Here is a 69,175-nt window from a genome sequence, read left to right on the forward strand (position 1 = left end):
ATCCACCCTCATGGAATCATAGAATCAAAGAATCAGTTGGGTTGGAAGAGACCTCTGAGACCATCAAGTCCAACCCTTGATCCAACCCCACTGAGATCACCAGCCCAGGGCACTCAGTGCCACCTCCAGTGCCACCTTAAACACCTCCAGGGATGGAGAATCCACCCCTGAGTGCCCTGGGCTGGTGATCACACTGAGGTTGGATCAAGTGGTGGTGGATTCTCCATCCCTGCAGGTGTTTCAGATGGGACTGGATGTGCCCTGGGCTGGTGACCACAGTTGGTTGGACCTGATGATGATCTCAGAGGTCTCTCCCAACCCAGTTCATTCCATGATTCCATGATCTTTAAAACTTCCAGGGGTGGAGGATCCACCAACCCTTGATCCAACCCCACTGAGATCATCAGCCCAGGGCACTCAGTGCCACCTCCAGTGTCACCTTAAACACCTCCAGGGATGGGGAATCCACCCCCTCTCTGGGCAGCCCATTCCAATCCCTGAGCACTCTCTCTGCAAAGGATTTTTCCAGATCTCCAACTTCAGTTTCCCCTGGCAGAGCTTGAGCCCATCGTGCCCCCTTGTCCTATTGCTGAGTGCCTGGGAGAAGAGACCAACCCCCAGCTGGCCAGAACTTCCCTTCAGGCAGTTCCAGACAGTGCTGAGGTCACCTCTGAGCCTCCTCTTCTCCAGGCTGAGCCCCCCCAGCTCCCTCAGCCTCTCCCCACAGGAATCATGGAATCAGTTGGGTTGGAAGAGACCTCTGAGATCATCAAGTCCAACCCTTGATCCAACCCCACTGTGCTCACCAGCCCAGGGCACTCAGTGCCACCTCCAGTGTCACCTTAAACACCTCCAGGGTGGAGAATCCCCCCCCTCTCTGGGCAGAACATTCCAAGACCTGACCACTCTCTCTGGAAGGAATTTCTTCCTGATCTCCAACCCAAACCTCCCCTGGCAGAACTTCAGCCCCTCTTGTTCTGCTGTTGGCTGAGAGAAGAGACCTTTATGGACCATTGACTTAAGAGTTGATGATCCTTGGGGGTCCTTCCCCCTCTGAACAACCTGTGATTCTGTGAATGTTCCTCCTCCTGACCCCAAACTGTGCCCTCCACCCCCAGAGGTGCCATTGGGCATTTTGCCAACAACACTCGGAGAATAACCTGCTGTTGTGTCTCCTTCCAGCGTTGCCTCTTGGTGCCCTCCAGAGCTCCTGCAGGATGTCCTACTACGAGCAGTGCAAGCAGCCCTGCCTGCCCCCTCCCATCTGCCTGCAGAAGTGTGCCAAGTGCGTGGAGCCCTGCAAGACGGTGTGTGTGGAGCCCTGCCCGGCCCCCTGTGCCAGCCAGTGCGTCACCACCTGTGCCAGCCAGTGCTGCGACCCCTGTGCCACCCAGTGTGTCACCACCTGCACCACTCAATGCGCTGAGCCCTGTGCCACCCAGTGTGTCACCACCTGTGCCCCTCAGTGCTGCGACCCCTGTGCCACCCAGTGTGTCACCACCTGTGCCCCTCAGTGCTGTGACCCCTGTGCCACCCAGTGTGTCACCACCTGCGCCCCTCAATGCGTGGATGTCTGTGCCCAGAGCTGTGCCCCGCAGTGCCCGGCTCAGTGTTGTGACCCCTGTGCCACCCAGTGTGTCACCACCTGCGCCCCTCAATGCGTGGATGTCTGTGCCCAGAGCTGTGCCCCGCAGTGCCCGCCCCAGTGTTGTGACCCCTGTGCCACCCAGTGCTGTGCCAAGTGCCCAGAGCCGTGCCAGGCCCCCTGTGTGGAGGTTTGCACCACCAAGTGTGTCGAGTCCTGCGACACGGTGTGCCTGGAGCCCGCCTGCTCCCGCCCCTGCTGAGCCCTCAGCGGGCACCACGGAACGGACCACCACGTGCCAGACCCACCAGCACCGTGCCAAGACCTCTCCTGCTCTGCCTGCCCCAAATGTCCTCGTCTTGGAAAATGTCTTCTCTGAGTGTTTCCAGCCTGTGTCTTCCCTTCCCGTGAAGCTTCTGCTCCTGCTGCCTCAGCACGTCCTTTCGGGGCCCTGCAGTTGGCCAAGGTCAACTGTTGGGCATCTTGGGATGGCCAACAACCATGGTGGAGTCACCAAAGCTGCTTAGCCATGGTGGAGTCACCAAAGTTGCTCAGCCATGGTGGAGTCATCAAAGCTCTTTAGCCATGGTGGAGTCATCAAAGCTGCTCAGCCATGGTGGAGTCATCAAAGCTGCTTAGCCACAGTGGAGTCACCAAAGCTGCTCAGCCATGGTGGAGTCACCAAAGCTGCTCAGCCATGGTGGAGTCATCAAAGCTGCTTAGCCATGGTTGAGTTATCAAAGTTGTTTAGTGGAGTTACCAAAGCTCTTTAGCCATGGTTGAGTTATCAAAGTTGTTCAGCCATGGTGGAGTTACCAAAGCTCTTTAGCCATGGTGGAGTTACCAAAGTTGTTCAGTCATGGTGGAGTCACCAAAGTTCTTTAGCCATGGTTGAGTTGTCACTTTTGCTCAGCCATGGTGCTGTCCTCAAAATTGCTTAGCCATGGTGGAGTTATCAAAGTTGTTTATCCATGGTGGAGTCATCAAAGTTGCTCAGCCATAGTGGAGTCATCAAAGTTGTTCAGCCATGGTGGAGTCACCAAAGCTCTTTAGCCATGGTGGAGTTACCCGAGTTGCTCAGCCATGGTGGAGTTGTCACTTTTGCTCAGCCATGATGGTGTCCTCAAAATTGCTCAGCCATGGTGGAGTTATCAAAGTTATTTGGCCATGGTGGAACTGTCAAACTTGCTCAGCCATGGTGGAATTAGCAAAGTCAGCCATGGTGGAGTTATCAAAGTTGTTCAGCCATGGTGGAGTTACCAAAGTTGCTCAGTCATGGTGGAGTTACCAAAGCTCTTTAGCCATGGTGGAGTTACCAAAGTTGCTCAGTCATGGTGGAGTTGTCAAAGTTCTTTAGCCATGGTGGAGTTACCAAGTTGTTCAGCCATGGTGGAGTTATCAAAGCTGCTCAGCCATGGTTGAGTTGTCACTTTTGTTCAGCCATGGTGGTGTCCTCAAAGCTGCTCAGCCATGGTTGAGTTATCAAAGCTGCTCAGCCATGATGGTGTCCTCAGACTTGCTCAGCCATGGTGGAGTTACCGAAGTTGCTCAGCCATGATGGTGTCCTCAAAGTTGCTCAGCCATGGTGGAACTGTCAAACTTGCTCAGCCATGGTGGAGTTATCAAAGTTGTTCAGCCATGGTGGTGTTGTCACCTTTGCTTAGCCATGGTGGTGTCCTCAGGCTTGCTCAGCCATGGTGGAATTATCAAAGTCAGCCATGGTGGAGTTACCAAAGTTGTTCAGCCATGGTGGAGTTACCAAAGTTGTTCAGCCATGGTGGAATTATCAAAGTCAGCCATGGTGGTGTCCTCAAACTTGCTCAGCCATGGTGGAATTACCAAACTTGCTCAGCCATGGTGGAGTTGTCAAAGTTGTTCAGCCATGGTGGTGTCCTCAAACTTGCTCAGCCATGGTGGAATTACCAAACTTGCTCAGCCATGGTGGTGTCCTCAAACTTGCTCAGCCATGGTGGAATTACCAAACTTGCTCAGCCATGGTGGTGTCCTCAAACTTGCTCAGCCATGGTGGAGTTGTCACATTTCTTTAGCCATGGTGGAGTTACCAAAGCTGCTTGACCCCGGTCGTGCTGTCAGCAGCTGGTGGTGGAAGATGTCCCCTCTTGTGTCCTCCCATCTCCTCCTTCCATGTCCACCCTCTTGTCCTGTAATGTCCTCATGCAACAATAAAACTTGACCGTCGACGGCATTGAGCGTCTCCTGCCTTTGTTTTCACCTCCAGGTCCTCAGAGCCCGAGAACATCCCTTGGTTTCCACTTTAAAGACCTTCTGTGGCTTGGGAGGGGTTGAGTTTGTTGGGAAAAAACCCCAGAATTTTGATGGGGAGCAACATCTTCTATGAGGAGAACATCATCTGGTCAGGACTTTCCTGGCAGATGCTTGAAAATAATGATGGAATTTTTATTTTCTCTGCTATTAATGGCAGAATTTTGGTCTTTGTATCTCAGAAGTTTTGGAGGCAAAGCTCAGAAAGTGGAAAAAAGGTGAATTGAAGGGGTAGAAAGTCCCAAATTCCAGCAGGAAGACACTGAAATGTCCTTGCTGGAGTTTGGATTGTTTCTTAAAATCATTCCAGCTCAGACAAAACTGTGGGTTGGTTGAATCCTCCCCACGATTCCCATTGAGGAAATATAAAAATGAGGGAATTTGGCTCTGGGAGATGAAGCTTTTTGTGGTTCAGGAGCAGATCTGAGCCCTGAGTTTTGTTCCCAGGTTTGCTGCAGGTCCTTTGTGTGGTCTTGGGCAGGTTCCCCTTGGGTCCTCCATCCATTCCCTCCATGCAGGGAGAGAGGGGTTGGAATTTTGGGTCCTCCATCCATCCATTCCCTCCATACAAGGAGGAGAAATCCCAGCCCTGACTGAGGGAGGGGTTGGAATTTTGGATTCTTCATCCATTCCCTCCATACAAGGAGAGAGGAGTCGGAATTTTGGGTCCTCCATCCATTCCCTCCACACAAGGAGGAGAAATCCCAGCCCTGACTGAGGGAGGGGTTGGAATTTTGGGTCCTCCATCCATTCCCTCCATGGAGGGAGGAGAAATCCCAGCCCTGACTGAGGGAGGGGTTGGAATTTTGGGTCATCCATCCATTCCCTCCATGTAGGGAGGGAGGAGTTGGAATTTTGGGTCCTCCATCCATTCCCTCCATGTAGGGAGGGAGGAGTTGGAATTTTGGGTTCTTCATCCATTCCCTCCATGTAGGGAGAGAGAAGTTGGAATTTTGGGTCCTCCATCCATTCCCTCCATGCAGAGAGAGAGGGGTTGGAATTTTGGGTCCTCCATCCATTCCCTCCATGGAGGGAGGGAGGAGTTGGAATTTTGGGTTCTTCATCCATTCCCTCCATGCAAGGAGGAGAAATCCCAGCCCTGACTGAGGGAGGGGTTGGAATTTTGGGTCCTCGATCCATTCCCTCCATGTAAGGAGGAGAAATCTCAAACCTGACTGAGGGAGGGTTTGGAATTTTGGGTCCTTCATCCATTCCCTCCACGCAAGGAGGAGAAATCCCAGCCCTGACTGAGAGAGAACTTGGAATTTTGGATTCTTCATCCATTCCCTCCACACAAAGAGGAGAAATCCCAGCCCTGACTGAGAGAAGTTGGAATTTTGGGTCCTCCATCCATTCCCTCCATGCATGGAGGAAAAATCCCAGCCCTGACTGAGGGAGGAGTTGGAATTTTGGGTCCTCCATCCATTCCCTCCATGCAGGGAGAGAGGGGTTGGAATTTTGGGTTCTTCATCCATTCCCTCCATGTAGGGAGAGAGAAGTTGGAATTTTGGGTCCTCCATCCATTCCCTCCACACAAGGAGGAGAAAAGTCAAACCTGACTGAGAGAGGGGCTGGAATTTTGGGTCCTCCATCCATTCCTTCCATGCAAGGAGGAGAAATCCCAGCCCTGACTGAGGCAGGGATTGGAATTTTGGGTCCTCCATCCATTCCCTCCATGTAAGGAGGAGAAATCTCAAACCTGACTGAGGGAGGGGTTGGAATTTTGGGTCCTCCATCCATCCGTTCCCTCCACAAAAGGAGGAGAAATCCCAGCCCTGACTGAGAGAGAACTTGGAATTTTGGATTCTTCATCCATTCTCTCCCATGTAAGGAGAAGAATTCCCAGCCCTGACCGAGAGAGGGGTTGGAATTTTGGGTCCTCCATCCATTCCCTCCATGTAGGGAGGGAGGAGTTGGAATTTTGGGTCCTCCATCCATTCCCTCCATGCAGGGAGGAGAAATCCCAGCCCTGACTGAGGGAGGAGTTGGAATTTTGGGTCCTCCATCCATTCCCTCCATGTAAGGAGGAGAAATCCCAGCCCTGACTGAGAGAGAACTTGGAATTTTGGATTCTTCATCCATTCCCTCCACACAAAGAGGAGAAATCCCAGCCCTAACTGAGGGAGGGATTGGAATTTTGGGTCCTCCATCCATTCCCTCCACACAAAGAGGAGAAATCCCAGCCCTGACTGAGGGAGGGGTTGGAATTTCAGCCTCAGTAACACCTGGAAGGTGCAATAACATTTTTCTTCACTTCAATCACATCTTTATTCGTTGGAGCTTTGAAGCTGAAGGAGCCCCATTGTCTGGAGGGACTCAAACCCTTTGAAATCCCAAACTTCAGAGCCAAAGCTCCCAAGGTGACCACGTGACACCCTCTGGCTCCGTGAGGGCCACACCATTTCCACCTCTGGGATGTGAAGAATCGCTCCCCACCCACCACAGGATTGTGACAAGGGTGGAGAGAATCTCTAACCTGGAGAAGAAAAGAGTCATGTTTAGGTGTGTCACCAAACCAGCTGTTAATGAACCCTTGGGTGGAACGGAACAGTCGGTCCCTCTTTGTGCTCCTTCTGTCGACACCCAAAGGTGACACCCTGAGGAGGGATAACGAGGAGCAAAACACGTCTCAGAGAGGCAAAGCTGAGACACACCTGAGCACACCTGAACCCACCTGGCAGCTCAGAGAGGCAGAGAAGGAGGAGGTGGAGCAGATGTGGTGGAATGTGCTCCTCTGGTTCATCCTGAGGAGCACCAAAGCCTTGGAGGATCCACTGAAAGTTCTGCCTCATCATCCACATCAGTGCCCACTTTCAGGCATGGAAAAGGTCTTAGTCAGGGGGTCACATGTAGATGTTGATCCATCCCACAGGTGAGTCACCTGGGACTGATTCTGGAGCTTCTCCATCCATCTCCATCACCTTCTAAAGCATTTCCTTCATTCCTTCCTTGGAAAAAAAATAAAATGTTGATCCATCCCACAGGTGAGTCACCTGGGACTGATTCTGGAGCTTCTCCATCCATCTCCATCACCTTCTAAAGCATTTCCTTCATTCCTTCCTTGGAAAAAAAATAAAATGTTGATCCATCCCACAGGTGAGTCACCTGGGACTGATTCTGGAGCTTCTCCATCCATCTCCATCACCTTCTAAAGCATTTCCTTCATTCCTTCCTTGGAAAAAAAATAAAATCTCCAGGGGGGTTCAACATTTTTCTGCAATGTGGATCCATCCCCAGAAAAAAAAAAAAAAAGGAAATTCAGCCACAACTTCAACAAGTCAAAGGGTTTGTAAAAAGGGAATTAAATTCATTACAAATGAAGTTGCTGCAGCAAAAAGTCACTGGGAAGAAAAAGGAAAAATTATGAAATAATTCAGAGTTTTTTTTCTCTTCTCCATCTCTGCTGCACCAGGAAAAGGAATCAGAGCAAAGGTTCTGGAAAGCCCAGAGGAAGGAGCAGGAGGGACCTGCTGGATTGTGGCCATCAGGTTTCCTGTGGGGGTAGGAAAAGGTGTCACAAGAGCCCTGACACAATTCCCTCCTCTGCACTCCTGGTCAGCTCTGGGAGTGGCTGAAATTCCTGGGATATTTGGAGTCAATTAGTGCCATTTCATCTGTGTCGAGATGTAGGAGCCCAGAAGGTCAGGGGGTGATGTGGATGTAGGGGTCAAACACCAGCAGCTGGGGGGGTGTGGAGCCAAGCAAGGGTTGTTGGGAGGAACAGCCAAGGATTTTGGTGGGAATGGCCCAGGATTGTTGGTGGGAACAGTCCAGGATTGTTCGTAGGAACAGCCAAGGATTGTTGGTGGGAACAGCCAAGGATTGTTGGTGGGAACAGCCAAGGATTGTTGGTGGGAACAGCCAAGGATTGTTGGTGGGAACAGCCAAGGATTGTTGGTGGGAACAGCCAAGGACTGTTGGTGGGAACAGCCAAGGATTGTTCATAGGAACAGCCAAGGATTGTTGCAGGGAACAGCCAAGGATTGTTGGTGGGAACAGCCCAGGATTGTTTGTAGGAACAGCCCAGGATTGTTGGTGGGAAGAGCCAAGGATTGTTGGTAGGAACAGCCCAGGATTGTTGGTAGGAACAGCCCAGGATTGTTGGTAGGAACAGCCCAGGATTGTTGGTGGGAAGAGCCAAGGATTGTTGGTGGGAAGAGCCAAGGATTGTTGGTGGGAAGAGCCAAGGATTGTTGGTGGGAAGAGCCAAGGATTGTTGGTGGGAAGAGCCAAGGATTGTTGGTAGGAACAGTCCAGGATTGTTGGTGGGAACAACCAAGGATTGTTGGAGGGAACAACCAAGGATTGTTGGAGGGAACAACCAAGGATTGTTGATGGGAACAGTCCGGGATTGTTGATGGGAACAGTCCGGGATTGTTGATGGGAACAGCCCAGGATTGTTGGTAGGAACAGCCAAGGACTGTTGGTGGGAACAGCCAAGGACTGTTGGTGGGAACAGCCAAGGACTGTTGGTGGGAACAGCCAAGGACTGTTGGTGGGAACAGTCCAGGAGTGTGGGTGGGAACTGCCAAGGACTGTTGTTGGGAACAACACACAGTTGGAAGGAACAGGATGAGGTTGGAGAACAGCATGAGGTTGGAGAAGGGGACACCGTGCTCTGATCTGGTTGATAAAACGTTGAACTTGATGATCCTGAAGATCTTCTCCAACCTCAACGATTCTTTAATCTCTCCACGTGTCACCCACCCCTGACCAAGTGGAGTTCCCAGGGCTGAAGGTGACCCCACAGGAGGGGGGAAATTGGGGAAACTGGGAGGGTTGACGAGAACTTTCTGGTCCCAGGAGGCAGAAAAGCCACATCTGGAACATCAGGAAGTCCCCAAATGCCATAATGTGGCTTTGAGGTGACGCTGAATTGAGGAGGAATCAGAGGACAAAGTCAAGCCATGGATGAAGCTTCTCCTTGGAGAACTTCCATGTTCCTTCCTTGGGAAAATCCCAAGACAACCAACATTGTCCTGGGACATGGAAGGAGAAATCCTGTCCCAACCTCAGCAAGTCAAACTCAGACTTTATAAAACTGGAATTAAATTAATTAAAAATGAATTAATTCAGTGGAAGAAACTACAGTAAAGGGAAAGGAAAGAAATCAGGGGGAAGATTTTTCATTTCTTGAATAAAACAAGAATTAAATTAATTAAAAATAAAGTTAATTCAGTGGGGAAAATTACAGTAAAGTGAAAGGAAAGAAATCAGGGGGAAGATTTCTAATTTTTTGTATAAAACCCCAATTAAATTAATTAAAAATTAATTAATTCAGTGGAGGAAACTACAGTAAAGTGCAAGGAAAAAATCGGGGGGAAAATTTCTAATTTCTTGTATAAAACCCCAATTAAATTAATTAAAAATGAATTAATTCAGGGAGGAAAATTATAGTAAAGTGAAAGTAAAAGAATCATAGGGAAGATTTTTCATTTCTTGAATAAAACTGGAATTAATTTAATTAAAAATGAATTAATTCAATGGGGGAAATTATAGTAAAGTGAAAGAAAAGAAATCAGTGGGAAAACTTCTAATTTTTTGTATAAAAACCCCAATTAAATTAATTAAAAATGAATTAATTCAGTGAGGAAAATTATAGTAAAGTGAAAGGAAAAAAATCAGAGGGAAGATTTTTCATTTCTTGAATAAAACAAGAATTAAATTAATTAAAAATGAAATAATTCAGTGGGGAAATTATAGTAAAGTGAAAGGTAAAAAATCAGAGGGAAGATTTTTCATTTCTTGAATAAAATTGGAATTAAATTAATTAAAATAAAGTTAATTCAGTGGGGGAAATTATAGTAAAGTGCAAGGAAAAAAGATCAGGGGGAAGATTTCTAATTTCTTGTATAAAACCCCAATTAAATTAATTAAAAATGAATTAATTCAGTGGGGGAAATTATAGTAAAGGGAAAGGAAAGAAATCAGGGGGAAGATTTTTCATTTCTTGAATAAAACAAGAATTAAATTAATTAAAAATAAAGTTAATTCAGTGGGGGAAATTATAGAAAAGGGAAAGGAAAGAAATCAGGGGGAAGATTTTTCATTTCTTGAATAAAACAAGAATTAAATTAATTAAAAATGAATTAATTCAGTGGGGAAATTATAGTAAAGGGAAAGGAAAGAAATCAGGGGGAAGATTTTTCATTTCTTGAATAAAATTGGAATTAAATTAATTAAAAAATAATTAATTCAGTGGGGGAAATTATAGTAAAGTGCAAGGAAAAAAGATCAGGGGGAAGATTTCTAATTTTTTGGCTTTGTGAACTGTTTTCTTCCCCTTTTGGAGGAGAAAAGCAGAAAAGGGCAACAGCCAAAGCCAGAAGGCAAAGCCAGACCTTGCCAGGAGCTGGGACAGGAATTTCCTCACCCCCCTCAGGGTTCTGGAGACCTTTCCCGGTGGCCAAAGACAAAAATCACCCCCTAAATTCCACCCAAACACGTTGTGGTCCCTCCAGAGCTGATGTGAGTCCTCCCCAAGGTGAGGGATGAGGGGACTCATTAATTAATTAGCCTGTGATTAGCAGCCTGGGTGTGCCTGGCATCAAAACCACCCCAATCCCCCACACCTGCAAGAGGAGGGACCTTTGCCAGGTCTTGTCTTCGGTCCCAGGTGTGAGTGGAGCAGGTTCTGGTTGTGAAAGATTCTGGTCATCAAGTTAATCTGTTAATCAGCTCCAGGGGCTGAGTCCTGAGAGGGTATAAAAACCTCCCTCTGGAGAAGCTCCTCATCTCCAGTGGCTTCTCCTTCCTTCCCTCCTGGAGCAGGAGACACCAGGTGAGTCTTTCTGTGCCTTTGGAGCTGCTCAGGTTGGGGGTTTTTGATGTCCTGGGCTTGATTATTTGTCTTTATTTTGTTCCTCCAGTCCCACCTCTGGTTTTGATCCCTCCAAATTTTGCCTCCATGAAGGTCAAAGATCCCTCATGGTGTTTGGAGACTTCCTGAGGGTTCCACAGGATGGTTTGGTGCCTCTTGGGAGCAGAAACCCCTGAGGAACCCTCAGGATTTTCCCCAAGAACCCTGTGGACAACCATGAGGTGTTGAGGATCATCTGCCAAAGGTTGGAATCCACCTTGAGCAGCCAATTCTGGATTTCCAGGGCTCTGAGTTTCACCTCTTTGGATCAAATCCCATCAGGAATTTGATGGTTGTAGGTGTTGCTCCTGCTCTGAGCCCCTCAGTGAGATAAACAGGGATGTGGTTGGTGCAAGAAGGGAATTCTCCAAAACTCTCCATGAAATCCCATCAGGAATTTGATGGTTGTAGGTGTTGCTCCTGCTCTGAGCCTCTCAGTGAGATAAACAGGGATGTGGTTGGTGCAAGAAGGGACTTCTGTCCTCCAAAACTCTCCATGAAATCCCATCAGTTCACCTGAATTTGATGGTTGAAGGTGTTGCTCCTGCTCTGAGCCCCTCAGTGAGATAAACAGGGATGTGGTTGATGCAAGAAGGGACTTCTCCAAAACTCTCCATGAAATCCCATCAGGAATTTGATGGTTGTAGGTGTTGCTCCTGCTCTGAGCCTCTCAGTGAGATAAACAGGGATGTGGTTGGTGCAAGAAGGGACTTCTCTCCTCCAAAACTCTCCATGAAATCCCATCAGGAGCTTGATGGTTAAAGTTGTTGCTCCTGCTCTGAGCCCCTCAGTGAGATAAACAGGGATGTGGTTGGTGCAAGAAGGGACTTCTGTCCTCCAAAACTCTCCATGGAATCCCATCAGTTCACCTGAATTTGGTGGTTGAAGGTGTTGCTCCTGCTCTGAGCCCCTCAGTGAGATAAACAGGGATGTGGTTGGCCCAAGAAGGGACTTCTCTCCTCCAAAACTCTCCATGAAATCCCATCAGGAATTTGATGGTTGTAGGTGTTGCTCCTGCTCTGAGCCCCTCAGTGAGATAAACAGGGATGTGGTTGGTGCAAGAAGGGACTTCTCTCCTCCAAAACTCTCCATGAAATTCCATCAGGAATTTGATGGTTGTAGGTGTTGCTCCTGCTCTGAGCCCCTCAGTGAGATAAACAGGGATGTGGTTGGTGCAAGAAGGGACTTCTGTCCTCCAAAACTCTCCATGAAATCCCATCAGTTCACCTGAATTTGATGGTTGAAGGTGTTGCTCCTGCTCTGAGCCCCTCAGTGAGATAAACAGGGATGTGGTTGGTGCAAGAAGGGACTTCTCCAAAACTCTCCATGAAATCCCATCAGGAATTTGATGGTTGTAGGTGTTGCTCCTGCTCTGAGGCTCTCAACGAACTCAGCAGAGATGTGGTTGGTCCAAAAAGGGACTTCTGTCCTCCAAACCTCCCAATCCTGAGCTCTCACTGGTTTTCTGCTCCTCTTCAACCATTACTTTGAGGTTCTCCTTGAACTAAACCCGTTTTCCTTCAAACTTGAGTTTCTTCTGTGCTTGGCAAAGTTGAAATGCCCCAAAAAACACTGAGCAGAGGGAAGGGAGGGAAACCTCTCTCTGTGTTTGTCTTCTCTTCAGCTCTGCAGCCCTTTCCCTGCTTGGACCAAGGTTTTGGTGGGCTGGAACCTGTCTCTGATCTTCATTTGAGGCACAACCAAGGCTTTGGTGGGCTGGGGATTGTCCCTGATCTTCATTTGAGGTCCAGCCAAGGCTTTGGTAGGCTGGACATTGTCCCTGATGTCTATTTTAGGCACAGCCAAGGCTTTGGTAGGCTGGACATTGTCCCTGATGTCTATTTTAGGCACAGCCAAGGCTTTGGTAGACTGGAGCTTGTCCCTGATCTTCATTTGAGGCACAATCAAGGCTTTGGTGGGCTGGGGATTGTCCCTGATGTCCATTTTAGGCACAACCAGGGCTTGGTTAGGCTGGAGCTTCTCTCTGATGTTCATTTGAGGCACAATCAAGGCTTTGGTGGGCTGGACATTGTCCCTGATGTCCATTTGAGGCACAACCAAGATTTTGGGAGGCTGGAATTTGTCTCTGATCTTTGTTTTAGGCACAACTGAGATTTTATTAGGCTGGAGCTTGTCCCTGATCTTCATTTTTGGCACAGTCAAGGCTTTGGTAGGGTAGACCTTGTCTCTAATCTTTATTTTAGGCACATCCAAGGCTCTGTCAGGCTGGAGCTTCTCTCTGATGTCCCTTTTAGGCACAACCAGGGCTTGGTTAGGCTGGAGCTTCTCTCTGATCTTCATTTGAGGCCCAAACAAGGCTTTGGTGGGCTGGACATTGTCCCTGATGTCCATTTGAGGCACAACCAGGGCTTGGTTAGGCTGGAGCTTGTCCCTGATGTCCATTTTAGACACAACCAAGGCTTTGGTAGGGTAGACCTTGTCTCTGATGTTCATTTTAGGCACAGTCAAGGCTTTGTTAGGCTGGAGTTTGTCCCTGATCTTCATTTGAGGCACACTCAAGGCTTTGGTGGGATAGACCTTGTCCCTGATCTTCATTTTAGGCACAACCAAGGCTTTGGTAGGGTAGACCTTGTCTTTGGTGTCCATTTGAGGCACAGCCAAGGCTTTGTCAGGCTGGACATTGTCCCTGATCTTCATTTTAGGCACAACCAAGGCTTTGGTAGGCTGGACATTGTCCCTGATCTTCATTTTAGGCACAACCAAGGCTTTGGTAGGCTGGACATTGTCCCTGATCTTCATTTTAGGCACAACCAGGGCTTGGTTAGGCTGGAGCTTGTCCCTGATGTGCATTTTAGACACAAACAAGGCTTTGTAAGGCTGGACTCTGTCTCTGATGGTCATTTTAGGCAAGTTATTCTCTGAAGCTTCAGCTGAGTGGCCAATGCCACAGAGGGCTTGTTGAGAACCCCCTAAAAAACCCAATTTGGGGCAGGTACAGCCAAGTGGACTCCCTGGTACAAACTGGGGCTGAAGAGCAGCATCCTCAGGGAGTTTATCCCCAAGAGCTGCTGCTTTTGAGATGTTTGGATGGGAGGATTAACCCTCAGAGTGATGTCAGAGCTGAAGAACTTCCTGAACCCCAAAAGGAGACACTTGGGGGGGTTGGGGGGGATGTTCTCAAAGTAACCCCCAGACTTTTCTTCCAGGCTCAGCAGAGATGTCGTCCCACCAGCAGAAACAGCAGCAGCAAATCCCTCCCCAGTGCCAGGAGAAGTGTGTGGCCACTCCAAAGTGTGTGGAGCAGTGCCAGGCCCCCAAGGGCCAAGCCAAGTGTGCTGTGAAGACCCTTCCCCAGCAGCAGCAGCAGCAACAACAGTGCCCCAAGCAGAAGTAACAGCCCAGGAGATGCCAATTCCCATTTCCCAACTTTCCTGGCTCCTGGAATGGCTCCAGATCTTCAGCCACCTCCTCAAGCTGGGAGGAGAAATTGCTTTGCCAAGAGGTGCAATTCCTGACCTGGGGTTGGTTCATCCTCTTCCTGTGAAACAATAAATTCATCTCGAGGCCTTTTGATTCTGAGCTTAATTTGGGACATGATGCAATAAAATGATCAATAACCTCATTATTTGCTCCCTGATATTTTTATTGTCAATTCACTCCTATAATTTTTCTTTTATTTGCCAAAAAATTCCCTTTATTCTGACCTTAATCTGGGACATGTTGCAATAAATTAATCAATAACCTCATTATTTGCTCCCTGATATTTTTATTGTCACTTCACTCATGTCATTCATTATATTTTTCTTATATTTACCAAAAAATTACCTTTTTTCTGAGCTTAATTTGGGACATGATGCAATAAAATGCTCAATAACCTCATTATTTGCTCCCTGATATTTTTATTCCCACTTCATTCATATAATTTTAATTTTTTTTTGCCAAAAAATTACCATTTTTCTGAGCTTAATCTGGGACATGTTGCAATAAAATGCTCAATAACCTCATTATTTGCTCCCTGATTTTTTTATTCCCACTTCACTCATGTCATTCATTATATTTTTCTTTTATTTGCCAAAAAATTCCCTTTATTCTGAGCTTAATTTGGGACACTTTGCAATAAAATTCTCCATAACCTCCTTATTTCCTCCCTGTCTTTTTTATTGCCACTTCACTCATATAATTTTTCTTTTATTTGCCAAAAATGCCCTTTATTCTGACCTTAATTTGGGACACTTTGCAGTAAAATGCTCAATAACCTCATTATTTGCTCCCTGATATTTTTATTCCCACTTCACTCATATAATTTTTCTTTTATTTGCCAAAAAATGACCTTTATTCTGACCTTAATCTGGGACATGATGCAATAAAACCATCAATACCCTCATTAATCTCTTCCTGATAATATTAATTGTCACTTCACTCATCTCCTTCATCATATTTTCCTTTTATTTACCAAAAAAATAACCTCTAAAATCCCCCCCAGCTCTCCAGGCCCAACCCAACCCCAGGGTTGGAGTCTCAGCTACGACTGGTGGGAGGAAACAAATCTTGGGTAGTTGGTGCCACTTTGCTGGCTCAGAATGAATAGTTTTGATTTTTCTAATTACCCCAGAGAGGGTTTGGGATGTTTTGCTCTCCCAGCAGGACCCTCTGATTGATTTGCAGTCACTTGGGGGGCCCTGGAGAGGAGGGAAGTTGTCAAGGCCAAGCCAAGTGTGCCGGGAAGAGCCTCCCCCAGCAGCAGAAGTAGCAGCCCAGGAGATGCCAATTCCCATTTCCCAAGGCTCATTTCCCAACTTTCCTGGCTCCTGGAGTGGCTCCAGATCTTCAGCCACCTCCTCAAGCTGGGAGGAGAAATTGCTTTGCCAAGAGGTGCAATTCCTGACCTGGGGTTGGTTCATCCTCTTCCTGTGAAATCCTAAATCCATCTCGAGGCCTTTTGATTCTGAGCTTAATTTGGGACATGATGCAATAAAATCATCAATAACCTCATTATTTGCTCCCTGATATTTTTATTGTCTCTTCACTCATATAATTTTTCTTTTATTTGCCAAAAAATTCCCTTTATTCTGACCTTAATCTGGGACATGTTGCAATAAATTAATCAATAACCTCATTATTTGTTCCCTGATATTTTTATTGTCACTTCACTCATGTAATTCATTATATTTTTCTTATATTTACCAAAAAATTACCTTTATTCTGAGCTTAATTTGGGACATGTTGCAGTAAAATGCTCAATAACCTCATTATTTGCTCCCTGATATTTTTATTCCCACTTCACTCATATCATTTTTCTTTTAATTGCCAAAAAAATTCCCTTTTTTCTGAGCTTAATCTGGGATATGTTACAATAAATTAATCAATAACCTCATTATTTGCTCCCTGATATTCTTGTTGTCACTTCACTCATATAAATTTTCTTTTATTTGCCAAAAATGACCTTTATTCTGACCTTAATCTGGGACACGTTGCAATAAAATGCTCAATAACCTCATTATTTGTTCCCTGATATTTTTATTCCCATTTCACTCATATCATTTTTCTTTTATTTGCCAAAAAATTCCCTTTATTCTGACCTTAATCTGGGACATGATGCAATAAAATGATCAATACCCTCATTAATCTCTTCCTGATATTATTAATTGTTACTTCACTCATGTCATTCATTATATTTGTCTTATATTTGCCAAAAAATTCCCTTTATTCTGAGCTTAATTTGGGACATGATTCAATAAAATCATCAATAACCTCATTATTTTCTCCCTGATATTTTTATTCCCACTTCACTCATATAAATTTTCATTATTTGCCAAAAAATTCCCTTTATTCTGAGCTTAATTTGGGACATGCTGCAATAAATTAATCAATAACCTCATTATTTGCTCCCTGATTTTTTTATTTCCACTTCACTCATATCATTTTTCTTTTATTTGCCAAAAAATGACCTTTATTCTGACCTTAATCTGGGCCATGTTGCAATAAATTAATCAATAACCTCATTATTTGCTCCCTGATATTCTTGTTGTCACTTCACTTATATAATTTTTCTTTTATTTGCCAAAAATGCCCTTTATTCTCACCTTAATCTGGGACACTTTGCAATAAAATGCTCAATAACCTCATTATTTGCTCCCTGATATTTTTATTCCCACTTCACTCATATCATTTTTCTTTTATTTGCCAAAATTTCCCTTTTTTCTGAGCTTAATCTGGGATATGTTGCAATAAATTAATCAATACCCTCATTAATCTCTTCCTGATAATATTAATTGTTACTTCACTCATGTAATTCATTATCATTTTCTTATATTTGCCAAAAAATTCCCTTTATTCTGAGCTTAATTTGGGACATGATTCAATAAAATCATCAATAACCTCATTATTTTCTCCCTGATATTTTTATTGCCACTTCACTCATATAAATTTTCATTATTTGCCAAAAAATTACCTTTATTCTGAGCTTAATTTGGGACATGCTGCAATAAATTAATGAATAACCTCATTATTTGCTCCCTGATATTTTTATTCCCACTTCACTCATATCATTTTTCTTTTATTTGCCAAAAAAATTCCCTTTATTCTGATCTTAATTTGGGACATGATGCAATAAAATGATCAATACCCTCATTAATCTCTTCCTGATATTATTAATTGTTACTTCACTCATGTAATTCATTATATTTTTCTTATATTTGCCAAAAAATTCCCTTTATTCTGAGCTTGATTTGGGACATGTTGCAATAAAATGCTCAATAACCTCATTATTTGCTCCCTGATATTTTTATTCCCACTTCACTCATATCATTTTTCTTTTAATTGCCAAAAAATGACCTTTTTTTCTGACCTTAATCTGGGACATGATGCAATAAAATCATCAATACCCTCATTAATCTCTTCCTGATATTATTAATTGTCACTTCACTCATCTCCTTCATCATATTTTTCTTTTATTTGCCAAAAAAATGACCTCTAAAATCCCCCCCATCTCTCCAGGCCCAACCCAACCCCAGGGTTGGAGTCTCAGCTACGACTGGTGGGAGGAAACAAATCTTGGGTAGTTGGTGCCACTTTGCTGGCTCAGAATGAATAGTTTTGATTTTTACAATTACCCCAGAGAGAGTTTGGGATGTTTTGCTCTCCCAGCAGGACCCTCTGATTGATTTGCAGTCACTTGGGGGGCCCTGGAGAGGAGGGAAGTTGTCAAGGCCAAGCCAAGTGTGCCGGGAAGAGCCTCCCCCAGCAGCAGAAGGAGCAGCCCAGGAGATGCCAATTCCCATTTCCCAAGGCTCATTTCCCAACTTTCCTGTCTCCTGGAATGGCTCCAGATCTTCAGCCACCTCCTCAAGCTGGGAGGAGAAATTGCTTTGCCAAGAGGTGCAATTCCTGACCTGGGGTTGGTTCATCCTCTTCCTGTGAAACAATAAATTCATCTCGAGGCCTTTTGATTCTGAGCTTAGTTTGGGACATGATGCAATAAAATCATCAATAACCTCATTATTTTCTCCCTGATATTTTTATTGTCAATTCACTCCTATAATTTTTCTTTTATTTGCCAAAAAATTCCCTTTATTCTGACCTTAATCTGGGACATGTTGCAATAAATTAATCAATAACCTCATTATTTGTTCCCTGATATTTTTATTGTCACTTCACTCATGTCATTCATTATATTTTTCTTATATTTACCAAAAAATTCCCTTTTTTCTGAGCTTAATTTGGGACACGATGCAATAAAATGCTCAATAACCTCATTATTTGCTCCCTGATTTTTTTATTCCCACTTCACTCATATAATTTTTCTTTTATTTGCCAAAAAATTCCCTTTATTCTGAGCTTAATTTGGGACATGATGCAATAAAATAATCAATAACCTCATTATTTGCTCCCTGATATTTTTATTGTCAATTCACTCATGTCATTCATCATAATTTTCTTTTATTTGCCAAAAAATGACCTTTATTCTGAGCTTAATCTGGGACATGATGCAATAAAATGATCAATACCCTCATTAATCTCTTCCTGATGTTATTAATTGTTACTTCACTCATGTCATTCATTTTATTTTTCTTATATTTGCCAAAAAATTCCCTTTATTCTGAGCTTAATCTGGGACACTTTGCAATAAAATGCTCAATAACCTCATTATTTGCTCCCTGATTTTTTTATTCCCACTTCACTCGTATCATTTTTCTTTTATTTGCCAAAAAATGACCTTTATTCTGACCTTAATCTGGGACATGATGCAATAAAATGCTCAATACCCTCATTAATCTCTTCCTGATATTATTAATTGTCACTTCACTCATGTCATTCATCATATTTTTCTTTTATTTGCCAAAAATTACCATTTTTCTGAGCTTAATCTGGGACACTTTGCAATAAAATCATCAATACCCTCATTATTTGCTCCCTGATATTCTTGTCACTTCACTCATATAATTTTTCTTTTATTTGCCAAAAAATTCCCTTTATTCTGACCTTAATCTGGGACATGTTGCAATAAATTAATCAATAACCTCATTAATCTCTTCCTGATATTTTTATTGTCACTTCACTCATGTCATTCATCATAATTTTCTTTTATTTGCCAAAAAATTCCCTTTATTCTGAGCTTAATTTGGGACACTTTGCAATAAAATTCTCCATAACCTCCTTATTTCCTCCCTGTCTTTTTTATTGCCACTTCACTCATATAATTTTTCTTTTATTTGCCAAAAAATTCCCTTTTTTCTGAGCTTAATCTGGGATATGTTGCAATAAAATCATCAATAACCTCATTAATCTCTTCCTGATATTATTAATTGTCACTTCACTCATCTCCTTCATCATATTTTCCTTTTATTTACCAAAAAAATGACCTTTAAAATCCCCCCCATCTCTCCAGGCCCAACCCAACCCCAGGGTTGGAGTCTCAGCTACGACTGGTGGGAGGAAACAAATCTTGGGTAGTTGGTGCCACTTTGCTGGCTCAGAATGAATAGTTTTGATTTTTCTAATTACCCCAGAGAGGGTTTGGGATGTTTTGCTCTCCCAGCACGTGGGAGGTGGGAACTCAAGGGATGTAGAAGCTCAAGGGAGGTGGGAATTCAACTCAAGGGAGGTGGGAACTCAAGAGGAGGTGGGAACTCAAGAGGGGGTGGGAACTCAAGAGGAGGTGGGAACTCAACTCAGGGAAGGTGGGAACTCAATTCAAGGGAGGTGGGAACTCAACTCAAGGGAGGTGGGAACTCAACTCAAGGGAGGTGGGAACTCAACTCAAGGGAGGTGGGAACTCAACTCAGGGGAGGTGGGAACTCAACTCAAGGGAGGTGGGAACTCAACAGGAAGTGGAAACTCAGGGGAGGTGGGACCTCAGCTCAAGAGGAGGTGGGACCTCAGCTCAAGAGGAGGTGGGAACTCAACTCAAGGGAGGTGGGAACTCAGCTCATGAGGAGGTGGGATCTCAATTCAAGGTCAGGTGGGAACTCAACTCAAGGGAGGTGGAAACTCAAAGGAAGTGGACACTCAACTCAAGGAAAGTGGAAACTCAATGGAGGTGGAAACTCAAATCAAAGGGAGGTGGGAACTCAACTCAAGGGAGGTGGGAACTCAAGAGGAAGTGGAAACTCAAGAGGAGGTGGGAACTCAACTCAAGAGGAGGTGGGAACTCAACTCAGGGGAGGTGGGTACTCAACTCAGGGGAGGTGGGAAATCAACTCAAGGGAGGTGGGAACTCAACTCAAGGGAGGTGGGAACTCAAGAGGAGGTGGGTACTCAACTCAGGGGAGGTGGGTACTCAACTCAGGGGAGGTGGGAAATCAACTCAAGAGGAGGTGGGAACTCAACTCAAGGGAGGTGGGAACTCAACTCAGGGGAGGTGGGAACTCAACTCAGGGGAGGTGGGAACTCCACTCAAGGGAAGTGGGAACTCAGCTCATGAGGAGGTGGGAACTCAACTCAGGGGAGGTGGGAAATCAACTCAAGGGAAGTGGGAACTCAGCTCAAGGGAGGTGGGAACTCAACTCAAGAGGAGGTGGGAACTCAACTCAAGAGGAGGTGGGAACTCAAGAAGAGGTGGGAACTCAACTCAGGGGAGGTGGTAACTCAACTCAGGGGAGGTGGGGACTCAAGGAAAGTGGACACTCAACTCAGGGAAGGTGGAAACTCAATGGAGGTGGTAACTCAACTCAAGGGGAGGTGGAAAATCAAAGGAAGTGGAAACTCAACTCAGGGGAGGTGGAAACTCAACTTAAGGGAGGTGGAAACCCAAAGGAAGTGGAAACTCAACTCAGGGGAGGTGGGAACTCAACTCATGGGAGGTGGAAACCCAAAGGAAGTGGAAACTCAACTCAGGGGACGTGGACACTCAAGGAAGGTGGGAAGTCAAGGGAGTTGGAAACTCAAAGGAGGTGAGAAGGAAAACCAGAGTTGAGCTTTGGCTTTGTGTGAAGTTTATTCTTGAGCTTAACCAGCCCTGCCTTGGGCTTGGCTTGGTGCTGTCTGGTCTCTCTCTGGGCCTTCCAGAGGCTCTGGGGTTGGGAGAGGACAGGAACTGCTGGGGGAGCTGAAGGCACAACCACGACCCTGCTCGAAGCCTCGTTAGCCGAGGAACGGCGGAAGCGTTAATTGGGTGTGTGGGGGGGTGGCAGCTGGGCAGCGATTTCTGCCCCACAGGAGCCCTGCAGGGACTCAGGAGGTGCTGGGAGGTCACCTCTGGGTGGGACACGCTGGGAGAGGAGCTGGTGGGGTGGCATCTTCGGGGCTTGGCGTGGTGGCCCCACTTTACTTCTGTGCAGGAGGCCACAGGTTGGGCTGTTTCACCTGCTGCTGCTCCAGGGGAGGGCATTTCTCAGGGCAGGGAGCTGGCACGGGCACTGGGGGTACCTGGCACTCCTGCTTCTCCTGAGGGCATGGGCTGGGCACGGGGATCTCCTTGACCTCCTGCTTCTCCTGAGGGCATGGGCTGGGCACTGGGATCTCTTTGATCTCCTGCTTCTCCTGGGGACACGGTGTGGGGTCAGGCAGTGGCACAGGGATTGGCACAGGGGTGTCTTTGACCTCCTGCTTCTCCTGAGGACATGGTGTGGGGTCAGGGAGTGGCACAGGGATTGGCACAGGGGTCTCCTTGATCTCCTGCTTCTGCTGGGAACATGGTGTGGGGTCAGGGCAGGGAACAGGGATTGGCACAGGGGTGTCTTTGACCTCCTGTGGGCACGGTGTGGGGTCAGGCAGTGGCACAGGGATTGGCACAGGGGTGTCTTTGACCTCCTGTGGGCACGGTGTGGGGTCAGGCAGTGGCACAGGGATTGGCACAGGGGTGTCTTTGACCTCCTGTGGGCACGGTGTGGGGTCAGGCAGTGGCACAGGGATTGGCACAGGGGTGTTTTTGACCTCCTGTGGGCACGGTGTGGGGTCAGGCAGTGGCACAGGGATTGGTACAGGGGTCTCCTGGCACTGCTGCATTTCTTGGGCGCATGGGGTGGGTTCAGGGCATGAAACTGGGGTTGGCACAGGGGTCTCCTTGCACTCCTGCTTCTCTGGAGGGCATGGAGTGGGCACAGGGATCTCCTTGACCTCCTGCTTCTCCTGGAGGCACGGTGTGGGGTCAGGGCATGGAACAGGGACAGGCACTGGCATCTCCTGGCACTGCTGCTTCTCCTGGGCACTCTCTGCAGCCTCGGGGCAGGTCACAGGAGCTGGCACGGGACTCTCCTGGCACTGCTGCTTCTCCAGCCCACAGGCAGCTGGTTCAGGGCAGGCGACAGGGACTGGCACCGGCAGCTCTTGGCACGACTCTGTTTTCTCTCCTGGGCACGGACCAGCTGTGAAGGTTGGTGGCAACTTGCACTGCTGCTGCTTCTGCTGCTCCTGGGGTGGGCACTGAGGCACCACCACCACGGGGGCTTCTCCTTTGCCTGGTTCCACCACGGGGGTTGGCACGACTTTCTCTGGGCACGTGCCCACGGCTGGGGTTGGATCTGGGCAGGGGGTTTGGAGCTCAGGGTGCTGTTGTGGGCACGGGAGGGGCTCCTGGCTCTGCTTGGAGATGGTTTTGCCCAGGCCAGGGGGGAGGGTGAGCTCCTGCTTGATCTGCATTTGGTTGAGAGACATCTTGGCACGAGACGATCTGCAAGAAAGGCAGAGAGGGTGGTTGGGAGGTTGTTCAGGTTGTCGTGGGGCTGTTGAAGGGCAGCAGGAGGAGGAAACAGCCCCAAAAAACATTCTGAGAAAGGGAGGTGGAAACTCAAATCAGAGGAGGTGGAAGCTCAAGAGAGGTGGAAGTTTGAGAGAGGTGGAAACTCAAGTCAAGGGAGGTGGAAATTCAAGGGAAGGGAAGTGGAAGCTCAAGGGAAGTGGAAGCTCAAGGGAAGTGGAAGCTCAAGGGAAGTGGAAGCTCAAGAGAGGTGGAAACTCAAGTCAAGGGAGGTGGAAATTCAAGGGAAGGGAAGTGGAAGCTCAAGGGAAGTGGAAGCTCCAGGGAAGTGGAAACTCAGCTCAGGGGAGGTGGAAGTTCAAGAGAGGTGGAAACTCAAGTCAAGGGAGGTGGAAACTCAAGTCAAGGGAGGTGGAAACTCAAGGGAAGGGAAGTGGAAGCTCAAGGGAAGTGGAAACTCAGCTCAGGGGAGGTGGAAGTTCAAGAGAGGTGGAAACTCAAGTCAAGGGAGGTGGAAACTCAAGGGAAGGGAAGTGGAAGCTCAAGGGAAGTGGAAGTTCAAGAGAGGTGGCAATTCCAGGGAAGTGGAAGCTCAAGGGAAGTGGAAGCTCAAGGGAAGTGGAAGCTCCAGGGAAGTGGAAACTCAGCTCAGGGGAGGTGGAAGTTCAAGAGAGGTGGAAACTCAAGTCAAGGGAAGTGGAAGCTCAAGAGAGGTGGAAACTCAAGTCAAGGGAGATGGAAATTCCAGGGAAGTGGAAACTCAGCTCAGGGGAGGTGGAAGCTCAAGAGAGGTGGAAGTTTGAGAGAGGTGGAAACTCAAGTCAAGGGAGGTGGAAATTCAAGGGAAGGGAAGTGGAAGCTCAAGGGAAGTGGAAGCTCAAGGGAAGTGGAAGCTCAAGAGAGGTGGAAACTCAAGTCAAGGGAGGTGGAAATTCAAGTCAAGGGAGGTGGAAACTCAAGGGAAGGGAGGTGGAAGCTCAAGGGAAGTGGAAGTTCAAGAGAGGTGGAAATTCCAGGGAAGTGGAAGCTTAAGGGAAGTGGAAGCTCAAGGGAAGTGGAAGCTCCAGGGAAGTGGAAACTCAGCTCAGGGGAGGTGGAAGTTCAAGAGAGGTGGAAACTCAAGTCAAGGGAGGTGGAAACTCAAGTCAAGGGAGGTGGAAACTCAAGGGAAGGGAAGTGGAAGCTCAAGGGAAGTGGAAACTCAGCTCAGGGGAGGTGGAAGTTCAAGAGAGGTGGAAACTCAAGTCAAGGGAGGTGGAAATTCAAGGGAAGGGAAGTGGAAGCTCAAGGGAAGTGGAAGCTCAAGGGAAGTGGAAGCTCAAGGGAAGTAGAAACTCAGCTCAGGGGAGGTGGAACTTCAAGAGAGGTGGAAACTCAAGTCAAGGGAAGTGGAAGCTCAAGAGAGGTGGAAACTCAAGTCAAGGGAGATGGAAATTCCAGGGAAGTGGAAGCTCAAGGGAAGTGGAAACTCAGCTCAAGGGAGGTGGAACTTCAAGAGAGGTGGAAACTCAAGTCAAGGGAGATGGAAACTCCAGGGAAGTGGAAGCTCCAGGAAGGTGGAAACTCAGCTCAAGGGAGGGATAATTCATTTGGTTTGGCCTCTTTTGTGATGGTTTTTGGATTTAACTTGGAATTAGAAGCCCTTCCTGATAAGATTAAGACTCTTTTCAGTCCCAAGAGACAACTCCCCCTTTTGCTCTGGTTTCATCCTGACTTTGTTGAGGATGGGAAGGGTTTGGGTGACCTGTGGCCACTCCTTCATTCATGGGAAGGGTCGAGGTGACCTGTGGCCACTCCTTCATTCATGGGAAGGGTTGGGGTGACCTGTGGCCACTCCTTCATTCATGGGAAGGGTTTGGGTGACCTGTGGCCACTCCTTCATTCATGGGAAGGGTTGAGGGGACCTGTGGCCAGTCCTTCATTCATGGGAAGGGTTGAGGTGACCTGTGGTCAGTCCTTCATTCATGGGAAGGGTTGAGGGGACCTGTGGTCAGTCCTTCATTCATGGGAAGGGTTTGGGTGACCTGTGGTCAGTCCTTCATTCATGGGAAGAGTTTGGGTGACCTGTGGCCAGTCCTTCATTCATGGGAAGGGTTTGGGTGACCTGTGGCCAGTCCTTCATTGATGGGAAGGGTTGGGGTGACCTGTGGCCAGTCCTTCATTGATGGGAAGGGTTGGGGTGACCTGTGGCCAGTCCTTCATTGATGGGAAGGGTTGAGGGGACCTGTGGCCAGTCCTTCATTCATGGGAAGGGTTGAGGGGACCTGTGGCCAGTCCTTCATTGATGGGAAGGGTTGAGGTGACCTGTGGTCAGTCCTTCATTCATGGGAAGGGTTTGGGTGACCTGTGGCCACTCCTTCATTCATGGGAAGGGTTGGGGTGACCTGTGGCCAGTCCTTCATGGGAAGGGTTTGGGTGACCTGTGGCCAATCCTTCATTGATGGGAAGAGTTGAGGTGACCTGTGGTCAATCCTTCATTCATGGGAAGGGTTGAGGGGACCTGTGGTCAGTCCTTCATTGATGGGAAGAGTTGAGGTGACCTGTGGTCAGTCCTTCATTCATGGGAAGGGTTGAGGTGACCTGTGTCCAATCCTTCATTCATGGGAAGAGTTTGGGTGACCTGTGGTCAGTCCTTCATTGATGGGAAGGGTTGAGGGGACCTGTGGTCAGTCCTTCATTGATGGGAAGGGTTGGTATGACCTGGGTTGGGGTCACCTGTGGCCAGTCCTTCATGGCAAGGGATGAGGTGACCTGTGACCCATCCTTCAAAGTGCCATGAAAGGGATGACCAATGATAAGGTGTCTCTGGATGGTCATGGCCACCAATGACACCTGTGACCTGCATGACTCACACCCATCAGGAGACATTTCTGCTCCCAAGGCTGGTCCTGACCATCTGGGGAACAGTTTTGTGGCTGCTGAAGGCAGGACCAGGCTCAGTTGGGCTGTGGGACCATCTTTGCTAAAGCCTGTGCTGCTTCTTTTCTAAAAACCAACCCAAAGGCACCAATGAAAGGGGAGAATTTCAAAAGTGGGGCTGGAAGGGGGCATTTTGGAGTCCTCTCCACTCAGGACACCCCACCAGGGAGCTGTGGGCAAGAGAAGGAGTGTGGAAACTCCTTCTGCCTCCACCCTGTGGTTGCTGCTCCTCTCAGCACATCTTCAAAGTCAACCCACCCCTCTCTTCTCCTTCCTCCAGATCAAGATCTCTTCTCCTTCCTCCAGACCAAGATCTCTTCTCCTTCCTCCAGACCAAGATCTCTCCTCTCTGGCCAATCTTTAATCAGGACCTGATAAGATCTTTCAATCTTTCAACCAATGAATGTACTTCTTCTACCATGGTTGGCATGAAGGAGGCAACACACCAGGAATTCTTCCATCCTCCTCCTCCCTCATGCCCCAAATCTCTTTTTCTAAATTAATTCTCTGTTGGAATGGAAGTTCTGACATTTTTTTTGTTCTAAACAGCAGAGCCACAGGAATCAGTTTGGCAGCAGCTTTAGGAGGCCACAACTCTCCCTCCCTGGAGGCACCAAAACCCAACATCATTTCATCTGCTCTGCCTTTCAGAAAGGGTCTAATTTAGCACTTCCCCACCCTCAGATTTCCACCCAGTCTGGATTCACCTTTCCAGAGCAATTTCTGGGCTGTTTCTCCTCCCCACGACTTCTCCCCTTTCCAAGAATCATTTTGCATCTCCAAAAGGACTGAAACTTCTTCTACCATGGTTGGCATGAAGGAGGCAACACACCAGGAATTCTTCCATCCTCCTCCTCCCTCATACCCCAAATCTGTGTTTTTCTAAATTAATTCTCTGCTGGAATGGAAGTTCTGACAACATTTTTTTTGTTCTAAACAGCAGAGCCACAGGAAAATCAGTTTGGCAGCAGCTTTAGGAGGCCACAACTCTCCCTCCTTGGAGGCACCAAAACCCAACATCATTTCATCTGCTCTGCCTTTCAGAAAGGGTCTAATTTAGCATTTCCCCACCCTCAGATTTCCACCCAGTCTGGGTTCACCTTTGCAGAGCAATTTCTGGGCTGTTTCTCCTCCCCACAACTTCTCCCCTTTCCAAGGAACATTTTGCATCTTTGAAGGACTGAAACTTCTCCTGCCATGGTTGGCATGAAGGAGGAAACACACCAGGAATTCTTTCATCCTCCTCCTCCTCCCTCATGCCCCAAATCTCTTTTTCCAAAAGAATTCTCTGCTGGAATGGAAGTTCTGACATTTCTTTTTGTTCTAAACAGCAGAGCCACAGGAAAATCAGTTTGGCAGCAGCTTTAGGAGGCCACAACTCTCCCTCCCTGGAGGCACCAAAACCCAACATCATTTCATCTGCTCTGCCTTTCAGAAAGGGTCTAATTTAGCATTTCCCAACCCTCAGATTTCCACCCAGTCTGAGTTCACCTTTGCAGAGCAATTTCTGGGCTGTTTCTCCTCCCCACGACTTCTCCCCTTTCCAAAACACCTCTTTGAAAACCTCCCCCACCCTGAAGAACCCCCCCAAGACGCAGCAGAATCCTCTGACTTACCCCGAGCAGCCCAGAGGGAGCAGCACCAAGGTTGGAGTGGATGGTGGAGCAGGTGGATTTGAGAACTTTTATAGGGTTTCAAAGCCCTGCCTTGTGGGAGTGAGTGTCCTCCTGGCTGATGAGCTCATTCTTTCACAACTGCATTTCCTCCACAACCTGGTTCTACACGTAGGCACCTTGCAGAGAGGACTCCTCTGATGGCCCCTGACTAATCCAATGTCACACAGAAGAGTTGGGTGGGACTAAAGGTCAGACCCTCAGGTTTGGGTATTTGTTGAAGCTCCCAGTGAGATAAAAGGGCTTGGGTGGGTTCTGGGGGTCACTTCATCCCATCCAGGAGTCTCTTCACATCATCTCAGTTCACCTGATGTCTTTGTGGTTTAGGAGAGGGGGTTAATTAGTCCTTCTCTCATCAATGAACTCTCTAAAAGGACTTTATTGTGAGTGTAAAACCTTGGGATGGAGGAGTTGGTTTCTTCCCCAGGAAGATCTTCGGAGATTCTACTTTCATTTCAGAACAGATAATTTTGAATCATCAGGTGGAGTTTCCTCCTGGAAAGGGTGGGGAGGCCTTGGAAGGGGCTGCCCAGGGAGGGGGTGGAGTCCCCACCCCTGGAGGTGTCCATGGAATGACAGGACATGGCACTGGGTGACAAGGTGGGGATGGGGCACAGGGTGGACTTGACAAGGTGGGGATGGGGCACAGTTGGGAATGGGACACAGGATGGACTTGACAAGGTGGGGATGGGGCACAGGGTGGACTTGACAAGGTGGGGATGGGGCACAGGATGGACTTGACAAGGTGGGGATGAGGAACAGGATGGACTTGACAAGGTGGGGATGGGGGACAGGATGGACTTGACAAGGTGGGGATGAGGAACAGGATGGACTTGACAAGGTGGGAATGGGACACAGGGTGGACTTGACAAGGTGGGAATGGGACACAGGGTGGAGTTGACAAGGTGGGGATGGGACACAGGGTGGACTTGACAAGGTGGGGATGGGGGACAGGATGGACTTGACAAGGTGGGGATGGGGCAGAGGATGGACTTGACAAGGTGGGAATGAGGAACAGGATGGACTTGACAAGGTGGGGATGGGGCAGAGGGTGGAATTGATGCTCCTGGAGGTCTTTTCCAACCTCAGGGATTCTGGGATTTGGGAATTCATGTCATTCCCCATGGCTGAGGAGAAGACAAAGCTCCCACCCCTCTCAGTGTGACAGGACACTGAGTTTATCTCCACGGATCATGTGACAACCAAAGGGATTTTTAATGGTCTCCAAGATCTGCCACATCCAAATGGAATTGGAAACAAGTCCCTGTGACAACCAAAGGGATTTTTAATGGTCTCCAAGATCTGCCACATCCAAATGGAACTGGAAACAAGTCCCTGTGACAACCAAAGGGATTTTTAATGGTCTCCAAGATCTGCCACATCCAAATGGAATTGGAAACAAGTCCCTGTGACAACCAAAGGGATTTTTAATGGTCTCCAAGATCTGCCACATCCAAATGGAATTGGAAACAAGTCCCTGTGACAACCAAAGGGATTTTTAATGGTCTCCAAGATCTGCCACATCCCAATGGAATTGGAAACCCATCCCAGAAGAGCATCTGAAAAGATGTTTCAATCCAAAGGGAACCAAAGGGGGTTTCTCACATAAGCAGTTTGTTCCCTGACTATTATCCCATGGGAAAAACACTCATGGAGTGAAAACAACCCCCTGCTTAGGACCCTCCAGAGCTCAGGGACCAATCAGGAGCAGCCCCTGCTGGGGAGGGGAGGGTTATTTTCAGCAGCAGAGCTGAATTTCGTCACATTTTCTTGTCTTTGGTGTCATCTTGGGATTCCACCAGAGCTTTGTAGCAGCTGCAATCCTTGCAACAGGCTGAGCCTGTCCCTGTCCCCACCTGGAATTCCTGGGCAGAAGATGGAAGAAGCTGCTCCCAGCTGGGCTGGGACTTCCTCTCTTAATGATCCTTTGGCAACAGGACACCAGAAGTTGGGACCAGAAGGTGACTTTGTGTGGGTGATTCCCCCTCTGACCTCCTGCCAGGTGAGGTCCTGCCTTGCTGGACCCTCAGCCCAAGCCCAAAGCCTGACTGAGGCCTCTCCAGCTGCTCCACTGGGACAAATTCCAGCTGGAGCTCTGCTGAAGGACACTTTGCAGTGGTGGAGAACCTGCCTGGCTGCTTTCTAGGCAGCTTTGTGGTTCTCACCACAGTCCTGGTGCTGAGATGGGCTCCTGGATATCACCCTTCAAAGCTGGGAGAGGGAGGGACTGAGATCAGACTCATGAAATCAATTATGGTTGTCATTACCCCATCCCTGGAAGTGTCCAAGGCCAACTTGGAGCAACCTGGGACAGTGGGAGGTGTCCCTGCCCATAGCAGGAGGTGGGACTGGAGGATCTTGAAGGTTCCTTCTAATCCAAACCATTCCAGGATTTCATGTGCTGGTTGAGAAGGGATATCAGGGATAAATCCTCCCCTGGGAGGGTGGGCAGGCCCTGGCACAGGTTATTCCATGGATTCCCCATCCCTGGGAGTGTCCAAGGCCACATTGGACCAACCTGGGCTGTGGGACTTATCCCTATCCATGTTCTAGAGGATCCTTAAGGTTCCTCCCAACCCAAACCATTCCATGTGCTGGTTTAGATGGGACATCAGGGATAAATCCTGCCCTGGGAGGGTGGGCAGAGCCTGGCACAGGTTATTCCATGGATTCCCCATCCCTGGAAGTGTCCATGGCCACGTTGGACCAACCTGGGCTGTGGGACTTGTCCCTATTCATGTTCTAGAGGATCCTTCAGGTACCTCCCAACCCAAACCATTCCATGTGCTGGTTTAGGTGGGACATCAGGGATAAATCCTTCCCTGGGAGGGTGGGCAGGCCCTGGCACAGGTTGGGCACAGAAGCTGTGGCTGTTCCAACCCTGGAAGTCTCCAAGGACAGGCTGAACAGAGCTTGGAACAACCTGGTCTTAGTGGGAGGTGTCCCTGCCCATGGAAGGCGATGGACCAGGACGATCTTTAAGGTCCCTCCCAACCCAAACCATTCCATGATTCCATGGGCTGGTTTAGATGGGACATCAGGGATAAATCCTGCCCTGGGAGGGTGGGCAGGCCCTGGCACAGGTTGGGCACAGAAGCTGTGGCTGTTCCATCCCTGGAAGTGTCCAAGGAGGGGTTGGAGCAACCTGGGACAGTGAAAGGTGTCCCTGCCCATCATCTCATGATCTTTAAGGTCCCTCCCAACCCAAACCATCCCAGGATTGTGGCAGAACACCTGGAGATGATGGAGCAGTTGGGTCTGAGAGGAGACAGGGGATTTTATCAGCCCCAATGTCACCTCTGAAGTTTTGTGCATGGTCAGCTCAGATCTTGGTTGTGTCCCTGCACCTGAGAGAGACTCTGGTGGAGGAACATCAAGGCAAGAGGTCTCCAGCCACAGCTCTGTGTTGGTGGGGCTTGGAGAAACGTGGTCCATGGGAGGTGTCCCTGCCCATGGAAGGAGATGGAACTGGATCATCTTTATGGTCCTTTCCAACCCAAACCATCACAGGATTGTGACTGAACATCTGGAGAGGATGGAGCAGTTGGGTCTGAGAGGAGGCAGGGAATTTTATCAGCCCAAATGTCACATCTGAAGTTTTGTGCAACATCCCCCAGTGACTGGGCATGGTCAGGTCAGAGCTTGGTTGTGTCCACCCATCAGAGCCCCTGAGAGAGACTCTGGTTGGTGGAACACCAAGGCAAGAGCTCTCCAGCCACAGCTCTGTGTTGGTGGGGCTTGGAGCAACCTGGTCCGTGGGAGGTGTCCCTGGTCCATGGGAGGTGACCCTGGTCCATGGGAGGTGTCCCTGGTCCATGGGAGGTGACCCTGGTCCATGGGAGGTGTCCCTGGTCTATGGGAGGTGTCCCTGCCCATGGCAGGGGTGGAATGAGATGGTCTTTGTGGTCCTTTCCAACCCAAACCATCCCAGGATTGTGACTGAACACCTGGAGAGGATGGAGCAGTTGGGTCTGAGAGGAGACAGGGAATTTTATCATCTGAAGTTTTGTGCATGGTCAGGTCAGATCTTGGTTGTGTCCACTCATCAGAGCCATGAGAGAGACTCTGGTAGAGGAACACCAAGGCAAGAGCTCTCCAGCCACAGCTCTGTGTTGAGACACTGTTGTTATTTCAGCAAGACTTGAGGTTTTTGGGGCTATTTCACCCTCCAATTGAAAGGCCCAACTTGCAACAGGGAGCAATTAAAGCCAATCACTTTCCATAGCTGGAAGGGAGACAACCTGAACCACGTCTGGAGATCAGAAGGTGCCCTGACCTTAAACACTGCTTTGGATCCAGCTCTGGAGACACTCCTGGAGGTCACTTCTGCAGCAACCTCAGCAGAAAAACGTTGGCTGTTGTCCCAAGAGGTTCTGAACTCAGCCCTTGGACAGGGAGGGGATGCTCTTCCCGGGCTGGAGGTGGAATTGCTTTTCCCATCCTTGGGAATTGCACAAAGGTTATTTTTAGACTCAAAGAGCCACATGTAGTGAAATCCTCTTGGTGAAACCTTCAGGAAGGACGGGAGGAACGTGCCTGGAGTGGGGTGGGAACTCCTTTGGAGCTCTCACCTGGTGGAACCCAACTCAGCTCCCAGTAGATCCCACAGTTGTGCCACTAATCCCAGGGAGTACAACACCCCAAACAGGAAAATTGCTGCTCTGAGACCATCCTTCCCAGACTGAAAATGCTCCTCCAGCTCCCACAGGTCTTGGGCAGGGGTTGTGCTGCTGTCAAAGGCACTTCAAATTCTGCTCAGGTCTTTATGTCCCCCCAGAAGTCCAAGATTCCCTTTGGGAGGTGGCAGCAGCTCTTCCAGCAGCTCCCAAGGGATCTGTCACTTTGGGGTATCATCGAGGTGACACCTCGACACCTCCAAGGGTCCTGAAGCTCCTACAAAAAGGCTTCACTGTACAAAAAAATAAGATTCAGCTTTTTATTTCCATCTGGAGACCCCTGCAGAGAACCTGAGCTGTGCTCCAACCCTCAGGACTACGTGGGATGGTCCTTGACTCTTTGCCACCCCATGGTTTGAACCTTTGTGCCCAGAAAAAAATGATCTGAGGACACTCCTGCCCTCCTGGATTTCAAGGCTTGCTGTGATTCACCACTGGCCCAACTGGCTCTGCCAGGAGGCTTAATTAGCCTGTCTCGTTACAACCCCATCTTGCTTTTTATTAGTGTGTCTGTCATCATTTCAGGGTGGACATCATGATTAACTCACCTCACGAGACAAAGGACTTAATTACCTGGTACTGGAGGCCCCAGTATCGGTCTGTCTGCCTGGGCCACCAATCACTGGAACATCTTCTCTCCCAGGGCTGGACACCAAGATTTGGGGTTGCCCCATCCCTGGAAGGGTCCAAGGCCAGGTTGGAGCAACCTGGGCTGGTGGAGGGGGTTGAAGAGAAGCTGGAGGGGCTCCAGAGGAGCTGGAGAGGGGCTGATCATCAGGAACTGGAGTGACAGGACAAGGAATGGGCTCAGACTGACAGAGGGGAAATTTGGGTTGGATTTTGGGCAGGAATTGGGCCCCATGAGGGTGGGCAGGACCTGGCCCAGGTTATTCCATGGATGTTCCATCCCTGGAAGTGTCCAAGGCAAGGATGGACCAACTTGGGACAGTGGGAGGTGTCCCTGCCCATGGATTGGAACTGGATGGGCTTTAAGGTCCCTTCCAACCCAAACTCTGCTGCAGGAGATCAGGAGCTGCTCACCCACCAAGGGCTGCAGGTTCCAAGCCCTGGATAGGAAAGATCCTTCAATTAATTTCTCTCTGTTATTTCAGAGGGATCAAAAGCCTGAAAAAGGCTGAGAAAATTGGGAATGCTCAGCCTGGAGAGGAGAAGGTTGTGTGGAGACCTCAGAGCACCTTCCAGGACCTGGAGGGGCTGCAGAGGAGCAGGAGAGGGGCTGATCATCAGGAACTGGAGTGACAGGACAAGGGATGGGCTCAGACTGACAGAGGGGAAATTTGGGTTGGATTTGGGGAAGGAATTGGGCCCTGGGAGGGTGGGCAGGACCTGGCAGAGATTATTCCATGAATTCCCCATCCCTGGACGTGTCCAAGTCTAGCCTGGAGCAACCTGGACTAGTGGAAAGTGTCCCTGCCCATGGACTGGAACAAGATGACCTTTAATGTCCCTTCCAACCCAACCCATTCTGTGGTTCTGTGACCTCTTCCTTTAATTCTTTTTCCTGCAATTCTTCCCCTGAGCTTCCCATGGACCAGACAGTTCCCACCAAACTCATCCCCCTGGATTATCTTCCCAGCTCTCAGGAGACACCCACTCAGCTCAGTCACTGCAGCTCTGCCACAAAACCTCTGCCACAAACTCACCAACCTTCTTCTTTAAAGCCTCTTCCACATTTTAATCCCAATTTTCTGATTTTTGCAGCCTGGTCCTGACTATCCCTGAGCAGCTCCTTGAAAATCCTCCCCTAAAGCCTCCCTAAACTGATTCCAAAATGCTCCTTCAGAGTCACCTCTCATGGAAAACCCACTGGGCACTCTCCAGTTGTCCATCACATCATCAAAGAGCTTCATTCCCACTTGCTTCATTCCCTCCCTGGGCTTCAGGAATGAACTTGTTGGAGCCTTGGGCCTGTCATGAACCTTCTCCAGGTTTTTCCAGGACATGGATTTGGAAAGCAGAGCAACCTTGGATGGTCATTCTGGCTTTGGGCTCCTCTTTGCAGCTGGAGAACAACATCAAACTGAGGTCCAGGACCACCTTTGAGGCTTTTTCCTCTTGGAAAAGGACAAGACACTTCCTTGGTGGAGCATCAGCTTCCTGGAGGTCCTGAGGAAACCTCTTGGGAAAGGACAAGACACTTCCTTGGTGGAGCATCAGTTTCCTGGAGGTCCTCAGGAAACCTCTTGGAAAAGGACAAGACACTTCCTTGGTGGAGCATCAGCTTCCTGCAGGTCCTGAGGAAACCTCTTGGAAAAGGACAAGACACTTCCTTGGTGGAGCATCAGCTTCCTGGAAGTCCTGAGGAAACCTCTTGGAAAAGGACAAGACACTTCCTTGGTGGAGCATCAGCTTCCTGGAAGTCCTGAGGAAACCTCTTGGAAAAGGACAAGACACTTCCTTGGTGGAGCATCAGCTTCCTGGAAGTCCTGAGGAAACCTCTTGGAAAAGGACAAGACACTTCCTTGGTGGAGCATCAGCTTCCTGGAAGTCCTGAGGAAACCTCTTGGGAAAGGACAAGACACTTCCTTGGTGGAGCATCAGCTTCCTGGAGGTCCTGAGGAAACCTCTTGGAAAAGGACAAGACACTTTCTTGGTGGAGCATCAGCTTCCTGGAGGTCCTGAGGAAACCTCTTGGAAAAGGACAAGACACTTCCTTGGTGGAGCATCAGCTTCCTGGAGGTCCTCAGGAAACCTCATGGATTTGGGATATTGGTTTAAAATGGATTTCCATCTTACAATTTAGTTGGAATAAATTTGCTTTCTGCTTTCCAAGTTGGGATCATCTGGCAAGTTCTGAGTGATGACAAGGACACCAAAGGGCCACGGATCAGGGGTGGGATCTTCTGGCAAGTTCTGAGTGATGACAAGGACCCAAAACTTCCACAGATCAGGGTTGGGATCTTCTGGAAAGTTCTGAGTGATGGAAAGGACCCCAAACTGCCACAGATCAGGGTTGGGATCATCTGGCAAGTTCTGAATGATGACAAGGATCCAAAACTGCCACAGATCAGGGTGGGATCATCTGGCAAGTTCTGAGTGATGACAAGGACCCAAAGGGCCACAGATCAGGGTTGGAATCATCTGGCAAGCTCTGAGTGATGAAAAGGACACCAAAGTGTCACAGATCAGGGGTGGGATCATCTGGCAAGTTCTGAGTGATGAAAAGGACCCCAAACTGCCACAGATCAGGGGTGGGATCATCTGGCAAGTTCTGAGTGATGAGAAGGACCCCAAACTGCCACAGATCAGGGGTGGGATCATCTGGCAAGTTCTGAGTGATGAGAAGGACCCCAAACTGCCACAGATCAGGGGTGGGATCTTCTGGCAAGTTCTGAGTGATGGAAAGGATCCAAAACTGCCACAGATCAGGGTTGGGATCTTCTGGCAAGTTCTGAGTGATGGAAAAGGACCCCAAACTGTCACAGATCAGGGGTGGGATCTTCTGGCAAGTTCTGAGTGATGAAAAGGACCCAAAACTGCCACAGATCAGGGTTGGGATCATCTGGCAAGTTCTGAGTGATGGAAAGGACCCCAAAGGGCCACAGATCAGGGGTGGGATCATCTGGCAAGTTCTGAGTGATGAGAAGGATCCAAAACTGCCACAGATCAGGGTTGGGATCATCTGGCAAGTTCTGAGTGAGGAAAAGGACCCCACAGTGCCACAGATCAGGGGTGGGATCATCTGGCAAGTTCTGAGTGATGACAAGGACCCCAAAACTGCCACAGATCAGGGGTGGGATCATCTGGCAAGTTCTGAGTGATGAAAAGGACCCCAAACTGTCACAGCTCAGGGTTGGGATCTTCTGGCAAGTTCTCAGTGATGAAAAGGACCCCAAAGTGCCACAGATCAGGGTTGGGATCATCTGGAAAATTCTGGGTGAGGAAAAGGACCCCAAACTGCCACAGATCAGGGGTGGGATCTTCTGGCAAGTTCTGAGTGATGAAAAGGACCCCAAACTGTCACAGATCAGGGGTGGGATCATCTGGCAAGTTCTGAGTGATGGAAAAGGACCCCAAACTGCCACAGATCAGGGTTGGGATCTTCTGGCAAGTTCTGAGTGATGGAAAAGGACATTGAGCAGATGAATATCCCTTTTTAGGAGGGGCAATTCTTGGTCTTGGAGCTCCAGAAGGACTTGCCTTGGATCTTTCCATGAGTTCCATGAGCTGCAGTGAGTTGGTTATCACATCAATCCCAATCCTGAACTCCCAGATTTGCTACGTGGATGAATCCAAGGCAAAGCTCAGCTCCCAAAGGTTTCTCCCCCCTCTTTGGAAGCTCAGCTGGAGTTCATGGCTGGGAGAAAGTTGTGGTGCAACTTCCCCAGCTCAACTCGGGGGCATTTTCCAAGCCAACAGGTCCATAATGAGCAGATTTTCTAGCAGAGATTGACCCCCCACTGAGCCTGGAAGCGACCAGAACAAAGAGCTCCGCGGGGCTGTTAATTGCAGAAAACAAGAGTTCATTAAGCAATAAAAGCCTTTGGGAATGAGGCAAGAAGGAGTCGGAGTGAGGAGTGAGGAGAGTCTCATTCTCAGGCAACTCAGAGGCGGCGTTTCGCCTTCAGCGCCGTGAAATCATCCAAGGAGGGAATTTACTGCTCTCTGGGAGAAGAACATGAGAGGTTTTATTATCCGGGGCTTTGGAATTGCGCTTCTGATAGGCTGGAAAAGCTTCTTCTGGGCTTCTCCTGCTGTTCCCTTTGTGGTCCTGCCCTGCTCAGACCTCTCTGCCCCCTCTGGGCACCGACTGAACAGACTCACCAGCCTGGGAAGGGCACAAAGTGCAGCCCAACTGCTCTTTAGATGTGCATTTGCCATGCCCAGAATTGGGGAATGGTGGAGTGGTTTGGGTTGGGAGGGACCTGAAAGAGCATCGAGACACCTCCCATGGACCAGGTTGCTCCAAGCCCCACCAACACAGAGCTGGGGCTGGAAAGCTCTTCTTGCCTTGATGTTCTTCCACCAGAGTCTCTCTCAGGTGCAGGGACACAACCAAGCTCTGAGCTGACCATGCACAAAACTTCAGAGGTGACATTGGGGCTGATGAAATTCCCTGTCTCCTCTCAGACCCAACTGCTCCATCCTCTCCAGGTGTTCAGCCACAATCCTGGGATGGTTTGGGTTGGAAAGGACCATAAAGATGATCCAGTTCCATCTCCTTCCATGGGCAGGGACACCTCCCATAGACCAGGGACACCTCCCACAGACCAGGTTGCTCCAAGCCCTGTCCAACCTGGCCTGGGACACTTCCAGGGATGGGGCAGCCACAGCTGTTCTGCCCAACCTGTGCCAGGACCTGCCCACCCTCCCAGGGCCCAATTCCTTCCCAAAATCCAACCCAAATTTCCCCTCTGTCAGTCTGAGCCCATCCCTTGTCCTGTCACTCCAGTTCCTGATGAACTGGAGCTTTTTTCCCTCTCCAGCTTCCCTGAAGCCCCTTCAGATCCTGGAAGGTGCTCTGAGGTCTCCACACAACCTTCTCCTCTCCAGGCTGGACATTCCCAATTTTCTCAGCCTTTTTCAGGCTTTTGATCCCTCTGAAATAACAGAGAGAAATTAATTGAAGGATCTTTGATATCCAGGGCTTGGAACCTGCAGCCCTTGGTGGGTGAGCAGCTCCTGATCTCCTGCAGCAGAGTTTGGGTTGGAAGGGACCTTAAAGCCCATCCAGTTCCAATCCATGGGCAGGGACACCTCCCGCTGTCCCAGGGTGCTCCAAGCTGGCCTTGGACACTTCCAGGGATGGAACATCCATGGAGTAACCTGGAGATCCTCTCCACCCTCATGGGGACCAATTCCTGCCCAAAATCCAACCCAGATTCCCCCTCTGTCAGTCTGAGCCCATCCCTTGTCCTGTCACTCCAGTTCCTGATGAACTGGAGCTTTTTTTCCTCTCCAGCTTCCCTGGAGCCCCTTCAGGTCCTGGAAGGTGCTCTGAGGTCTCCACACAACCTTCTCCTCTCCAGGCTGGACATTCCCAACTTTCCCACCCTGTCTCTTTAGGGTTACAGTTACTGGGTGGTTGTGGAGAGAAGAGGAGCAGAAGAAGAGACAACTATTTAATTTTATTAAGATTTAAACTGTCCCTGCACGAGAATATTCAAGTTCCAGGAGGGACCATATTTAGAGCTATTTTTTCCACACAATTTAGAACTTACACACACCCTGCAAACCATCCAACATCATCCAGTTATAGATAATTATTAAGTAATTAAAATTTCCTAAAAATTGCTGGATCTAAACAGTGATAATGCAACTTATTTTAACTTTATTAAAGAGTTGTATTAATGTCACTCCACGGAGTTTCTGCAGCTTCATTTTTTGCTTCTGCACCAGCTCAAGGTCTTTGGACAAACTCCATTCTTGTCTTAGAAGCTCCACCTGCAGGTTTGCCAGCCTGAAAATGTGTGAATCCCAATCCCTGCCAGGCACGGGGAGGTGCCCTCTCAGTGCCCCCTCTGGAGGTTGAACAGCCCCAACTCCTCACCCCTCATCAGGGAGATGCTCCAGGACTTTCAGCATCTTTGTCACCCTCTGCTGGTCCTACTCCAGGAGCTCCATGTCCCTCCTGTCCTGAGGAGTCCAGAAGTGGATCCTGCTGAGCCTCACACTGGGCAGAGGGGCAGGAGAACTCCCTGCCCTGCTGGCACTGCCCTTCCTGATTCCCCAGGGTGCCCCTTTGCCCTCAGGACAGGGACAGCTTGTCACCCACCAGGTCCCCTCTCCAGCAGGTCACCCTCACCCTGTGCTGGTGCCAGGGATGGTCCTTCCCTGGTGCAGAACGACGAGAAGCCTCCAGACATCAGAGTCCTGTGAGACAAAGACGTTGAGACGGGTCTGATGGGGGGTTTGAACAATTTTCCTGGAGGGAAAGGCGATCCCAGGGCGCTTTGCCACCTCCCAGCAGCTGGTTCTGCCAGGCTGCAGCTGGATCTGTGTGCCAATGCTGCGCCCTGGTGGGTGGAGAGACTCGAGTTCTCCTGGCAAGAGAGACATTGAGGGACCTGAGCGTGTCCAGAGAAGGGAAAGGGAGGGAGAAGCAGGAGGAGGGTCTGGAGAACTCCTGAGGAGCTGGGGGGGGCTCAGGCTGGAGAAAAGGAGGCTCAGGGGGGACCTTCTGGCTCTGCAATCCCTGAGGGATCCAGGGCAAGGGTGGGATCTTCTGCCAGGGAAGAGGGACAGGCCAAGGGCAAGGGTGGGATCTTCTACCAGGGAAGAGGGACAGGCCAAGGGCAAGGGTGGGATCTTGTGCCAGGGAACAGGGACAGGCCAAGGGCAAGGGTGGGATCTTCTGCCAGGGAACAGGGACAGGCCAAGGGAAGGGTGGGATCTTCTCCCGGGGGGACCTTCTGGCTCTCTGCAACTCCCTGATGGATCCAAATGGGTTTGGTGAGCAGGAGCTCCCCAGGGATGGACATAAAGGGGAGGAGAGACCCAGGAGGGTTCCCATGGTGTGGAAAGAGGGAAGAAAACCAAAGAGGAAAGATGAGAGTCTTGTGGTGGGTGTTGTTTATTGTCCAAGAGAGACACTGAGGGGCTGGAGGTTGGCCAAGGATGAGAACGGGGCTGGAGCAGCAGGAGGAGGGTCTGGAGAACTCCTGAGGGAGCTGGGGGGGCTCAGGCTGGAGAAAAGGAGGCTCAGGGGGGACCTTCTGGCTCTGCAATCCCTGAGGGATCCAGGGCAAGGGTGGGATCTTCTGCCAGGGAACAGGGACAGGCCAAGGGCAAAGGGCCTCTGGCTGTGCCAGGGCAGGGGCAGGTGGGACAAGAGTAGGAATTCCCTCCTGGTAAGGGTGGTGAGACCTTGGAAGGGGCTGCCCAGGGAGTTTTAGAGCTCAACTCTCCCCTGGAGCTCTTTCTCAAATTCATTGTTTTTTAGTTTGGGTTTTCTTGTTTGTTTGTTTGTTTGTTTCCCAGGGCTAATTTTACACCTCTCAAGGTTTCAACCCAACATCTCATCTCCATCCAGGCAGTTCACTCTTCTTCTTCCATCTCCTTGTGTCTGCCTTGTCCTTCTGCCAGGGCTCTATTTTTGGAGCACTCAGGGAGCTTTGCATTCCTGGGGCTTTGGCTCATGCTCCCAAATTGCTGCTCCTTCACGTTCCTGAGTGATGAAAAGGTGGTGGATTCCCTGATGTCTCACCTGACATCTCCTCCAGGGTGTTTTTCAGCGTCCTCCTGGACTTCTCAATGCCACAGCCCTGTCTAAACTTCTTTGGCTGTTTACAACAGGGTGTTGCAGAGCCAGAAGGTCCCCCCTGAGCCTCCTTTTCTCCAGGCTGAGCCCCCCCAGCTCCCTCAGGAGTTCTCCAGACCCTCCTCCTGCTGCTCCAGCCCCGTTCTCATCCTTGGCCAAGCTCCAGCCCCTCAGTGTCTCTCTTGGACAATAAACAACACCCACCACAAGACTCTCATCTTTCCTCTTTGGTTTTCTTCCCTCTTTCCACACCATGGGAACCCTCCTGGGTCTCTCCTCCCCTTCATGTCCATCCCTGGGGAGCTCCTGCTCACCAAACCCCTTTGGATCCATTAGGGAGTTGCAGAAGATGACCCTGCCCATGGCAAGGAGTGGAATGAGATGGGCTTTAAGGTCCCTTCCAACCCAAACCATTCCAAGATTCCATGAGCTGAGTTCTATTGGATATCAGGGATAAATCCTTCCCTGGGAGGGTGGGCAGGCCCTGGCACAGGTTGGGCAGAGGAGCTGTGGCTTCTCCATCCCTGGAAGTGCCCAAGGACAGCTTGGATGGGGCTTGGAGCAACCTGAGATAGCAGAAGGTTTCCCTGCTCATGGCAAGGAGTGGAAAGAGATGGGCTTTAAGGTCCCTTCCAACTCAAACCATTCCAGAATTCCATGTGCTGAGTTCTATTGGATATCAGGGATAAACCCTCCCCTGGGAGGGTGGGCAGGCCCTGGCACAGCTTTTCCCAGAAAACCTGTGGCTGCTCCATCCCTGGAAGTGCCCAAGCCCAGGCTGGAGCCACCTGAGATACCAGAAGGTGTCCCTGCCCATGGCAAGGAGTGGAATGAGATGGGATTTAAGGTCCTTTCCAAACCAAAGCATTCCAAGATTCCATGAGCTGAGTTCTATTGGATATCAGGGATAAATCCTGCCCTGGGAGGGTGGGCAGGTCCTGGCACAGGTTGGGCAGAGAAAGCTGTGGCTGCTCCACCCTTGGAAACGTCCAAGGACAGGTTGGACAGGGCTTGGAGCAACCTGAGATACCAGAAGGTGTCCCTGCTCATGGCAAGGAGTGGAAAGAGATGGGATTTAAGGTCGTTTCCAACTCAAACCATTCCAGAATTCCATGAGCTGAGTTCTATTGGATATCAGGGATAAATCCTGCCCTGGGAGGGTGGGCAGGCCCTGGCACAGGTTGGGCAGAGAAGCTGTGGCTGTTCCATCCCTGGAAGTGCCCAAGGGCAGGTTGGAGCAACCTGGGACAGGGGAAGGTGTCCCTGTCCTTGGTCTCCAGGATCTTTAATGTCCTTCCCAACCCAACCCATGGCAGGATTTTATGATTTCTGGGTATTAACAGGAAAGAAAGGCCTGTTGGGATCCAAAACTGGAGTTCAGCTCTGCTGAATTGGAGTTCAGGAAGGTTGAGGTTTCACCTCATGGGTTTTTGGTCAAGGCAGGGACCAATTAGGATTTGTTTGAAGATTTGGGCAGTGCCTGCCTGGACACAGAGTGGAATAAAGGTAATAAAAGTGTGAGCTGCTCTCTCTGGTTCCCAGGGAGGATCCCACCTCCAACCTTTGGAGCTGAGAAGCACCAAAGAGTTCTGGCTTTGGATCAAAGAATCAATTAGTGCAGCAGAGATGCCACAACAAAGCCCCATTCTTGGGGCTCAGGTGAAGATGGACACGCTCAGGGCTGAGCAGGAAGGGTGAGGACTCTCCCCTGCTGGCAAAGGTCCCATTTCCCCCTCTCTGCTTCTTACCCCACGTGGGAGATAATTACTCAGGAGCTCCTAAACTTCCTTATTAATTTTCACTACAAAATTATTCAGGGCCCTTTCTCTTTGCCACAAAAACCTCTTGGGTGGAGCCATTTCTGCAGTCCATGAGAAACCCCATTTTGAAATGAAAATCCTCAGATCCTTCTGCCCTTGGTGTGGGTTTTCAGGTCCCTGTTGATGTCCTTGGAGCCATCAGGAAGAAATTGTCCCTTTTTGGGTACATTTGGGTACATTTGGGTGTATTTCCAGTGACAAATGAAGGGATTGAGAAGATCTTCAGTGACTTCCAAAACCGAATTTCCTTTGATCTGGACTCTGTGTGAGATAAGAAGTTGACTCAGCGAGAAAAGCCACACACGGGACCGGAGGAAGTTTATCTGCTCCTGGTGCTTTTTGTCACCCCTGGCAGTGCCAGTCACAGCTGTGCCAGCTGAGCTGGCAGTGCCAGGGCTGCAGGGCAGGGTGACTGCACCTCGTGCCTCCAATCAGCTGAGAGTCACTGGAGGGTGAATTCCCACTGCTCTGATAACAGGTGACTTCAGTTGGGATCACGGGAGGGTTGGGACACCAAGAGTGAGGGACATCAAGGAGGGGTTGGAGCTGTACCCAACCAAGGAGGTGTTTGAGCTACATCTGCTCAAGGAGAGGTTTGAGCTGCACCCACTGAAGGGGGGGCATTTGAGCTGCACCCACCCAAGGGTGGGATTGGAGTTGCACCCACCCAAGAAGGGGTTTGAGCTGCACCCACTGAAGGGAGGCATTTGAGCTGCACCCACCCAAGGAGGAATTTGAGCTGCACCCACCCAAGGGTGGGATTTGACCTGTACCCACCCAAGGAGTGGATTTGAGCTACACCTGCTCAAGGAGAGGTTTGAGCTGCAGCCACCCAAGAGTGGGATTTGAGTTGTGTCCACCCAAGGGAGGGATTTGAGCTGTGCCCACTCAAGGAGAGGTTTGAGCTGCACCCACTCAAGGTTGGAATTTGACCTGTACCCACCCAAGAAGGTGTTTGAGCTCCATCTGCTCAAGCAGAGGTTTGAACTGCACCCACCCAAGAGTGGGATTTGAGCTGCACCCACCCAAGGAGGTGTTTGAGCTACATCTGCTCAAGGAGAGGTTTGAGCTGCACCCACCCAAGAGTGGGATTTGAGTTGTGCCCACTCAAGGAGAGGTTTGAGCTGCACCCACCGAAGGGGGGCATTTGACCTGCACCCACCCAAGGAGGGGTTTGAGCTGCACCCACCCAAGGAGGGGTTTGAGCTGCACCCACCCAAGAAGGGGTTTGAGCTACATCTGCTCAAGGAGAGGTTTGAGCTTCACCCAACCAAGGAGGGGTTTGAGCTGTACCCACTCAAGGGAAGGATTTGAGCTGCACCCACACAAGGGTTGGGTTTGAGTTGCACCCACCCAAGGAGTGGATTTGAGCTACACCTGCTCAAGGAGAGGTTTGACCTTCACCCAACCAAGAAGGAGCTTGAGCTGCATGGACCCAAGGGGGGAATTTGAGCTGTACCCAACCAAGAAGGGGTTTGAGCTGCATCTGCTCAAGGAGAGGTTTGAGCTGCACCCACTGAAGGGGGGCATTTGACCTGCACCCACCCAAGGGGGGAATTTGAGCTGCACCCACCCAAAAAGGGGTTTGAGCTGCACCCACTCAAGGAGAGGTTTGAGCTGCAACCACCCAAGGGTTGGGTTTGAGTTGCACCCACCCAAGTGGAGCATTTGAGCTGTCTCTGCTCAAGGAGAGGTTTGAGCTGCACCCACCCAAGGGTGGGATTTGAGTTGTGTCCACCCAAGGGAGGGATTTGAGCTGTGCCCACTCAAGGAGAGGTTTGAGCTGCACCCACTCAAGGTTGGAATTTGACCTGTACCCACCCAAGAAGGTGTTTGAGCTCCATCTGCTCAAGCAGAGGTTTGAACTGCACCCACCCAAGAGTGGGATTTGAGCTGCACCCACCCAAGGAGGTGTTTGAGCTACATCTGCTCAAGGAGAGGTTTGAGCTGCACCCACCCAAGAGTGGGATTTGAGTTGTGCCCACTCAAGGAGAGGTTTGAGCTGCACCCACCGAAGGGGGGCATTTGACCTGCACCCACCCAAGGAGGGGTTTGAGCTGCACCCACCCAAGGAGGGGTTTGAGCTGCACCCACCCAAGAAGGTGTTTGAGCTACATCTGCTCAAGGAGAGGTTTGAGCTTCACCCAACCAAGGAGGGGTTTGAGCTGTACCCACTCAAGGGAAGGATTTGAGCTGCACCCACCCAAGGGTTGGGTTTGAGTTGCACCCACCCAAGGAGTGGATTTGAGCTACACCTGCTCAAGGAGAGGTTTGAGCTGCACCCATCCAAGAAGGAGCTTGAGCTGCATGGACCCAAGGGGGGAATTTGAGCTGTACCCAACCAAGAAGGGGTTTGAGCTGCATCTGCTCAAGGAAAGGTTTGAGCTGCACCCACCCAAGGGTGGGATTTGAGTTGCACCCACCCAAGAAGGGGTTTGAGCTGCACCCACCGAAGGAGGAATTTGAGCTGCACCCACCCAAGGGTGGGATTTGACCTGTACCCACCCAAGGAGTGGATTTGAGCTACATCTGCTCAAGGAGAGGTTTGAGCTGCAGCCATCCAAGAGTGGGATTTGAGCTGCACCCACCCAAGGAGGTGTTTGAGCTACATCTGCTCAAGGAGAGGTTTGAGCTGCACCCACCCAAGAGTGGGATTTGAGTTGTGCCCACCCAAGGAGAGGTTTGAGCTGCACCCACTGAAGGGGGGCATTTGACCTGCACCCACCCAAGGAGGGGTTTGAGCTGCACCCACTGAAGGGGGGCATTTGACCTGTAGCCACCCAAGGAGGGGGTTGAGCTGCACCCACTCAAGGAGAGGTTTGAGCTGCAGCCACCCAAGAGTGGGATTTGAGTTGTGCCCACCCAAGGAGAGGTTTGAGCTGCACCCACTCAAGGTTGGAATTTGACCTGTACCCACCCAAGAAGGTGTTTGAGCTGCATCTGCTCAAGGAGAGGTTTGAACTGCACCCACCCAAGGGGGGTTTTGAGCTGTACCCCTCAGGTGGGGCTTTGAGCTGCATCTCCAGGGGAATGGGGTTTGAGCTGTACCCACCCAAGGGTGGGATCTGAGCTGTACCCACCTAAGGGGCACATTTGAACTCCACCAGGAGCTCCTGTTTGCCCTCAGCCCATCCAGTGCCCCGTGTCCAACTTACCCAAACACACCCAGCACCTGCTGGTGGGCACCATGGGGTGGTTGAGAACCTCTACCAGCTCTAACCAGGCAGTGTGAGAAGGACCTGCAGAGCTCAGGGCAGCTCTCCCAGCCCCCAACCCCAAGTGGGGATGGGACCCCACCAGGACACCTCCAAAGACTCTGAATCCAGTGAGACTTCTGGAAACCCCTCCCTATTATTGGGTGCACTCCCAAAGCCCCCGAGGCAGAGGCTGCTGCTCCTCCAAATGCCACTCAGTCCTGCCATGCCAGGGAGGCTCCTGCTCCAGGTAATTACCCTTCCCATGGGAAGCTGCCATCAAACTACTCATTGTCAGGGGTGAGTGTGTTGATGTTCCTCACTCCAAGAGTTGCACACGAGGCAGTTTGGCCCGGGATTTAATGGGATGTGCCGTGGGGACCTCACTCCTCCAAGGCATGTTTAGTGCCTCTATAAAAGCTCTGCTGTTGCTGGGACATCCTGGTCACACCACGAAGATCTTCTCACCAGGAGTTGGGTAAGTTTGGATGCTGAGGCTCTGTGGCTGCTGGAATTTGGGGAGAAGGAAGGAATTCTTTCCTGGGATTGTGGGAAGACACTGGATTGGGTTGCTCAGAGCAGCTTCTCCCATTCCTTGAAGCTCTTTTATCTTGTTTCTTATCCAACACTTCCAGATTCACTTAAATAACTGTCCCTATGAATTTCTCTTTGATCATGAAGGTTCCTTCTCATGAAGATTATTCTCTGGGACATTTTTTTTCTTTTAATTCAGTTTGCAGGATCTGGAATTGGCAGGGTCTGAGGACAGGAAATTTGTTGGGATAGAAGTGCCTTCAAACTGCAAGAGAAATTAGTTATTAGGAAAAAATTCCTAATTAGTTATTAGGAAAAAATTCTGAGGGTGATGAGGCACTGGAACAAGTTGCCCAGAGAAGCTGAAAGCCCTGGAAGTGTCCAAGGTCAGGTTGGATGGAGCTTGGAGCAACCTGGTCTAATGGAAGGTGTCTCTGTCCATGGCAGGGGGTTGGAACTTGATGATCTCTGAGGTCCTTTCCAATCCAGACCATTCCATGATTCTATGAAGTGTTTAAAGCCAGGTGGGATGGGGCTTGGAGCAACCTGGTGACCCAAGGGGGTTGAGATGAGCTGGGCTTTAAGGTCCTCTCCAACCCAAACCCTTCTGGGGTTCTCTGACTGCAAAGTGCCCCTTTATTTCTGCTTTTTTTTTACATAGAAAATGTGATGTTTGGGAAACATCATAAAGAATTGTTTGGAATTGCTGTGAGGACTCTCAAGGTTTTGCTGCTGAGCATCTGAGACACCCCCGAGACATTCCTGAGAGATGGGAGGGAAGTTGGTTGGCGTTAACTTGGTGGTGTTTGAGTTTGGAGGTGCCCAACAGCAACGTGAGGTGGGAATTTGGAGTCCTGGGAGAGCTGTGAGCAGGTTGGGGGTATCATTACCCTCTAATTAGCTTTGGTTCCTTAATGAGCATGAACTTTGGGGTGCTGGGGCTGAGCTGGGACCTTCTGCCTGCCTGTGATGGGACAGCAATGCCTTGGGTGCCCTTTGCCTCTCCTGCTGTGACAGATGTGACCAGAGGTGACCAGAGATCTGGAGCTTCTCGCTGGGTTGGGCTTTTCCCTCAAAGCATCAGCAAGAGTTGCCCACCCAAAGAGGGGAGGTGGGTCAGGAAGGGCTTGATTTGGTGGCTGAAAGGCAGATCTGAGATCAGCCATGCCCTGATGGCCTCCAAGATCACTTGTCCCCCGTGGAGCTCCTGGTGATGGGGAGGGAGGTGGTGCTGGTGAGATTTCAAGTGCTAAATGTGTCTGGTGTTGTCCACTCCTTGACTTCGTGCCATGTTTCAGAGCTGAAAAGGAGGAGGTGGGTCCTCAGCTGCTCCTGGGAGGGGTTTGGGGCACAGGTGGGAGGTGTCTCTGAGGTGCTGGAAGCAGCAGGACCACCAGGAACTCAACTGTCTGAGGGCTCTGCTTCCTTTCATGTCATAGAATTGTGGAATGGGTTGGGTTGGGAGGGACCTTAAAGATCATCTCGTTCCAACTCCCCACTGTGTCCTCCCACCATGTCCTTCCACCATGTCCTTCCACCATGTCCTGTCCTCCCACCTTGCCCTTCCACCATGTCCTCCCACCATGACCTTCCACCATGTCCTCCCACCATGTCCTCCCACCTTGCCCTTCCACCATGTCCTTCCACCATGTCCTTCCACCGTGTCCTGTCCTCCAACCTTGTCCTTCCACCATGTCCTCCCACCATGTCCTTCCACCATGTCCTCCCCCATGTCCTCCCACCTTGCCCTTCCACCATGTCCTTCCACCGTGTTCTTCCACCGTGTCCTACCACCGTGTCCTTCTACCGTGTCCTTCCACCATGTCTCTCCACCGTGTCTTTCCAACATGTCCTTCCACCATATCCTTCCACCGTGTCCTCCAACCTTGTCCTTCCACCATATCCTTCTACCATGTCCTTCCACCATGTCATTCCAACATGTCCTTCCCCCATGTCCTCCCACCATGTCTCTCCCATGTCCTTCCACCATGTCCTTCCACCGTGTCCTTCCACCGTGTCCTCCCACCATGTCCTTCCACCATGTTCTCCCACCGTGTCTTTCCACCACGTCCTTCCACCGGGTCCTTCCACCATGTTTTTCCACCTTGTCCTTCCACCATGTCTCTCCACTGTGCCTTTTCATCGTGTCCTTCCACCATGTCCTCCCACCACGTCCTTCCACCGTGTCCTTCCACCGTGTCCCTCCACCACGTCCTTTCACCGTGTCCTTCCACCGTGTCCCTCCACCATGTCTTTCCACCGTGTCCTCCCTCTGAGGTCCAGAGGAGGGGCAGTCACTGATCTCTGCTCTGTGGGACCAGGGACAGGACCCAGGGAATGGCCTGGAGTTGGGTCAGGGCAGGTTCCTCCTGGAGATAGAAAGAGGTTCTTCCCCCAGAGGGTGGTGGGCACTGAAAGAGCTCCCCAGGGCAGTGGGCACGGCCCCAAGGCTGCCAGGAGACTTTGGATGATCTTCTGGGGCACATGGTGGGACCTTTGGGGATGGACCTGTGCAGGACTAAGGGCTGGACTGGATGAGCCTGGAATTGGGACTCAAAGCTCAGGTTCAGTTGGTTCTTCTCCCCCTCCCCCTGTTCTGTGCCTCTGTCATTCCAGTCCTGCCAAACCCCACCGAGATGTCGTGCCACCTCCACCAGTGCTGCCCTCCTGCCTACCAGACCTCCATGCCCACCATGCTGTACCCTGGCAGACCCTCCGCAGTGCCCCCCTGGCACTCCACGACGTGCATCCCTCAGTGTGTGACCCACCAGGTGTCCAGGCAGCAGCTCCTGTGCCTCTCCCAGCAGCACCTCCCGTCCTCCAGTCTGTGCCTCCAGCAGAAGGTGCCCCAGTGTGTGCCACGGCAGCAGAAGGTGCCCCAGTGTGTGCCACGGCAGCAGCACATCCCCATGGCAGTGCCACACCACCCACCCCTGACCCAGCGTGTCCTGCAGCACCAGAGTGTGACCCAGTGTGTGCCACAGCACCAGGGTGTGACCCAGTGTGTGCCACAGCACCAGAGTGTGACCCAGTGTGTGCCACAGCACCAGGGTGTGACCCAGTATGTGCCACAGCACCGGAGTGTGACCCAGTGTGTGCCACAGCACCAGGGTGTGACCCAGTGTGTGCCAAGGCAGCAGAAGATGCCCCAGCAGTGCCCACTCCACACCGTGCCCCAGCAGCGGAGCGTGCCCAGGTGTGTCACCACGTGTGTGCCAACGGGTGTGAGTGGCACATCCCAGCACCAGGGTGTGACCCAGTGTGTGCCACAGCAGCAGCAAAGTGTGCCCAGGTGTGTCACCACGTGTGTGCCAGCGGGTGGCATGTCCCAGCACCAGGGTGTGACCCAGTGTGTGCCACAGCAGCAGAACGTCCCTGTGGCAGTGCCACACCACCCACCCCTGACCCAGCATGTCCTGCAGCACCAGGGTGTGACCCAGTGTGTGCCACAGCAGCAGCAAAGTGTGCCCAGGTGTGTCACCACGTGTGTGCCAGTGGGTGGCATGTCCCAGCACCAGGGTGTGACCCAGTGTGTGCCCCAGCAGCAGAAGGTGCCCCAGCAGTGCCCACCTGTCACCGTGCCCCAGCAGCGGAGCGTGCCCAGGTGTGTCACCACGTGTGTGCCGCGGCGCCCGTGCGTCACCAAGGGTGTGCCACAGCAGCAAAGTGCCACCAGGTGTGTCCCCCAGCAGTGTGTGACCACCCTGTGCCCCCAGCAGGGCGTGCCCAGGTGTGTCACCACCTGTGTGCCCCAACAGCGAGCGGCCAAGGGGGTCTCCTACCGGTATGTGGTCGCCCAAACCCCCCAGCAAAGTGCCACCTCCGGTGCCCCCCAGCAAAGTGCCACCTCCTCCTACATCCCCCAGCAATGGGTCTCCAGGTGTGTGACCAAGTGTGTCCCTCAGCAAAGTGCCACCGATTGTGCCACCATTTGTGTGCCACAGCAGCAGGGGGAGACAGTTTGTGTCCCTCAGCAGCAAAGTGCCACCAAGAGTGTCACTTATCAAAGTGCCACCAAGTGTGTCCCTCAGCAAAGTGCCACCAAGAGTGTCCCTCAGCAAAGTGCCACTAAGAGTGTCCCTCAGCAAAGTGCCACCAAGTGTGCCACTTATCAAAGTGCCACCAAGTGTGTCCCTCAGCAGCAAAGTGCCACCAAGTGTGTCCCTCAGCAAAGTGCCACCAAGTGTGTCACTTACCAGAGTGTGACCAAGTGTGTCCCCCAGCAGCAAAGTGCCACCAAGTGTGTCACTTCTCGGAGTGCCACCAAGTGTGTCCCTTACCAGAGTGTGACCAAGTGTGTCCCACAGCAATGTGGGACAACTTCTGTTCCTCAGCAGATGATGACCAAGAGTGTCCCTCAACAAGGTGCCACCAAGTGTGTCCCTTATCAGAGTGTCACCAAGTGTGTCCCCCAGCAATGTGGGACAACTTATGCCCCTCAGCAAATGATGACCAAGAGTGTCCCTCAACAAGGTGCCACCAAGTGTGTCCCTTACCAGAGTGTCACCAAGTGTGTCCCTCAGCAAAGTGCCACCAAATGTGTCACTTCTCAGAGTGCCACCAAGTGTGTCCCCCAGCAGCAAAGTGCCATCAAGTCTGTCCCTTATCAGAGTGTGACCAAGAGTGTCCCTCAACAAGGTGCCACCAAGTGTGTCCCTCAGCAGCAAAGTGCCACCAAATGTGTCTCTTACCAGAGTGTGACCAAGTGTGTCCCCCAGCAGCAAAGTGCCACCAAGTGTGGCACTTCTCAGAGTGTCACCAAGTGTGTCCCTCAGCAGAATTGTCACTCAGGTGGAGTGAAAATTTCCAGTCACTCCAAAAAATACATCTCAGCCCCCAAATGGCCGTGGTGAAATGAGCAGGGGAAGACCAAGCCCTGGGAAAGGGTGAGGTCCAACTTTGGGATGGGGTTGTGTTTCTCCTCCTACACCTTCTGATGGTTCCTGGCTCTTCAATCTGCTTTATCCCTGTTCTCCAACCTTCTCCTGGAGCTCAGCTGTGGTTGGGACAGGCTGGGATCCTGTCCCAGAGCTCCTCTCCAGGTGCTTGTGGCTTGGACCTTGAGGTGCTGCAAGGAATGGTTTGGTGGGATGGGATGGAGGTCTCACCTAGTTCAAATAAATAGTGATTTTACAGCAAGAATTGGAATAATAAAAGAAGGAGAAATGCCTGAGGAGTCCAGATCACAACAGCCCCACTGGTGGAAGGTTGGACCGTGGCCCTGCTCCAAGTTTAAGCCTGGAATTTGGGACTCAACATTCAGGTTCTCTTGGATTCCACCAGGCTTTGAGTTCTCCAAAGCTGCTGGTTTTTATTTGGAAGAGAAACATGAATTTGGGAAGCAAAAGGTGCAAGAATCTTCCTCAGAATCCCAGAATGGGAGAGGCTGGAAGGGACCACAGGATGGGTCAGGTTGGAAGGGGACCACAATGGGTCCAACCTCCCTGCCCAGAGAGTCCTGGAATATCTTCACACCTTCTCTTGGGTGTTTGAACACCCAGAAGTTCTTCCTCATGTTCAGGTGGGACAGGCCCAACTCTGTCACCTTGTCAGGAATTGATCCAAGAGATGTCACATCCCTGTGGCTTTCCCTTTGGGAAGTGGCCAGAAATTCCTGTTGCTGTGACCTCCTGACTTCAATTGAGTCCCCAGACAGGGCAGAATTTTTGGCTCAGTGAAGCTGAAACCAAAGAAAAGTTTCTCTTCTGTTGGTTCTTGAATTGAGCCCAAACTCCCAACTTGAAACCAAAGGAAGTCTCTGACAGGACACCGAAAGCTGCAGCACGACTTTTATAAATATTTAAGCTATAAAACCAATTCATTACATTCTTTAAGCTGCTTGAAGATGTTCACTCTCTCCTGTGTGGAAAATAAACTTTATTTAGATCCGTTGACACGTGTATTTTACACACACAAAGACCTGAGTAAATGGAATTGTCTGAGCTCGGAGTGAAACTCTTTGTCTTTTCTCTCTCTCCTGGGGGTTGTTTTTCATTAAAAATGGTGAAGTCCTGCCTGAAAAAAAAAAAAAAAAGACTCAAAGTCTATAACAGGGCACCAGCTTGCCCTGTAATTAGGCAAATGAGCTCAGATTAAGTGGATTGTGGGAGTTGGGAGGGTGAAAACAAGTGTTGCAAGAGGAGCAGGAGGGTGTGACCCGGCCCAAGACGCTGTCCTGCATCTTGTCCTGCTCCACCCTGGCTCTGTGAGTGACCTTGTGGTGGCATCTGGCTCCTTCCCCAGGGCTGAGGGAGGAGTAGATCCCTTTGCCACCTTCTCCTGAATGTCTGGGGGTGATGCTTTGGCCCCCAAAGGTGTGTGGAAGGGCAGCAGTGACCGTGGGGCTCCTCACACCTCCACGGAGGTTCCCACCACCCCAAGTGTTGTGTCCCCTTGGAAGGCAAGAAATAAAATCCTGGGATGGTTTGGGTTGGAAGGGCCTTAAAGATCATCCCATTCCACGCCCTACCATGGGCAGGGACACCTCCCACTGTCCCAGGTTGCTCCAAGCTGGCCTTGGACACTTTCAGGGATGGGGAATCCATGGAATAACCTTGAGGGCCTCTCCACCCTCACAGGGAGGAATTTCTTCCCAAAATCCAACCCAACTTTCCCCTCTCTCAGTCTGAGCCCATCCCTTGTCCTGTCACTCCAGTTCCTGATGAACTGGAGCTATTTTTCCTCTCCAGCTTCCCTGGAGCCCCTTCAGGTCCTGGAAGGTGCTCTGAGGTCTCCACACAACCTTCTCCTCTCTATCCCCAGTTTTCTCAGCCTGTTTCAGGCTTTTGATCCCTCTGAAATAACAGAGAGAAATTAATTGAAGGATCTTTCCTATCCAGGGCTTGGAACCTGCAGCCCTTGGTGGGTGAGCAGCTCCTGATCTCCTGCAGCAGAGTTTGGGTTGGAAGGGACCTTAAAGAGCATCCAGTTCCAATCCATGGGCAGGGACACCTCCCACTGTCCCAGGTTGGTCCAAGCTGGCCTTGGACATTTCCAGGGATGGGGAATCCATGGAATAACCTTGAGGGCCTGCCCACCCTCACAGGGAGGAATTTCTTCTCCATATCCAACCCAACTTTCCCCTCTGTCAGTCTGAGCCCATCCCTTGTCCTGTCACTCCAGTTCCTGATGATCAGCCCCTCTCCAGCTTTCCTGGAGCCCCTCCAGGTCCTGGAAGGTGCTCTGAGGTCTCCACACAACCTTCTCCTCTCCAGGCTGGACATTCCCAACCCTCAACCTGTCCACAAGCAAAGCTGTGACCTTTGGAGGGGCTGTTCCCTCTCCAGGGCTTTGTGGCTTTCCCAAAGGTGTCAGAGCCCAGAAGATCCTCAGAAAACCTTTCCTGGGTGGTTCAGGGTCTCATCTCACCCTCTCAGTGGGGTTTGTTTTGGAGGTGGTTGTGGTGGAGTCTCTGCTCCTGCCCTTGGCTCTGACTCAGTCATGCCTCAGTTTTCCCTGTGCTTAATTAAGAATAATTACACCCCCCACATGCCCTGTGTGGCTCCCTGAGATGAAAGGACTTCCCAGTTGCTCATTAAGGACGTTTGGATGACAGGTCACCACGTTATCACCGGGTTGATGCTCTGCTGGAAACACCAAACTGGGTATTAACACCACTTGAAGGCCAATTAATCCAGAGCTTCCCCAAGACCTGGACTTGTGGAGCTCATAAAAGCTCCTAAAGCTGCTCCTGACGCCAGTTTGAGCCCTCAAATCTCAGGGCAGATGTTTGGCATTGAAAAAAAAAAAGAGGATTGTGGTGCAGGGGAGGGAAACACAATAAAAGTTGGAGGACTCCAAGTTGGGGTCAGGGTTTGTGTTCCTCCCTTCTGCTGTTGCAGCTCTTGGAATGTTGGGATTAACCTGGAAAAGGAGCCCTTTGTCCCCTGTTGTTTGCTGTGATGGAAGTTGGGACACCAGAAATGGGAATATCAAACCTGCCTTGGGGTTTCTGAGGGGGAAAAAAAAATAAAATAGGAAATTTAACTTGTGTTCATAAACCAGAGGTCAATATTTTGCTTCAAATCATGGAATTCTTGGAGCAAAAGACCTTTCAGGTCATGGAGTCCAACTGGAGATGTGGCACTGCCAAGTCCACCAATAAACCACGTTCTTGAAGGACCTTTTAAAGGCTCCAGGGGAAGGCAAAGGAGAGATTTTTCCACTTCCTCTGCTCAGAATTCACTTATTCCACCTCAGGGGAGGCTCAGGTTGGATCTCAGCACAAGGTTCTTCCCCCAGAGGGTGGTTGGATGCTGGAACAGGATGCCCAGGGTGGTGGGCACGGCCCCAAATGTGCCAGAGCTCAGGGAGGGTCTGACCAACTCTCAGGGACACGGTGGGATTTTGGGATGTCCAAGAGTTGGAATTGATGATCCTTGTGGGTCTCTTCCACCTCAGGAGGTGATTCCATGATTTCCTCTCTTTTATATTCCAAGTGTGGCACCTCCCCTGAATTCCCAGAATATTTTTAGGTGCCACATTCATATTAAAGGGGGAAAAAAATAAAAAGAATTCCAGGGGCATTTCTGACTCTGCCCAAACACGTTCCCTGTTGGCACTGCCCCTCCTGGCACTGCTCATTCCCCTCTTGGCTTCACCTGTGGCACAAACAGGGAACAAAGGAAGGGCTGAGTGATGCAGGGAATGTGCAGCAGAGCAGGAAATGGGATTTTTCCTGGTTTTCAGGCCACTGCTGTGGTGGAGCTGCTTCTTCTCTGGCCCTTCCCCTTCTTTGTTGTGCCGGGAGAAGCGTCACCACTTGGGGCAGGTGGTGCCCTTTGTGACAGGGCATTTTCAGGAGCTGCCTTGCCCTTGGCCCAAAGGCTTTCTCAGCCCTGATTATCCCTCTCTCTCTCCCTGAGTTCCCTGTGGAAGTGAAGGAAGTGTCCTGGTAATGATGGGCTGGGAGAGCAGAGTCCTTCCTGGTTGGTGCTTTTCAAAGGCTCCACAGGGATTTCTGCCTGCAGCTCCCCTGGAAATGAGGACTTCCTTCAACATCCCCTTTGCTGCTCTCTTGGAGGGGGTTCTGGGGGTGGAAAGGGGTGTTTTAGGCAGCCTGGAATTGCAGTGGGCAGGTAGGAGATCATGGAATCATGGAATTAATCATGGCATCAGTTGGGTTGGAAGAGACCTCTGAGATCATCAAGTCCAACCCTTGATCCAACCCCACTGAGATCACCAGCCCAGGGCACTCAGTGCCATGTCCAGTGTCACCTTAAACACCTCCAGAGATGGAGAATCCACCACATCATCCAACCCCACTGTGATCACCAGCCCAGGGCACTCAGTGCCATGTCCAGTGTCACCTTAAACACCTCCAGAGATGGAGAATCCACCACATCATCCAACCCCACTGTGATCACCAGCCCAGGGCACTCAGTGCCACCTCCAGTGTCGCCTTAAACACCTCCAGAGATGGAGAATCCACCCCTGAGTGCCCTGGGCTGGTGATCACAGTGGGGTTGGATCAAGTGGTGATGGATCCTCCACTCCTGGAGGTGTTTCAGATGGGACTGGATGTGCCCTGGGCTGGTGACCACAGTTGGTTGGACCTGATGATGATCTCAGAGGTCTCTTCCAACCCAGTTCATTCCATGATTCCATGATCTTTAAAACTTCCAGGGGTGGAGGATCCACCACCACTTGGTCCAACCCCACTGAGATCACCATCCCAGGGCACTCAGTGCCATCTTCAGTGTCACCTTAAACACCTCCAGGGATGGAGAATCCACCCCCTCTCTGGGCAGAACATTCCAAGGCCTGACCACTCTCTCTGGAAGGAATTTCTTCCTGATCTCCAACCCAAACCTCCCCTGGCAGAGCTTCAGCCCCTCTTGTTCTGCTGCTGATTGGTTGAGAGAAGAGACCAAACCCCCCTGGGTACAACATCCCTTCAGGGGGTTCTGGAGACTGCTGAGGTGCCCCCTGAGCCTCCTCTTCTCCAGGGGGTTGTGGAGAGTGAGAAGGTCCCCCCTGAGCCTCCTCTTCTCCAGGGGGTTGTGGAGAGTGAGAAGGTCCCCCCTGAGCCTCCTCTTCTCCAGGGGGTTGTGGAGAGTGAGAAGGTCCCCCCTGAGCCTCCTCTTCTCCAGGGGGTTGTGGAGAGTGAGAAGGTCCCCCCTGAGCCTCCTCTTCTCCAGGGGGTTGTGGAGAGTGAGAAGGTCCCCCCTGAGCCTCCTCTTCTCCAGGATAACCAACCCCAACTCCTTCAGCCTCTCCCCATGCTTTGGAACACCACAAGCATGAGGTGTCCTTGACCTTCCAGGGGTTCTGCCAGTCCAGCCTCTTGGCTCAGGAGCTCAGGGTGATCCTCCAGGTGTCCCAGCAGCTCCACAGAGCCAGGACAAAGCTGCACGTGGCTCATCCAGGACTGGGAGGCAATTAGAGCCTCACCACCAAACCGCCCCAGTCCCCCGGGGCACTTGGTCACTGTATAAAAGCTCTGCCATCCCGGGGCTTTCCCAGGCACTTCCCTCCTGTCCTTCTCCTTCATGAAGTGGGTAAGTTGGGTTTCCAGTGGAGCTCCTGAAAGGCTCTTTGATCCCTGGGTGGTTGGAGAAGGTGGAGGTCACCCTGGCTGTGCTGGTGGAGAACATCTCTGGGGGTGCTGCCTTGGGGGAGGCTCTGCCTGCTGGAGAATCTCCTTGCTGGTCTGAGGGATGTTGGGAAGGCACTTCCAGGTGGATTGGGAAGTCAGGAATGGGGTTTGGGGGCTTTTCTAGGCTTTGTGTAGCCCAAAGGAGGGTCCAATCCTGGCAGGACTCAGGTCTGAGGTTGCAGATCCTCCAAAGGAAGTGGCAGAGAGAATTTTCCTGGAATTTTGTGGAATTCAAACCAAGGAATTTTTTTCTGAAAAGAACAAGAAGCTGCTCAGACTCAGCGCTGGAGCTCAGAACTTCCAGATTGGGTTCTGAGCCTGAAATCAAAGACATTGATTTCATCAGAGATACCTTGTCCAGTTGGCAAACTGGTCCCTCTTGAGCTGAGCCTGAAGGTGTTAAAATTTCTAATATGGGGTGAAAAAAAAAGGTCTGAGTTGCAAATTATCCTTTATAATTTATAAGTTTTTTTATCTCCATGGGCATCAGCAGATACTTGACACTCTTTTCATCTCCTCTGTGTGTCTGTAATTGCTGCCATTGTTTTTCAAGGAGCTGGTTTTATTAGACTAATTAGATTGTTCTAATTGTGGCAATAAGGAGCTTTCCTCAGGATCACAACACGTTGTCCTGGCTGAGAGTCACCCAGGGATGGGATTTGGGAAGATAAAAACCCCTTTTTGTAACCATCAGAACTAGGGGGAGGTGTTCAGAAAATGGGGGTTTCTTGACGGTGGTTTAATTGCATCACTTAATTAGCAAAGGATGTTGAAATGATAAAACCATTTTTGGGGGCAGAGCTCCTTTCACTGTGGTGGTTCCTGAGCCTGTTGTGCTCAAAATAATCCACTTTAAATGTCAGGAAACTCCCTGAAACTGCATTTTGTGGAGTGGGGAAGGAGTGGGGAGGTTTCTCCTCCAACTCCCAGGGCTGAGGCAAAGTGGTGATTTCTGAGGAGCAAAGTGTGGAGCTCCAGCTGGAGCCACCTGGTTCTCCTCAGGGATGTGGCCTCAGCTGGACTCCACCAGGGGCTTCCAGGAGGAGGTTTCAGTGTCAGAGCTGCCCCACAGGAGGTTTGACAGCAGGTCCTTGGGCCACCAGAAGAAAATCAGGACACTTTGCCTTGGCATGATCGTGATGCAGGACTGGGACAGCTTGGAGGGGGTAATTCCCTCAACTCAGCAAAGCTGGAGATGTTCCAAACCCACCTGGCTCCTGTGTCACCTGCTCTGGGGTGATCTCCAGAGGTCCCTCCCAACCCAAACTCTCCTGTGATTCTGTGACAGTTCATCAGGCACCACCAGCTGAGGGTTTGCCTTGGTGGCATCTCCTTTCCTCCTCTGGTGCCACCAAACCCTTCGAAACAATCCTGGCTTTGTTTCCTCTCCTCTTTCCTTGCACACCACAAAGCAGAGCTGGGACTGCAAGACTTGCAGACTCAGAGCTGTCCCTGCCAGGCCACAGATCCCCGTGGAATTGTGGAGCAGCAGGTGGAATGGTGGAGCAGGAGGTGGAATTGTGGACCAGGAGGTGGAATGGTGGAGCAGGAAGTGGAATTGTGGAGCAGGAAGTGGAATGGTGGACCAGGAGGTGGAATGGTGGACCAGGAGGTGGAATTGTGGAGCAGGAAGTGGAATGGTGGACCTGGAGGTGGAATGGTGGACCAGCAGGTGGAATCATGGACTAAGAGGTAGAACTGTGGACCAGGAGGTGGAATTGTGGACCAGGAGGTGGAATGGTGGACTAAGAGGTGGAATTGTGGACCAGGAGGTAGAACTGTGGACCAGCAGGCGGAATGGTGGACCAGGAGGTGGAATTGTGGACTAAGAGGTAGAACTGTGGACCAGGAGGTGTAATGGTGGACCAGGAGGTAGAACTGTGGACCAGGAGGTGGAATGGTGGACTAAGAGGTAGAACTGTGGACCAGCAGGGGGAATGGTGGACCAGGAGGTGGAATTGTGGACTAAGAGGTAGAACTGTGGACCAGGAGGTGTAATGGTGGACCAGGAGGTAGAACTGTGGACCAGCAGGGGGAATGGTGGACCAGGAGGTGGAATTGTGGACTAAGAGGTAGAACTGTGGACCAGGAGGTGTAATGGTGGACCAGGAGGTAGAACTGTGGACCAGGAGGTGGAATGGTGGACTAAGAGGTAGAACTGTGGACCAGCAGGGGGAATGGTGGACCAGGAGGTGGAATTATGGACTAAGAGGTAGAACTGTGGACCAGGAGGTGGAATGGTGGACCAGGAGGTGGAATGGTGGACCAGGAGGTGGAATGGTGGACCAGCAGAGGGGCAGGTCAGACCTGCTGAGCTCCACATGACCACAAACCTCTCCTTATACCCTGATGGAAGCTCAGCTGGGGTTTGTCCCCAGGAACTGAGGCCACACCTGAGTATTACACGTGGCCACACCTTTAATTTTGGCTGCCTTTCATCTCAGGGGCTTGGGAGCTGCAGGACCTCAACTTGAAAGGGCACTTGAAAGGGTTTCAGGAAGGCAAACACCAGGTCTGGTGCCACCTCCTGGGTGAAGTGCTGGAGCTGCTGATTGAAGGGCACCAGGAAACTCCCCAGGCTGCAACTCCTCATTGTCCGTGGGCTCTGCAGAGAGGGGTGTGGGCCATGACCTGGGAGCAGGATGCCCTCTCCTGGCTCAGCACAGCCTGCTCTGGTGCCACAGAGCCTCTGTGCCCTCCAGGGTGTGGGTTTACCCCATGAGGTGCCCACAGGGACTCTCTGATCCCAAAATAACCAACGTCTCGGGGACCTGTTGGTCTTTCTCCTTTCCCTGCAGCTCTGAGTGCCTCCCATGACCATGCACTGCTATGGGGAGAGGTACCAACACCTGTACCCACTGGGCATCACTGAGAACCTCTGTGCCCTCCTGGGTTTGGGTTTGCCCCATGAGGTGCCCACAGGGAATCTCTGATCCCAAAATAACCAATGTCTCCACCAACTCTTGTCCTTTCTCCTCTCCTCTGCAGCTCTGAGTGCCTCCTATGACCATGCACTACTATGGGGAGAGGTACCAACACCTGTACCCACTGGGCATTTGCCCCATGAGGTGCCCACAGGGAATTTCTGATCCCAAAATAACCAACATCTCGGGGACCTGTTGGTCTTTCTCCTTTCCCTGCAGCTCTGAGTGCCTCCCATGACCATGCACTGCTATGGGGAGAGGTACCAACCCCTGTACCCACTGGGCATTTGCCCCATGAGGTGCCCACAGGGACTCTCTGATGCCAAAATAACCAATGTCTCCATGACCTGTTGGTCCTTCTCCTCCCCCTGCAGCTCTGAGTGCCTCCTATGACCATGCACTGCTATGGGGAGAGGTACCCACTGGGCATCACTGAGAGCCTCTGTGCCCTCCAAGGTGTGGGTTTGTCCCATGAGGTGCCCACAGGGAAATTCTGATACCAAAATAACCAACATCTCCATGACCTCTTGGTCTTTCTCCTTTCCCTGCAGCTCTGAGTGCCTCCCATGACCATGCACTGCTATGGGGAGAGGTACCAACCCCTGTACCCACTGGGCATTTGCCCCATGAGGTGCCCCCAGGGAATCTCTGATCCCAAAATAATCAATGTCTCCACCAACTCTTGGCCTTTCTCCTCTCCTTTGCAGCTCTGAGTGCCTCCCACCACCATGCACTGCTATGGGGAAAGGTACCAACTGGGCATCACTGAGAGCCTCTGTGCCCTCCAAGATGTGGGTTTGCCCCATGAGGTGCCCACAGGGAATTTCTGATGCCAAAATAACCAACATCTCCATGACCTCTTGGTCTTTCTCCTTTCCCTGCAGCTCTGAGTGCCTCCCATGACCATGCACTGCTATGGGGAGAGGTACCAACACCTGTACCCACTGGGCATTTGCCCCATGAGGTGCCCCCAGGGAATTTCTGATCCCAAAATAACCAACATCTCCATGACTTGTTGGTCTTTCTCCTTTTCCTGCAGCTCTGAGTGCCTCCCATGACCATGCACTGCTATGGGGAGAGGTACCAACCCCTGTACCCACTGGGCATCACTGAGAGCCTCTGTGCCCTCCTGGGTGTGGGTTTGCCCCATGAGGTGCCCACAGGGAATCTCTGATGCCAAAATAAACAATGTCTCCACCAACTCTTGGCCTTTCTCCTCTCCTTTGCAGCTCTGAGTGTCTCCCACCACCATGCATTGCTATGGGGAGAGGTACCAACTGGGCATCACTGAGAGCCTCCATGCCGTTCAAGGTGTGGGTTTACCCCATGAGGTGCCCACAGGGAATTTCTGATGCCAAAATAACCAACATCTCGGGGACCTGTTGGTCTTTCTCCTTTCCCTGCAGCTCTGAGTGCCTCCCATGACCATGCACTACTATGGGGAGAGGTACCAACCCCTGTACCCACTGGGCATCACTGAGAACTTCTGTGCCCTCCTGGGTGTGGGTCTGCCCCATGAGGTGCCCACAGGGAATCTCTGATGCCAAAATGACCAACATCTCCATGACCTGTTGGTCTTTCTCCTCCCCCTGCAGCTCTGAGTGCCTCCCATGACCATGCACTGCTATGGGGAGAGGTACCAGCCCCTGTACCCACTGGGCATCACTGAGGGCCTCCGTGCCCTCCTGGGTGTGGGTCTGCCACATGAGGTGCCCACAGGGAATCTCTGATGCCAAAATAACCAACATCTCCATGACCTGTTGGTCCTTCTCCTCCCCCTGCAGCTCTGAGTGCCTCCTGTGACCATGCACTGCTATGGGGAGAGGTACCAACCCCTGTACCCACTGGGCATTTGCCCCATGAGGTGCCCCCAGGGAATCTCTGATCCCAAAATAACCAATGTCTCCACCAACTCTTGTCCTTTCTCCTCTCCTCTGCAGCTCTGAGTGCCTCCTATGACCATGCACTACTATGGGGAGAGGTACCAACACCTGTACCCACTGGGCATCGCCGAGACCACCCACCAGTGCCCACCCCAGGGCGATGGGTGCAGCAACACGTGCCACCCACTGAGCATCATCAAGAGCCCCGTGCCCCGCTGGCAGAGCTATGCCCACCCCCTGGCTTACCTGTGCCCACAGCCAGGTGCCAGCCAGCCCTCCCTGCTGTCGTGCCAGCCCTACGTGCAGAAGTGTGTGGTGCTGTACCCCGAGCCCTGTGAGACCACCCGTCTGCTGCCCTGCAGGAAGCCCAGCCTCAGGTTCAACCCCGTGCCAACCTGCCAGCCCTGTGAGACCACCACCCCCGAGAAGAAACGGGTGGCCAAGAGCTTGCCACCATGTGCCCCCAGGTGCCCAGAGCCGGGCAAGCTGCGCTTCCCTCCCTGTGGCATCAGGTACTCGGCCTCGTGCAAGGACCAGGGCAGGTGCCACAAGGTGTCCAAGTGCTCATCACGCTGGTACGGCCCCGACCCGCGGGCACAGGGCATGACCAGTGGGTACTCCCTGCCCCTCAGGGGGGTCACTGAGTGCCCCCCACAGCCCTGTGCCACCCAGTCCTACCTCCAGGAGCGCGTGGGGGGGTTCCCCCAGCACAAGTGCACCAAGGGTTACCCCACCCAGGAGTGTGGCACCACCACCCACTCCTCGGAGCGGCGTCTCACCAAGTGCCCACCGGAGCCACGGGCACCCGAGTGCCCACCCAGCAAGGGAGCCAAGGAGTGCTGCCCACAGAAAGTGGCAACCAAAGGCTCGTTGCCACAGGAGGGAGCCAAGACCAAGAGCTCCTCCACTCAGCAGCTGAGCAAGTCGAGGTGTCTCCAGCCAAGGGCCACCCACCGCCCTGGGCACCATCACCACCCCTTGGCAGGGCTGAAGCGCTCGAGCCACACCAAGAGGAGCCGCTGCACTTCCAAGTGGATCTGGTGAAGCACAGGCGGCTGTGGAAGCACCTGTGGATCCAACTGTGGATCCAGCAAGATCCAGAGCTGAGGGTTGAGGTGGTTTCCATCCCTCCCCCCCGTTCCCGTTGCCAACCCCCAAAGAAGCCTCGAGTTGTTCAACTCCTTCTCTTTTTTTTTTTTTTTTTTGGAGCACAGTTCGGTTCTTGCTGCCCCAGAGAAGGTGCTGGTGGGAAGTTCAACCTCTCTGAGTGGGTGTTCAGGCTTTGAGCCTCAACCCAACCCAACTCTGGGGCAGCTTTTGCACCCTGAGAGGTTTTTGCTGTCACTGGATCGATTGGATTTGCTGGTTGTGCCATCACATTAAACTCAAGTTGGAGCTCCAGTCCTGCCCCTCTGCCTGATTCATTTCCCATCCTTTTAAAAACTCTTCCTAACCCCCATTTCTTGGGAAATAAAACTCTTCCCTGCTGTTGTGCCCCACTTTTGTGTAACATGAGGGCAGGGCTCCCACTTTTAGGAGTGGATTCCCTACCACAGATTTCCCACCTGTGGGAACAGATCCTGGGGTGGAAAAGAGACACATGGAAAGACTCAGAGACACAGGAAAAGCAGCAGTGCTGGGTGTTAATTAAGAGGTTTGGATAAAGTAATGATCTCATTAGCAGCCCCTCAGATAGGAGTGTTACATCTCTCCAGGCTTAGCCCACTCACATCCCACCTCCTTGGCTTCCTCTGCAGTGCCCCAAAAAACCCCAAAGGGATTTTTGTTTTCTAATAAAGTAAAAGATTTGCCTCTAAAACCAGAGGTTGGTGGTGTCAGAAACCCTCCAGGATTAGGAAGTTTCACTTCTCATAGAGAGAGAGAATTTGTTTGAACTTTGGTGAGGGGGTTCAAACTAAAAGAGAGGAAATTTAGGTTAGAAATATAAAAGAACTTCTTCCCTGTGAGGGTGGGCAGGGACAGGGACACCTCCCACTGTCCCAGGTTGCTCCAAGCCCTGTCCAACCTGGCCATGGGCACTTCCAGGGATGGAACAGCCACAGTTCCTCTGCTCAACCTGTGCCAGGGCCTGCCCACCCTCCCAGGGAACAATTCCTTCCCAATACCCCACTTAACCCAGCACATGGAATGTGGAATGGTTTGGGTTGGAAGAAACATTAAAGATCTTTCCATTCCATCTCTTGCCATGGGCAGGGACACCTCCCACTGTCCCAGAGTGTTCCAACCTGGGCTTGGGCACTTCCAGGGATGGGGCAGCCAGAGATTCTCTGCCCAACCTGTGCCAGGGCCTGCCCACCCTCACAGGCAGGAATTCCTTCCCAATATCCAATCTCTCAGTGGGAAACTATTCCCACTTTTCCTGTCACTCCAGGACTTTGGGTATTGTCGCTCCCCATGTTTCCTGGAGCCCCTTCAGGTCCTGCAAAGCCACAGTTGGGTCCCCCCAAAGCTTCTCCTCTCCAGGCTGGACAATCCCTTCTGTGTTTTCATCAGCTTTAAGTCATGGAATCCTGGAATGGTTTGGATTGGAAAGGACCTTAAAGATCATCCCATTCCACCCCCTGACATGAGCAGGGACACCTCCCACTATCTCAGGTTGCTCCAACCTGTCCTTGGACACTTCCAGGGATGGGGCAGCCACAGCTTCTCTGCCCAACCTGTGCCAGGGCCTGCCCACCCTCAGAGGGAACAATTCCTTCCCTATATCCAAATATTCCATCTAAACCTCTTCTCTGTCCATGTGAAGCCACTGTCCTTGTCCTGTCCCTCCAGGCCCTTGGGAATTGCCTCTCCCCAGGTTTCCTGGAGCCCCTTCAGGTCCTGCAAGGCCACAGTTGGGGTCCCCTAAAGCTTCTCCTCTCCAGGCTGGACAATCTCAGCTCTCCCAGCCCTTCCCCACAGCAGAGCTGCTCCATCCACTACTTTGGAAGAGAACATGGACCAGCAGAAATGGCTTTATCTCTAAAATCCTGAGCTTCATTTTCCATGATTTTGCTCCTGATAAACGGGAGTTTGTGCTGATGGGACAACACAAACCCAGACACCTCCAATCAGCCGCAAACCGGCGTCAGAATCCCCCGCTCTCTGCCTGAGGGCGGTTTTTATACCCTCCTGTTCCCTGTTTCCAACCTCACCCCGCGGTTTCCAGGTGGGATCCGCACCTGGAAAGGTCCCACCTTGTCCCGTGGAGGTGCTGCCGCCTCGTGGCCATAGAGGCGAACTGCAGGTCGGGCTGATCCCATTCCCGATATCCCACCTAAAGCAGGATGGGGAATCCTGGGATGGTTTGGGTTGGAAAGGAGCTTAAAGCCCATCTCATTCCACCCCCTGCCATGGGTAGGGACACCTTCTGGTACCCCAGGTGGCTCCAACCTGGCCTTGGACACTTCCAGGGATGGGACAACCACAGCTTCTTTGGGCAACCTGTGACAGGGAAGGATTTATCCCCAATATCCCATCTAGACCAGCACATGGAATCCTGGAATGCTTTGAATTGGGAGGGACTTTAAAGCCCATCTCATTTCACTCCTTGCCATGAGCAGGGACACCTTCTGGTATCTCAGGTGGCTCCAAGCCCCATCCAAGGCCCATCCAAGCTGTCTTTGGCATGAAGTTGTTGGAGAGTGTCCAAAGGTGGCAAAGAGGATGGGGAAGGACCTGGAGGGGAACTGTGAGGAGCACTGAGGGCACTTGGTGTGTTCAGCTGGAGGACACTGAGGGGAGACTTCATTTCCTTGGGAGGGGCAGTGGAGGGGCAGGCAGTGATTTCTGCTCTGTGGGACCAGGGACAGGACCCAGGGAATGGCTGGAGTTGTGCCAGGGCAGGTTTCTCCTGGAGACAGCAAGAGATTCTTCCACCAGAGGGTGGTGGGCACTGAACAGGCTCCCCAGGGTTTGGGCACAGCCCCAAGGCTGCCAGAGCTCCAGGAGGGTTGGGATGATCCTCTGGGACACAGGATGTGACTCTTGGGGATGGTCCTGTGGAGGGCTGAGGGTTGATCTCCATGGTCCCTTCCAGCTCAGCAGATTCTGGGATTTTGTGGTGGCCTGAGGTTGTGTCAGAGCAGGTTTGGGTTGGATCTCAGGGAAAGGTTGGACATCAGGGCAAAGTTCTTCCCCCAGGATTAGGTTGGATCAGAAGGTTCTTCCCCCAGAGGGTGGTGGGCACTGACCAGGCTCCCCAGGGCAATGGGCACAGCCCCAAGGCTGCCAGAGCTTCAGGAGGGTTTGGATGATCCTCTGTGGGACAGGGTGGGATTGTCAGGGATGGTCCTGTGCAAAGCCAGGAGTTGGACTTGATGATCCTGGTGGGTCCTTTCCAACTCAGCAGATTCTGAGGTTCTCTAATGGTCTGGAGTTGTGTGAGGGCAGGCTCAGGTTGGATCTCATGAAAAGGCTCCTCCCCCAGAGGGTGGTGGGCACTGATCAGGGTTAGGTTGGATCAGAAGGTTCTTCCCCCAGAGGGTGGTGGGCACTGACCAGGGTTAGGTTGGATCAGAAGGTCCTTCCCCCAGAGGGTGGTGGGCACTGACCAGGGTTAGGTTGGATCAGAAGGTTCTTCCCCCAGAGGGTGGTGGGCACTGACCAGGCTCCCCAGGGCAGGTTTTGGTGGATCTCAGGACAAGGTTCTTCCCACAGAGGGTGGTGGGCACTGACCAGGGTTAGGTTGGATCAGAAGGTTCTTCCCCCAGAGGGTGGTGGGCACTGACCAGGGTTAGGTTGGATCAGAAGGTTCTTCCCCCAGAGGGTGGTGGGCACTGAGCAGGGTTAGGTTGGATCAGAAGGTCCTTCCCCCAGAGGGTGGTGGGCACTGACCAGGGTTGGGTTGGATCAGAAGGTTCTTCCCCCAAAGGGTGGTGGGCACTGACCAGGCTCCCCAGGGCAGTGGGCACAGCCCCGAGGCTGCCAGAGCTCCAGGAGGGTTTGGATGATCCTCTGGGACACAGGATGTGACTCTTGAGGATGGTCCTTTGCAGGTCTGGATGATCCTTGTGGATCTCTCCCGGCTCAGCATCTTCTGGGATTCTGTGAAATGAGTTCCCAGTTCAGGGTATTTGGATGCTCTGTGGGTTAAGTTGTATAAAACCAGCAATTCCCATTTTCCAAGAGGCTCTGGTTGTTTTTATGGAAGAAGGACACCATGAGGAATTGCTTTAGAACCTCCAAGAGATCCACCAGCCACACAGAACTGCCAAAGAACAGGAGAATAAAATTGTCATCATAATCCCCATCATTAATTTGTAGTAACTCTGCTGTGAACTGGGAATTCAGGGCTGGACTTCTTGGATAACTCTGTGAGAACCTGACACTGGTTTTTGTGACGTGATGAGGGGGGGGAAATAATCCCAATAATGAGGTTCCCACACAACAAGGAACATCAAAACATGCCCAAAATATTCATGAGCAGTTTATGCAGGCAAAGTGTCTTCTGGTTGGAATATAAATGGGATAGAAATAATTATCCAAGACAAACAGCTCAGGGCTAAGAGCAACTTTGGAATAGGCCATTTTTGGTGGCTGTTTTCATCAACAGGGGGTTGTTTTCCAGCCCAGACCACTCGAGGGGTTTTGCATATTCATTAAACACCACCTTTCTTTTTGCCTTCAAAGTAATCACCTCAAAATGGTCTCAAAGATTTCCAGCCCAAATAATTCCTGTGATTCTGGAACTCTCAGATCTGAGGATCCACCTCAAGCCTGGGAAGCTCCACAAGATTCAACCTCTGCTGCACATCAAGAGCCACAGGATGAAAACTTCCCCCTCCAAGTCTCCCTCAATGAACTTTTAGCCTTTAATGTCTCTTGTTTCAGCTCAAGATGGAGCTCTGAGCAACCTGCTCTGGTTAAAGGTGCCCCTGCCCAGGAAATGGGGTTGGAATTGGATCATCTTTAATGTCCCTTCCAACCCAAACCACTCCGGGACTCACCGTGTGGTTCCAACTTCGGGCAGAAAGTGGTGAAATCTCATCCACAGTTTTAGTTTGACTGCAAAAATCCAACACAGAGGAGGGAACAGGATCCACCACAGAAAATTGATTAATGCAGGTAAACAACCTGAAAATAATTACAGTCATTAAGAGCATTACACATGTGGGAAGAAGTGGTTGGAGAGCAATTAAGAGCTCGTGGGCAAAGCTTTGCTCACCCTCCTGGAAGTTGAGGGCAGTCTATAAAACTCCAAGGCTTGAGGATTCCTCTGCTCCTTCCTCTGGATTCCTTCCTGGGCACTTGGTAAGTCCTTCTCACCTCTATTTAATTTAATTATTATTTTGGGTAAACACTTGGCCAAGAGCTGAGCTTTGACCTCAAGTCTGTGGTTTCCAAATCTCCTGGTGAGGGTTATTATTTAATTGTGTGTTTGGAGCTTGTAAAGCCCTAAAATAAATCAGTGGGGATTGGAATTCTTATTAAACCACCCCCCCCAAAAAAAAAAAAGTGGGATTTTCTTATTAACAAATAACTCTGAATAGAGGCACAAAATCCAGCAGAAAAAGTATTTTAATTGGGGAGATTTGAGAGGATTTTCTCACAGGGTGGTTTGGGTTGGAAGGGACTTTGAAAGGCCATTTAGTCCAACCAGATCAGGTTGTTCAGTAACACTGTCAGGGATGGGGCAGTCACAGCTCCTCAGGGCAACCTGAACACCATTCCCAGTGCCCCTGGATGGTTGACCAGGCAGGACTTGGAGTTGGGAGGGGCAAAGGGGACACTGAGCAGGGGCAGAGGTGGAAATGGCCTGTGGGCAAGGGGTGGCACCAATGAAAGGGGATGTTGGTTAAACCCAGAGTGACTTTGGGGAGGGCAGAGGAGGTCAGAGGGTCTCAGGGGGATGGGGATGGGGAAGGGGATGGGGATGGGGATGGGGATGGGGACGTGGACTGGGATGGGATGGGATGGGATGGAATGAGATGGGATGGGAATGGGATGGGGTGGGATGGGGTGGGGAAGGGGACGGGGACGGGGATGGGGACGGGGATGGGGAAGGGGACGGGGATGGGGAAGGGGACGGGGATGGGGAAGGGGACGGGGATGGGGAAGGGGACGGGGATGGGGAAGGGGACGGGGATGGGGAAGGGGACGGGGATGGGGAAGGGGACGGGGATGGGGATGGGCACGGGGATGGGGAAGGGGACGGGGATGGGGACGGGGACGGGGATGGGGACGGGGACGGGGACGGGGACGGGGATGGCGTGGGGCTGGGGCTGGGGCTGGGGCTGGGGCTGGAGGTGGGGATGGGATGGGATGGGGATGGGGATGGGATGGGATGGGGCTGGGGCTGGGGCTGGGGATGGAGGTGGGGATGGGATGGGGCTGGGGCTGGGGCTGGACATGGGCGTGGGCATGGGCATGGGGCTGAGGCTGGGGCTGGGGATTGGGCTGGGGCTGGGGATGGGATGGGGATGGGATGGGATGGGCATGGGCGTGGGCATGGGCGTGGGCATGGGCATGGGGCTGGGGATTGGGCTGGGGCTGGGGATGGAGATGGGATGGGGATGGGCATGGGCATGGGCATGGGGTGGGTGGGGCAAGAGGACAAACCTGAACTGTGAGCTTCATCTCCCACCCTCAGGCTCGTGGTGGCTCCTCTCCTGTGGCACCTTCACCACCTGCAGCCAGAACATTTGAGGACAGAGTTCACCCCTTCTCCACCCCAGGGGTTGTGGCACCTCCTCTGCCCTTCCAGGAGGAGCCTCCTTGAGGAGTGAGGAGCCCAAGGAGGTGCCAGGCAGGCTGTGTGTGCCCAACCCTTGCGGTGCCCATTCTTGCCAGGGTTCCCCCACCATGTCCTTCCTAGGGGAGTGTGGCACAGCACGGGGTTGTCACCCCTGCCACGTTCAGTGCCCACCTCCTGCTGCCACCAGCTGCAACGAGCCCTGCGTGGTGTCCTG

The 69,175-nt window shown here is 51.2% G+C and overlaps 4 protein-coding genes and 2 long non-coding RNA genes across 7 annotated transcripts in view; 4 read left to right on the plus strand and 2 right to left on the minus strand.

The window, feature by feature from the left end:
- The first annotated feature begins 1,217 nt into the window (after nt 1–1,217).
- Nucleotides 1,218–1,847, plus strand: LOC139683987 (keratin-associated protein 9-4-like). The gene has a single exon (XM_071579560.1). It carries the CDS (start codon nt 1,218–1,220, stop codon nt 1,845–1,847), a length of 630 nt encoding a protein of 209 aa, XP_071435661.1.
- A 19,174-nt stretch (nt 1,848–21,021) lies between these two features.
- LOC139683921 (uncharacterized) lies at nt 21,022–27,419 on the minus strand. The gene is made up of 2 exons (XM_071579444.1): nt 27,360–27,419; nt 21,022–22,797 (listed from the first exon to the last, which is right to left on the minus strand). The coding sequence occupies exon 2, from the start codon at nt 22,779–22,781 to the stop codon at nt 21,453–21,455; it is 1,329 nt and encodes a 442-aa protein (XP_071435545.1). The 5' UTR covers nt 22,782–22,797; nt 27,360–27,419; the 3' UTR covers nt 21,022–21,452.
- A 21,587-nt stretch (nt 27,420–49,006) lies between these two features.
- Nucleotides 49,007–51,870, plus strand: LOC139683893 (putative uncharacterized protein ENSP00000383309). The gene has a single exon (XM_071579406.1). The coding sequence runs from the start codon at nt 49,185–49,187 to the stop codon at nt 50,712–50,714; it is 1,530 nt and encodes a 509-aa protein (XP_071435507.1). The 5' UTR covers nt 49,007–49,184; the 3' UTR covers nt 50,715–51,870.
- A 9,413-nt stretch (nt 51,871–61,283) lies between these two features.
- On the plus strand, nt 61,284–62,753 carry LOC139683879 (uncharacterized). The gene has a single exon (XM_071579392.1). The coding sequence runs from the start codon at nt 61,338–61,340 to the stop codon at nt 62,307–62,309; it is 972 nt and encodes a 323-aa protein (XP_071435493.1). The 5' UTR covers nt 61,284–61,337; the 3' UTR covers nt 62,310–62,753.
- A 102-nt stretch (nt 62,754–62,855) lies between these two features.
- Nucleotides 62,856–69,175, minus strand: part of LOC139683881 (uncharacterized) — a 7,185-nt gene continuing 865 nt past the window's right edge. Inside the window, exons 1-3 of one of the 2 annotated variants that reach the window (XR_011699823.1) lie at nt 68,826–69,175; nt 67,214–67,340; nt 62,856–66,474 (exon numbers count right to left, since the gene is read on the minus strand). The exon at nt 68,826–69,175 is cut by the window's right edge and continues 865 nt beyond it. This is a non-coding gene — a long non-coding RNA (uncharacterized lncRNA). Of the gene's footprint in view, nt 66,475–67,213; nt 67,341–67,431; nt 67,531–68,825 lie in introns of those variants that run through there. The other variant, XR_011699824.1, reaches the window with a different exon arrangement.
- LOC139683880 (uncharacterized) overlaps nt 67,415–69,175 on the plus strand; it is a 5,220-nt gene continuing 3,459 nt past the window's right edge. The window contains exons 1-2 of the long non-coding RNA XR_011699822.1: nt 67,415–67,517; nt 68,857–69,175. The exon at nt 68,857–69,175 is cut by the window's right edge and continues 3,459 nt beyond it. This is a non-coding gene — a long non-coding RNA (uncharacterized lncRNA). The remainder of the gene's footprint in view (nt 67,518–68,856) is intronic.

This window comes from Pithys albifrons, chromosome 30 (assembly GCF_047495875.1).
Source record: "Pithys albifrons albifrons isolate INPA30051 chromosome 30, PitAlb_v1, whole genome shotgun sequence".
Lineage (NCBI taxonomy): Eukaryota > Metazoa > Chordata > Aves > Passeriformes > Thamnophilidae > Pithys > Pithys albifrons.

Bases quoted from the DNA above. Each gene is read 5' to 3' on its own strand.
- LOC139683893 (XM_071579406.1), top strand. From the start codon at position 49,185: ATGTCCCAGCACCAGGGTGTGACCCAGTGTGTGCCACAGCAGCAGAAC.
- LOC139683921 (XM_071579444.1), bottom strand. From the start codon at position 22,781: ATGTCTCTCAACCAAATGCAGATCAAGCAGGAGCTCACCCTCCCCCCT.
- LOC139683987 (XM_071579560.1), top strand. From the start codon at position 1,218: ATGTCCTACTACGAGCAGTGCAAGCAGCCCTGCCTGCCCCCTCCCATC.
- LOC139683879 (XM_071579392.1), top strand. From the start codon at position 61,338: ATGACCATGCACTACTATGGGGAGAGGTACCAACACCTGTACCCACTG.